This window comes from Salmo salar, chromosome 04 (assembly GCF_965601325.2).
Source record: "Salmo salar chromosome 04, fSalSal1, whole genome shotgun sequence".
Taxonomy (NCBI): Eukaryota; Metazoa; Chordata; class Actinopteri; order Salmoniformes; family Salmonidae; genus Salmo; species Salmo salar.
Window position 1 is genome coordinate 85475675 of NC_138294.1, and position 72089 is coordinate 85547763.

The window sequence follows — 72089 nt, forward strand, 5'->3', positions numbered from 1 at the left end:
TCACGCCATTTGCACACACTGTATATAGACTTTCTTTCTTTTTCTATTGTGTTATTGACTGTACGCTTGTTTAATCCATGTGTAACTCTGTGTTGTTGTTTGTGTCACACTGCTTTGCTTTATCTTGGCCAGGTCGCAGTTGTAAATGAGAACTTGTTCTCAACTAGCTAACCTGGATAAATTAAGGTGAAATAAACATTTTTTTAAATAAAAAGGAAACACACCAATCAGTGGAGCACATCAATTATGTCATCATAGCTGATTCAAACCTGATTCTTGGCTAGTTGTTGCCTCAAAAACACATTTTTACCAACACGAAGTGCAACGGACTGGAGAGCAGTTCTCCTAACCTCTTGTCATCTGGCATCTGTTTATGTTCAAGGGCGCAGAGGTATAATGTTCCTGTGAGTAATAAAACCACAGACTACTGTGACAGAGATACAGTATATAATGATGAGATGTTCTTGTCTCCGCCCTAACAATGGGAGTCGTTGTCCCAAGGCAAGAAAGCAGTTCTGCTTATCACTCAGCTTATCGCTGTATTCCCGCGCGGACAGATTTTGATGGAAAGAACCCTCTCCCTTTTTCTCTCAGACTGTGATCATATACATGGTTCCACACCACCAGGGAATTCTGGGTAAATGGATGCCTCAGAATAACAAATTTGACTCTGACAATGTGGAAAAAATCCAAAATTAGACCAAATCTACCAAAGCAGAGGGGAAAATTAGGTAAGGAGTTTTATAAAATCAGAATCTATTAATATATGATTATTTTTGTTAAGCAACACTCGGTACATTTCAAAGAAGAAATTGTCTAAGATCTGAGAATTATGATCATTCACTATATTCATCCTTTAGTTTGATGCCTGTTTATAGCTTTGTGTGAGTGTTCAAACTAGGTGACTACAAGGAAGAGGCTCTCGGCTCCTATTCCCCCTGGCTGTCCCTTTGATGGACGCGTGTGTGTCTGTGTGTCTGTGTGTCTGTGTGTGCGTGCGTGCGTGCGTGCGTGCGTGTGTATGTGTGTGTGTGTGTGTGTCTGTGTGTCTGTGTGTGCGTGCGTGCGTGCGTGCGTGCGTGTGTATGTGTGTGTGTGTGTGTGCATCCACAAGGATAGTAAAACAAGAAAAATTATACCTCGTGGGGACATTTCCCATGTCCCCATGAGGACAAAGGCTATTTTTAGCTTAGAGGTTAGGGTAAGAGTAAGGGGTTAGTGGTTAGAGTTAGGTTTAGGAGTTAGTTTAGAGTTATGGTTACAGGTTAAAGTTAGGGTTAAGGTTAGGGTAAAGGTAAGGGTTAGGTTTAGAGTTACAGTTACAGGTTAAGGTTAGGGTTAAGGTTAGGGTAAAGGTAAGGGTTAGGGTTAGGTTTAGTGGCTAGGGTTAGGTTCAGTGGTTAGGGAAAATAGGATTTTGAATGGAAATGAATTGTAGGTCCCCACGAGGATAGAAGAACATAACGTGCGTGCGTGTGTGTGTGCGTTCGTGTGTGTGTGTGCGTTCATGTGTGTGTGTGTGTGTGTGTGTGTGTGCGTTCATGTGTGTGTGTGCGTTCATGTGTGTTTGTGCGTTCATGTGTGTGTGTGTGAGCCTGTGTGCCTATATAAGGACCTGCAAGTGTGAAAACATTTTTAAGTTATGAAGAACAAATCCCCTATATAAGTCTTCTACAGATCAAACAGAGTAAATCATCGACTAAGCCTTCAAGATGAATTCAGTTTGACTCCTGATAGTTTATCTCTCCAAACATTTGTGAGGATGTGAACTCTAAAGTACATTATTCGTATTAACTGTCAAATGAAAAACAGGTGCTAAAGGTTTCCATAAACCTTAAAAGAGGTTTCCATAAACCTATTTTAAGACCAGTAGATTTGGAGACTGTGGAGGAATAGGACTTTGACCTATGTCCTACAGGAACTTCTGTTTCTAGCTGAAATCAACTGTTTACGTGTTCATGGCTGTGTTCTCTGTGAATTGCATCTCAGTTTAAGGTACTGCACTTCTCTTTTCCCACTGGTACTGACTTTTGTGATAAATACCTTTGTTGAGGGAAAAATGAGCTTGATACGATTGTGACGTGTTGTTGTCTCACCTAGCTATCTTAAGATGAACGCACGAATTGTATGTCGCGCTGGATAAGAACGTCTGCTAAACAAATGTAAAGGTGGATGGATGAATTATGATGACTTTTATCTAGATTCTATTACCCAAACCTCTCAAGAGTGCTCAAGTCTGTAAACGTCGCTTTAATATTTTTAAGTGCAAGCTTTTCATATCACACACGCACACAATGGGACCTTAAAGTTCAAAGTAAGGAATCCCTGTTGAAGAATTATAGTATCAAAATAGATGTTTTTTCCCAACTGTTACGAACCTCTTTGGCCCAGCGGTCTAGGGGGGATGGATACGAGACCCGTAACATAAATCATGCAAATTATAATCGTGACATGTAACAGTGAGAACCAAAAACCACAGACAACTGAAATCTACCGTCAAACTCAAAAGGTTTATTTTAAACACACGGTAAAGGGGTGTGGGAAAAGGGGCTGAGCTGGACCCAAGCAACGAAACAATAATCCAAAACCACCCCTAAGCTAGACTAGCCTATTTCAACAACAGCTAGCTAACTAACCAAAAATACAGTGGGTGGTCCGCCCAGTTCTAACTATGGTACTTAGACACAGTATTCCTACGGGTAATGTATGCCCATGGGCGACTTGTCTTGGTACCCCCTTTTCCCACCAAACAAACAAACAGTCAAATAACAAAACAATACTCACAGGATTACCGGACAAATGTGACATGTAGTTTGCAAAAACAAAAGAGATCAATACAGAGAGAGAGAGACACGGGGAGATAGAGATTGGACACAAGAGCGAATGAGCACAAAGATTGATCACAGAGTGAGAATGAGCTCGCGAGATAAAAATGAGCTCCGGGAGAAAACAACTGACTGGGTTTTTAAACCAAGGGAAAGGGACTGTGATTGGTTGAGGGAGAAGGAACAGGTGTCTTCTGATTGGGGACTGATGATTGTCACCTGTGATGGGGAGAAGGAGAGAAAAGAAACACACAGGATACACACTTGTATCCGTAACACTCCCACCCTTAAAAGAGCAACCCCCAGGGGGGATTGCGACTAAAAGTATGTACACAGTTTATACAAAAGTATCTACAATGAATACTCACAAAATCAAAGTCAATCTTCCGAAACATACAAAAATTATTACACACGAGACAAAGCATCTGCTAACATATTTTCAGAACCCTTTTTGTGGCAAATCTCCAAATTATAATTTTGTACAATAAGAGCCCAACGCATAAGGCGCTGGTTCTGGTTGTACATACGGTGGACCAACGGTCCATTAATCCCAACAATAAATACCACAGTAAATTCCATGCTAACATTTGCGTTCTTTATTAAAAGTTAACAACAGAACAGTCAGTCCTGCCACAATTTGCCAATGATGTCAGATCTGATGACAAGTTAATGTTTGAGTACCAAGCTACAAATACGGACATATATGCTTCTGTTATTACTGTAATGTAATGGCATGGGCATTTCTTTATGGCCTGTTTGCAAATACATTTATTCTTTGTGCCGTGGAAATTACATTATCATACTTTAAAGATTTATCCTTTGAAATATGCTCATTGGTTGGTGCACAACCAATCCCGTAGCGCTCATACAGAAGTCCAATAAGTGCGGCAGGATATATTTACTATTTGGGAGTCTCTGACATTGACGATATTTAAAGAGAAACACAAAACCTCTTAAAAACATCAGCTCCAACACCACGCCTGAAAGGTCTGGGTGCTTTGGGACATGGTCGAATGTGTGAAGTGAGCTAAAATGTGAACTCATAAATTTAAATTGAAACAGAACATTTACATTTCAGAATCGGACACTGTTGTGAGGGGTGGGTGTGTGTGTGTGTGTGGGGGGGGCTAAAATGGAGTGTATACAGCTGTTTGTTTCCAACCCTCTTTGTAGCTCTCAGTGTACAGACAGGCCTCTGCTCTGTGGGAGGATTGTATCATGGAATCCCAATCATCCCAATGGCTGATGCCATATATCACCTCAAGTCTCCCTCCCCCATTCATCAATGTGAGGTAGAGTTGAGGGGAGGAAAACGTAATCACTGCAATTCACTTCAGTGTTCATCTATTTGTTATCTTGGCTACAAATCAAGAGTGTTAAATCGAGGTATAGTGTGTATTTAATTTTTATATCCATTCTGCCTCTGTACTGTATATTGACTGTTGCCTTGGCTTGGTATTCTACTGTGGTCAGCACTGATCTCTCATGTCAAAATGCATCAGACTCCCACCCACCCACACACCATCCATAACTTTCCCTGTTCCCAGGCTCCAGTGTAGAGGGTGCCATATTGGATCGATCTTAGAGCTGAGGGGTTTAACAGTGCCGTCTAAGAATAAAGAAAAATGCCTAGACAGAAAATGACTGCAATAGAAAGCCAGGACTACAGGAGGCCTAGACACACAATGAATCAGCATTCTCTCCTCCTGGTTAACCAAATACTTATAGTTAAGACTTAACCCAAGGTTAAGTTTCATTTAAAGGTTAAATATATAATCATGAGTTGCTACATCAATTTAATAAATGAATGACATACACCCATTGGTTCTTGAAATATATAACTTATCAATGAGCTTAGTTCAACTGTCGTACCACATGAGAAACCCAAAATATAAGCTTGTTTAACCACAACGTTTGTAAACAACGTAAATGTAAACAAACACTGTATAGCCCCAAGACATTGTTAAAACTATAATGTTGATATCATGGATGGTCAGTCCTTGCATCCATAGCTCTGTGGATACAATTGATAGTGATTATGTTTCTCCAGACCCTAACCCATAGATTTTTAGCAAAACAGAGGCGCGGAGAACGCTTTGTTATTGTTTAATGATTCTAGCTTCAAACAAAGATGCTAACCTATATTTTCATTTAATATAGTTGTGTTTTAATGTAGTTGTGTTTTAATGTAGTTGTGTATGCTATTTCACTTTTATCAGACCTCTCTCAAAATATTTTTTCATCCAAGTTTTGTAAGGGCCCAGAGCCATGTTCGAAAATAAACATAAACACAAAAATACAAATAAACATCAGTTTAGGTTACTTTGTAATTTATTTTCCTATGATTTGAGGAGCATTCCCAGGCGTTTGCATTAAATCAGACATCCCAGGTGTCTAATGCTACTGAAAATAACAAATATTTGGAAGATAATCTGTTTTAATATTTGGCCTGCGAGAGACTGTGTGTCAAATCAAATCAAATGTTATTGGTCACATACACATGGTTAGCAGATGTTAATGCGAGTGTAGTGAAATACTTGTGCTTCTATTTCTGACAGTGCAGTAATATCTAACATGTAATCTAACAATTCCACAACAACGACCTACTACACACACATCTAAGTAAAGGAATGGAATAAGAATATACACATATAAATATATGGATGAGCAATGACAGAGCGACATAGGCAAGATGCAATAGACAATATAAAATATAGTATATACATATGAGATGAGTAGTGCAAGATATGTAAACATTATTAAAGTGCCATTGTGTGTGTGTGTGTGTGTGTGTGTGTGTGTGTGTGTGTGTGTGTGTGTGTGTGTGTGTGTGTGTGTGTGTGTGTGTGTGTGTGTGTGCCCACTTAAGAGAACATTTGAAATATTGTTACTTTATGTTCCTGTGTGCACAAACTCATTTTATTTAGAATGAATTTACTCATCTTCAAAGCAACTTCTCTTTGCTTTCACTGTAATTATAATGGATTGAATTACTTTATGCAATTGCGGATGATTTGCTGAAATATTTGTCCACACTGTCATCCTTTAATGCTGGGCTCCAGAGTGGCTGGGACAGGATGCACGCGACTGCCTACCCCTTACGCTATTCATTTGTGGTAGTCTACTACCAACAAAAATGTTTACTTGTTGTGCTAATAACAAAACACAAACAGTGTTGGGGAGTAGTGAACTACATGTAATTCAACTAGTAATTTAACTACATTTTGCAGTAGCTTGGTGGTAGTTACCTAAATTAAAATCTAGGTAGTGTTTTCAGGAGTTAAATACTTTTTTGTTAACTACTGGAACTACACACTACTATTTTTTTTTTATAATAAAATACACACTGTAAAAAAAAATCCTGTTGTTATCAAAGTAAATTACTGGCACCCATATACCTGTAAGTTACTGTAAAAACAACAAAAAAGAGAATAGTATCCTACCGTATCATATTTTACAGTATACAATAGTTTTACTGTAATTGATTTACACTACCAATAATGCTACTGTAGTCTTTTTATGGTAACATACTCTTACTGTAAAACCTTATTTGCATATTTCCCAGAGTTTCTTGACTTTCGAATTAATTGTAGAGTTACCACCCATGACAGAGACATGATTGTTGCATTCATCAATGTTCAGGCCTGTGGCCTTCACCAAGTGAGATCCTCAGTGAGTATGTTATCATATATATTACATTCTTTAACACAATACAACATCTATTTCATAAGGCCTTTGAGGGCCTAGTTTTACCCTAATAAAGCGACCTGAAACTCATGGTTTACAGGCCACCTCATGCCTGCAAGTAGCCTTGCAAAATCTGGTTGAAGTATTCCGGATTTCCTGCTTATTCCCTCCAGTTTCCAGGAATCTTCCAACTGGGATTTATGGAAAACCTGGACATTTGGCGAAGGTTGTCAGAATTTTGCAACCCTACCTGCAAGTCACATTATGCTGGCTTGCAATTAACATCAGACTCCAGAATGATCTGTTCTATTTGTTAACATCAGACTCCAGAGTGATCTGTTCTCAGTGTTAACATCAGACTCCAGAGTGATCTGTTCTTGCTGTTAACATCAGACTCCAGAGTGATCTGTTCTCACTGTTAACATCAGACTCCAGAGTGATCTGTTCTATTTGTTAACATCAGACTCCAGAGTGATCTGTTCTATTGTTAACATCAGACTCCAGAGTGATCTGTCCTTCCTGTTAACATCAGACTCCAGAGTGATCTGTTCTCAGTGTTACATCAGACTCCAGAGTGATCTGTTCTCACTGTTAACATCAGACTCCAGAGTGATCTGTTCTTGCTGTTACATCAGACTCCAGAGTGATTGTCTCCTGTTAACATCAGACTCCAGAGTGATCTGTTCTCACTGTTAACATCAGACTCCAGAGTGATCTGTCCTTCCTGTTAACATCAGACTCCAGAGTGATCTGTTCTCTGTGTTAACATCAGACTCCAGAGTGATCTGTTCTCACTGTTAACATCAGACTCCAGAGTGATCTGTTCTTGCTGTTAACATCAGACTCCAGAGTGATCTGTTCTCACTGTTAACATCAGACTCCAGAGTGATCTGTTCTTCTGTTAACATCAGACTCCGAGTGATCTGTTCTTGCTGTTAACATCAGACTCCAGAGTGATCTGTTCTATTTGTTAACATCAGACTCCAGAGTGATCTGTTCTCACTGTTAACATCAGACTCCAGAGTGATCTGTTCTATCTGTTAACATCAGACTCCAGAGTGATCTGTTCTCACTGTTAACATCAGACTCCAGAGTGATCTGTTCTCACTGTCAACATCAGACTCCAGAGTGATCTGTTCTCACTGTTAACATCAGACTCCAGAGTGATCTGTTCTTGCTGTTAACATCAGACTCCAGAGTGATCTGTTCTTGCTGTTAACATCAGACTCCAGAGTGATCTGTTCTATTTGTTAACATCAGACTCCAGAGTGATCTGTTCTATTTGTTAACATCAGACTCCAGAGTGATCTGTTCTATTTGTTAACATCAGACTCCAGAGTGATCTGTTCTCACTGTCAACATCAGACTCCAGAGTGATCTGTTCTCACTGTCAACATCAGACTCCAGAGTGATCTGTTCTCACTGTTAACATCAGACTCCAGAGTGATCTGTTCTATTTGTTAACATCAGACTCCAGAATGATCTGTCCTTCCTGTTAACATCAGACTCCAGAGTGATCTGTTCTATTTGTTAACATCAGACTCCAGAGTGATCTGTTCTATTTGTTAACATCAGACTCCAGAGTGATCTGTTCTATTTGTTAACATCAGACTCCAGAGTGATCTGTTCTATTTGTTAACATCAGACTCCAGAGTGATCTGTTCTCAGTGTCAACATCAGACTCCAGAGTGATCTGTTCTATTTGTTAACATCAGACTCCAGAGTGATCTGTTCTCAGTGTTAACATCAGACTCAGAGTGATCTGTTCTTCCTGTTAACATCAGACTCCAGAGTGATCTGTTCTATTTGTTAACATCAGACTCCAGAGTGATCTGTCCTTCCTGTCAACATCAGACTCCAGAGTGATCTGTTCTTCCTGTTAACATCAGACTCCAGAGTGATCTGTTCTATTTGTTAACATCAGACTCCAGAGTGATCTGTTCTTCCTGTTAACATCAGACTCCAGAGTGATCTGTTCTATTTGTTAACATCAGACTCCAGAGTGATCTGTTCTCAGTGTCAACATCAGACTCCAGAGTGATCTGTTCTATTTGTTAACATCAGACTCCAGAGTGATCTGTTCTTCCTGTTAACATCAGACTCCAGAGTGATCTGTTCTATTTGTTAACATCAGACTCCGGAGTGATCTGTTCTTGCTGTTAACATCAGACTCCAGAGTGATCTGTTCTCACTGTTAACATCAGACTCCAGAGTGATCTGTTCTCAGTGTTAACATCAGACTCCAGAGTGATCTGTTCTCACTGTTAACATCAGACTCCAGAATGATCTGTTCTATTTGTTAACATCAGACTCCAGAATGATCTGTCCTTCCTGTTAACATCAGACTCCAGAATGATCTGTTCTATTTGTTAACATCAGACTCCAGAGTGATCTGTTCTCACTGTTAACATCAGACTCCAGAATGATCTGTTCTATTTGTTAACATCAGACTCCAGAGTGATCTGTTCTATTTGTTAACATCAGACTCCAGAGTGATCTGTCCTTCCTGTCAACATCAGACTCCAGAGTGATCTGTTCTATTTGTTAACATCAGACTCCGGAGTGATCTGTTCTTGCTGTTAACATCAGACTCCAGAGTGATCTGTTCTCAGTGTTAACATCAGACTCCAGAGTGATCTGTTCTCACTGTTAACATCAGACTCCAGAGTGATCTGTTCTCACTGTCAACATCAGACTCCAGAGTGATCTGTTCTCACTGTTAACATCAGACTCCAGAGTGATCTGTTCTCACTGTCAACATCAGACTCCAGAGTGATCTGTTCTATTTGTTAACATCAGACTCCAGAGTGATCTGTTCTCACTGTTAACATCAGACTCCAGAATGATCTGTTCTATTTGTTAACATCAGACTCCAGAATGATCTGTTCTATTTGTTAACATCAGACTCCAGAGTGATCTGTTCTTCCTGTTAACATCAGACTCCAGAGTGATCTGTTCTTGCTGTTAACATCAGACTCCAGAGTGATCTGTTCTTGCTGTTAACATCAGACTCCAGAGTGATCTGTTCTTGCTGTTAACATCTGACCCCAGAGTGATCTGTTCTTGCTGTTAACATCAGACTCCAGAGTGATCTGTTCTTGCAATTTGTAGTCTATGACATTTCAGATGTACATATAATGTATCACACAGTAGTTTGGATTTAGTGAAATAATTTTTCAAAGTGACTTTAGTTAAGTAAACAATATTTTTCTCATTAAGGATAGCTTTAGTGTAGCTTTAATTATTCTAGTGTGAAGTAGTTGGTAGCTTGGTAAATGTATATTTTTAGAGTAGATTCCCCAACACTGAACAGAAAGTAGTTTGAATGATTATAAAGGTCTAACCTTCAGGTGTAGGCTGTGCGTGATGGTCCCTAAAAGATATCCAAAGTGTAGTCTAAATTATGTAATCACAATCAATTGTGCATTAAGTTTGTGTAGATTGTAGCCTAATTATGAGACAATGACTGCACTGAGTGTAGAAAACATTAGGAACCGCTGCTCTTTCCATGACATAGACTGACCAGGTGAATCCAGGTGAATCCAGGTGAAAGCGATCATCCCTTATTGATGTCACTTGTTAAATCCACTTCAATCAGAAGAGGAGGAGACAGGTTAAAGAAGGATTTTTAAGCCTTGAGACAATTGAGACATGATTGTGTGTGTGTGTGCCATTCAGAGGGTGAATGGGCAAGACAAAAGTTTTAAGTGCCTTTGCACAGGGTATGGTAGTAGGTGACAGGCACACTGGTTTGTTTCAAAAACTGCAACGCTGCTGGGTTTTTCACGCTCAACAGTTTGTATGTGTGTTAACAATGGTCCACCACCCAAAGGACATCCAGCCAACTTCACACAACTGTGGGAAGCATTGGAGACAATATGGGCCAGCATCCCTGTGGAACGCTTTCGACACCTTGTAGAGTAGGGTAGGGTAAAATTGGGTGGAACTCAATATTAGGAAAGTCTTCCTAATGTTTTGCACACTCAGTGTATACAGTGAGGGGGGAAAAGTATTTGATCCCCTGCTTATTTTGTACATTTGCCCACTGACAAGAAATGATCAGTCTATAATTTTAATGGTAGGTTTATTTGAACACAGAGACAGATTAACAACAAAAAAATCCAGAAAAACGCATGTCAAAAATGTTATAAATTAGCATTTTAATGAGGGAAATAAGTATTTGACCCCCTCTCAATCAGAAAGATTTCTGGCTCCCAGGTGTCTTTTATACAGGTAATGAGCTGAGATTAGGAGCACTCCCTTTAAGAGTGCGCTCCTAATCTCAGTTTGTTACCTGTATAAAAGACACCTGTCCACAGAAGCAATCAATCAGATTCCAAACTCTCCACCATGGCCAAGACCAAATAGCTCTCCAAGGATGTCAGGGACAAGATTGTATACCTACACAAGGCTGGAATGGGCTACAAGACCATCGCCAAGCAGCTTGGTGAGAAGGTGACAACAGTTGGTGCGATTATTCGCAAATGGAAGAAACACAAAAGAACTGTCAATCTCCCTCGGCCTGGGGCTCCATGCAAGATCTCACCTCGTGGAGTTGCAATGATCATGAGAACGGTGAGGAATCAGCACAGAACTACACGGGAGGATCTTGTCAATGATCTCAAGGCAGCTGGGACCATAGTCACCAAGAAAACAATTGGTAACACACTATGCCATGAAGGACTGAAATCCTGCAGCGCCCGCAAGGTCCCTCTGCTCAAGAAAGCACATATACATGCCCGTCTGAAGTTTGCCAATGAACATCTGAATGATTCAGAGGACAACTGGGTGAAAGTGTTGTGATCAGATGAGACCAAAATGGAGCTCTTTGGCATCAACTCAACTCGCCGTGTTTGAAGGAGGAGGAATGCTGCCTATGACCCCAAGAACACCATCCCCACCTTCAAACATGGAGCTGGAAACATTATGCTTTGGGGGTGTTTTTCTGCTAAGGGGACAGGACAACTTCACCGCATCAAAGGGACGATGGACGGGGCCATGTACCGTCAAATCTTGGGTGAGAACCTCCTTCCCTCAGCCAGGGCATTGAAAATGGGTCATGGATGGGTATTCCACCATGACAATGACCCAAAACACATGGCCAAGGCAACAAAGGAGCGGCTCAAGAAGAAGCACATTAAGGTCCTGGAGTGGCCTAGCCAGTCTCCAGACCTTAATCCCATAGAAAATCTGTGGAGGGAGCTCAAGGTTTGAGTTGCCAAACGTCAGCCTCAAAACCTTAATGACTTGGAGAAGATCTGCAAAGAGGAGTGGGACAAAATCCCTCCTGAGATGTGTGCAAACCTGGTGGCCAACTACAAGAAACGTCTGACCTCTGTGATTGCCAACAAGGGTTTTGCCACCAAGTACTAAGTCATGTTTTGCAGAGGGGTCAAATACTTATTTCCCTCATTAAAATGCAAATCATTTTATACAATTTTTGACATACGCTTTTCTGTATTTTTTTGTTGTTATTCTGTCTCTCACTGTTCAAATAAACTTACCATTAAAATTATAGACTGATCATATCTTTGTCAGTGGGCAAACGTACAAAATCAGCAGGGGATCAAATACTTTTTTCCCTCACTGTATCATATGTGTAATCACCAGTAGGCCTACAGGTTAGTGATTTGATTTGTCGTCCTTACTATAGCAATGCAACAATTTATTGTTGTTGTTGCGCTGGCCTTGACACATACTGCGTAGGGTTTTAATGCAGCATTCCTAACAACTGGGAACTTGGAAATCTCCGACCTCCCACTTGTCTTGAAGGCACCATAGATATATCATATAATAATTGGCGTGTTGATGGCACATGCTATTGCATATGCCTGTGATTTCAAATTACCGGTTGATATAGCCATGTGCTTATCAGTTTCAGGGTTGCCGTATTGGTCAGTCCTGGAAACAATTTTGTGAGGGCATGTCGGATGACGTCCAGTGCCAATATGTTTAGGTCAGTGAAGAAAGGGGAGGAAAGGTTGTATATTGTGAACATGGATGCGGGAGGGGTCAGCCGGTTGTGTCGCTGCGTGTCGACAGCTTGTATCACCACGGTGGCAACGCTGCAGAGTAGAGAGGAGGGAACGCAGTGAGAGGCGACAGTCACGACGACTGCTGCAGCTGGTTAAAGTGATATAATCTTGTGTTATGAGATTTAAGTTTTCCGGGAAACATCAGGGGATTATGGAACCACACCATAAAAGGTCATTGCGCTTTTTCGAGCAGTTTTACGCTCATTCTTAGTAATTGTTTTAATTTCTAAAGCCACTTGAAATGAAGAATACTGGTGATTTAACAAAATGAACAATGTGTCTGTGTTGATCTATGGATTTACACTTATCTGGTATGGAGGAACTGGGTCATCAACATGAGTTTTGATACTGCTAATGATGCCAACTTCTGGAGTAACGGGTCCTCGGAGCTGTACGCAGAGACACCAGGACCGTTGTCTGCAAATCATTCCAACTTGACCACAGCGAATTACACAGACACGAATCCTCTGGACCTTACCAGAGCCGTGTCAGTTGGTATGGTTCTGGGCGCTTTCATTTTGTTCGCAATCGTGGGCAACATACTCGTAATACTTTCCGTTGTGTGCAACAGACACCTGCGTATCCCAACGAACTATTTCATTATCAACCTAGCCATTGCGGACCTGTTGCTGGGTACCACAGTGCTTCCCGTGTCCGCAACACTAGAGATTCTCGACTACTGGGTATTCGGGAGGATCTTCTGTGACATATGGGCAGCAGTGGACGTGTTATGTTGCACGGCCTCCATCATGAGCCTGTGCGTAATATCCATAGACCGTTATATAGGCGTGCGCTACCCACTGCAGTACCCCTGTATAGTAACGGAGAAAAGAGCCATTTTGGCCATGCTCGGTGTGTGGGTTCTCGCCACTGTCATCTCCATCGGACCTCTACTCGGGTGGAAACAACCACCCTCAAATGATGACACAGTTTGCCCCATCACCGAAGAGCCCTTTTACGCACTCTTCTCCTCCCTGGGTTCATTTTACATACCTCTGGCTGTCATCCTGTGCATGTACTGCCAGGTGTATGTAGTTGCCAAACGGACCACTAAGAACTTGGAGGCGGGGGTCATGAAAGAACGCATGGACTCGAATGAGCTCACACTCAGGATCCACTGCAAAAACGCACAGCTGCAAGAATACTGCGTCACGGGCAAAGGCCAGGCGCGGAGCACACTGACGGTGAAACTGCTCAAGTTCTCCCGGGAGAAGAAAGCAGCTAAAACTCTGGGTGTGGTGGTGGGCATGTTTATTCTCTGCTGGCTGCCATTCTTCCTCGTGCTGCCCATCGGTAGGTTTGGAGTTTTTTGTTGTTGTTGTTGTTGCAAACTTGTGTCACAATTCCTCACTAGTTGTTTTAGGTTAAATTGAACCACATACCTGTTAGATAGATATGACACTGCACGCATACATGTTGTTTTTCAAATAAACCTTGAGTGTGTGTGTGTGCGTGTGTGTGTGTGCGTGTGTGTATGTATGCGTGTGTGCGTGCGTGTGCGTGCGTGTGTGCGTGCGTGCGTATGTATGCGTGTGCGTGTGCGTGTGTGTGTGTGACATGACAGGACAGCATCTAAACGAACAGCCTATTCTCTGCTAGTGTCCTCCAATCCAAGTATACAGCGCATATGGAAAGTATTCAGACCCCGTGACTTTTTCCACATTTTGTTACATTACAGCCCTGTTCTAAAATGGATTAAATGTTTTTTCCCCCTCATCAATCTACAAACAATACCCTATAATGACAAAGCAAAAACAGGTTTTTAGAAATTTTGGCAATTTTCTTTTTAATTTTCTTTTTTACATAAGTATTCAGACCCTTTCCTCAGTACTTTGTTGAAGCACCTTTGGCAGCGATTACAGCCTCAAGTCTTCTTGGGTATGACGCTACAAGCTTGGCACACCTGTATTTGGGGAGTTTCTCCCATTCTTCTCTGTAGATCATCTCAAGCTCTGTCAGGCTGGATGGGGAACGTCGCTGCACAGCTATTTTCAGGTCTCTCCAGAGATGTTCGATCAGGTTCAAGTCTGGGCTCTGGCTGGGCCCCTCAAGGACATTCAGAGACTTGTCCCGAAGCCACTCCCGCATTGTCATGGCTGTGTGCTTAGGGTCGTTGTCCACAGAGTGACCATCGGGTTCTTGGTCACCTCTCTGACCAAGGCCCTTCTCCCCGATTGCTCAGTTTGGCCAGTTCCAAACTTCTTCCCTTTAAGAATGATGGAGGCCACTGGGTTCTTTGGGACCTTCAATGCTGCAGAAATGGTTTGGTACCCTTTTCCAGATCTGTGCCTCGATACAATCCTGTCTCTGAGCTCAATTCCTTCGACCTCATAGCTTTGTTTCACTCTGACATGCACTGTCAACTGTGGGACCTTATATAGACAGGTTTTTGCCTTTCCATATCATATCCAATCAATTGAATTTACCACAGGTGGACTCCAATCAAGATTTAGATACATCTCAGGGATGATCAATGGAAACAGAATGCATCTGAGCTCAATTTCAAGTCTCATAGCAAAGGGTCTGAATACCTAAATAAGGTATTTTTTTAATTTTCTGTTATAAATTAGCAAAAAAATTCACAAAACCTGTTATAACTCTGTCGTTATGGAGTATTGTGTGTAGACTGACGAGGAATTTTTTTTATTTGAATCCATTTTAGAATAAGGATGTAATGTAACAAAATGTGGAAAAAGTCAAGGGGTCTGAGTACTTTCCCGAATGCACTGTATAAACACTTAAGCACTCAAGCAGATATACACACAGACAAAAACACTTTCTCCCTCCCTCTCTTGCTCTCTCTGACACACACACACATAATAATTTTTTTCACTTACAGTATGCCAACAATATATAGTTTTCATAATAAGGTTTTAATAAGAAGCAATATGTACCCCTGCCAAAACATGTCGGGTATTAACTTTCTTTTATTATGTGGAAAAAGGGTATTAACTTTTCCATGAATTAACTTGCCAATAATGTTAAGATTGATAAATACTATATTTTCCAGTCAGTGGCACCAGAAACTGGCAATTTTTCATTTACATTTTGTAAAGAAATGACACACACACGCACTCACGCACGCACAACACACACACACACACACACACACACACACACACACACACACACACACACACACACACACACACACAGCCAGACACACTGTCACATTCTAACACACACAATATCTTTTAGTTGTATTGTTTGTATATATTGTATCTTACATGTGTGTGACTGTTCTTGTCTATCGGTGTATGAGTGTTTTTGTTACTTGTCATGTTTTATGTTTTTGTGAGGACCCCAGGATGAATAGCTGCTGCTTCAGCAAAAGCTAATGGGATACAAATAAAGCACTAAAGCAAAAACATCAATAGCCCTATATCACTAGGCAGGAGACTATAGCTACAAAAACATCAATAGCCCTATATCACTAGGCAGGAGACTATATAAATAGCTACAAAAACATCAATAGCCCTATATCACTAGGCAGGAGACTATATAAATAGCTACAAAAACATCAATAGCCCTATATCACTAGGCAGGAGACTATATAAATAGCTACAAAAACATCAATAGCCCTATATCACTAGGCAGGAGACTATAGCTACAAAAACATCAATAGCCCTATATCACTAGGCAGGAGACTATATAAATAGCTACAAAAACATCAATAGCCCTATATCACTAGGCAGGAGACTATATAAATAGCTACAAAAACATCAATAGCCCTATATCACTAGGCAGGAGACTATAGCTACAAAAACATCAATAGCCCTATATCACTAGGCAGGAGACTATAGCTACAAAAACATCAATAGCCCTATATCACTAGGCAGGAGACTATAGCTACAAAAACATCAATAGCCCTATATCACTAGGCAGGAGACTATAGCTACAAAAACATCAATAGCCCTATATCACTAGGCAGGAGACTATATAAATAGCTACAAAAACATCAATAGCCCTATATCACTAGGCAGGAGACTATATAAATAGCTACAAAAACATCAATAGCCCTATATCACTAGGCAGGAGACTATAGCTACAAAAAGCATCAAATATGATCAATTATTGATTATACTCATTGTTTTGTGCTTTGACTAAACCAGTTTGTCCATCACATAAATAAATCCTGAATTCTCCCTTTTCAAGCTTGATATCGAGCAGTCCTCACCGTGCTTGAGATAACAGAAATGGTCAGTGTTGTGGCGATAAGCAGGTTATTTGGAACTGCTGAAATTACCCATTGTTAATGTCCAATCGAGGCTCCCATTTGTTTCCTGAGGCCTCATTTGGGGTGTAATATGGACCATGAGGCTGTGTGGGTGACAGAGATGGAGACTTATATGCATTGAGGCAGAGCAGTCACCTAGCCTGGCCACACCATGGAAGTGGTAGCAATGTATAGAGGTGGTGCCAGCCAGTGAAGATTCACACAGAGTAAATTGATGGTGCAAAATTAAGACAATGCTTTGAGTAGTAACCTAATTAGTGTGCCGTTTGTCCGTGTCTTTGTGTGTACCGTACGCTATAGGCACCCTGTTGGACCCTCCCCCGAGAGGCTCAGGGACATTTTAAGATAATAAAAATGTCATTGGTTTGAAGGATTACAGCTTTCCTGACGCTGGTTGTAATTTCCCCCTCCTATCGGGGTTTTGGAATAGGATGTTTGATATATGTGTTATGTATTCTGGGAGCAACAATAAGCCCCGAATAGCCCTGTCTTTGCTTTCTCTGCCATGACAATGCTTTCAGACTACCAGTATATGAGTGAATATATAATCTACAGAACATTATATTCAATTATTATTTACTTGAGGTATGGAGATTGAGAGCAGTTGTTATCTCAATTATGCAATAAAACCCAAGATATAAACTGTAATAATTGATGGTGTTTTCATTGGAAATTATTGGGTCCTTACAAAGCACTCACTCATATGTTTTTAGTCGTTAACCTACTGTGTAGCCATTCTCTCAGACGAATTGGATCAAAATAGCTTGGTCAAATATTCTTGGTGTCCACATTCGACAGACTATTGCAACTGGCAGGATTTTAAATAATCTCTTTGAAAGCTTTTGCAGATTGTGTTTGACGATAGCGCCACTTTTCACTGCCAGTATAAACTATGCAATTCTCAAGCTGTCTGCACTGACCCGACAAAGGCATGTTTTGTTTGTATCACCCAACATAATGTAATTACCACAAACAATGGTGCTCTGTGATCTAGTATGCCTGTATCTTACACCTTGTCCTCATGCGGAGGTGGTGAACAATAGAAGGATAATTTTGTGGGGAAAACAGGAAACAGCATCTGTTCAATCACACACAGATGATGGTCGTCAGGATAGAAGTTGAGAGTTTTTGCTTTTTTCATCGCAGAACTCACCAGATGAAACGAAACATTACATACTAAAGATATTGCTCTTCGATTGTCGCTTTCCATGTTATGTGACCAATATTTACTGTTTTGTCAAGGTTACAAGTTGAATATATACTCTCTTAGAAAAAAGGATTCAATAAGGGTTCTTTGGCTGGACCACTAGAGAACCCTTTTTGGTTCCAGGTAGAACCCTTTTTGGTTCCAGGTAGAACCCTTTTTGGTTCCAGGTAGAACTATTTTGAACCCCAAAAAGTTTTTTACGGGTTATCCTATGGGGACAACCAAAGAACCCTTTTAGGTTCTATATAGCATATTTGTTTCTAAGCGTGTACGGACAATAATATTGCATTCCCACCATATTTAATAGATGATTCCCAGAAGGTTTCAGACTAGTTAACTAACCAACACAAATTCTCCAATGAGCTGTAATTTGAGCGTGATATGATGGTGATGGGTCCCATATGCTTCTAGAGCAGTGGTTCCCAAACTTTGTATAGTCCCGTATACCTTCTAACATTCAACCTACAGCTGCGTACCCCCTCTAGCACCAGGGTCAGCGCACTCTCAAATGTTGTTTTTTGCCATCATTGTAAACCTGCCACACACACACTATACGATACATTTATTAAACATAAGAATGAGTATGAGTTTTTGGGAAGTGACAAAGAGCTCTTATAGGACCAGGGCACAAATAATAATGTAGTAATAATCAATAATTTTGCTCTTTATTTAGCCATCTTACATATAAAACCTTATTTGTTCATCAGAAATGGTAAATAACTCACCCCAGGTTAATGAGAAGGGTGTGCTTGAAAGGATGCACATAAGTCTGCAATGTTGGGTTGTATTGGAGAGAGTCTCAGTCTTAAATCATTTTCCACACACCCCAGGTCTGTGCCTGTATTTAGTTTTCATGCTAGTGAGGGCCGAGAATCCACTCTCACATAGGTCCGTGGTTGCAAAGGGCACCAGTGTTTTAACAGCGCGATTTGCCAACGAAAGAAACTCTGAGCGCAGCCCAATCCAGAAATCTGGCCGTGGCTTCTGATTAAATTCAGAACCGCTTGTTACAATTTCTATGAGGCTCTCTTGTTCAGATATCGGTAAGTGGACTAGAGGCAGGACATGAAAGGGATTACAAATCCAGTTGTTTGTGTTGTCTGTTTCAGGAAAGTACCTGCATAATTGCACACCCAACTCACTCAGGTGCTTCGCTATATCACATTTGACATTGTCCGTAAGCTTGAGTTCATTTGCACGCAAAGAAATCATACAATGATGGAAAGACCTGTGTGTTGTCCTTGTTAATGCAGACAGAGAAGAGCTCCAACTTCTTCATCATTGCCTCAATGTTGTCCCGCACAATCAATATATGTCACGGTCGTCGTAGTGAATGGACCAAGGCGCAGCGGGTTGAGTGCTCATCTTAACTTTTATTGTGAACACGACTAATAAACAAAACAATAAACGAACGAACAGTCTTGTAGGCTCACACAGAAGTACAAAGAACAACCTCCCACAATTCCCAAAACAAACATATTCCTAATTATAGGACCTTCAATCAGAGGCAACGATAAACTGCTACCTCCAATTGAAGGCCCCAATCCCAATTACCTAAACAAAGATCTAAACACCCTAGAATAGACATAGAAATATACAAACATAGAACAATGACCAAAACCCCGGAATACATAAATCAAACCCCCCTCTACATAAACACACACTCAAAACCATATAAAACAAATACCCCCTGCCACGTCCTGACCAAACTATAATAACAAATAACCCCTTTACTGGTCAGGACGTGACAATATAGTTGCAGAGAGTCCCTGTAATCCTAGATTCAGATCATTCAGGTGAGAAAAAACATCACCCAGATCGTTTCTCACACGACTGACCTATCATTGCATAATGCAGAAAATACACGAGAGTTCAGGGGCCTCGCTTTAACAAAGTTAACCATTTCACTGTAGTGTCCAAAACATCTTTCAAGCTGTCAGGCATTCCCTTGGCAGCAAGAGCCTCTCCGTGGATGCTGCAGTGTACCCACATGGCGTCGGGAGCAACTGCTTATACACACGTTACCACTCCATTATGTCTCGCTGTCGTTGCTTTTGCGCCATCAGTACAGATACCAACACATCTTGACCACCGAAGTCCATTTGATGTCACAAAGCTGTCCAGTGCTTTAAAAATATCCTCTCATGTTGTCCTGGTTGCCAGTGATTTGCAGAAGAGGATGTCTTCCTTAATTGACCCCCTCATAAACGTAACGGACACATACCTGGAGCTGTGCCAGGCCCGCCACGTCTGTTGACTCATCCAGCTGTAACGCATATAATTCACTGGCTTGTATACAAAGCGGTAATTGTTTCAAAACATCTTTTGCCATGTCACTGATGCGTTGTGAAACAGTGTTGTTTGATGAAGTCATTGTCTGTATAGTTGTTCTGGCCTTTTCTCCCAGCATTGTCCCAGCCATATCCGCGGCAGCAGGAAGAATTAAGTCATCAACTATAGTATGGGGCTTGCCTGTCCTAGCCACTCGGTAGCTCACCATATAAGACGCTTCTAGCCCCTTCTTATTAATGCTATCTGTTGCTTTTATACATGTCTTACTACTCGAAAGTCGTCTTAACTCTCGCTCAAAAAACTCCCAAGATTATTTTTCAAATTGTCATGTTTCGTTTCTAAATGTCTGCGCAAGGTCTCCCGCGAGAGAGTAAGAGTTAACATGATTGGATTTTAATTATTTGACTAGGTTACCTGTATTTTACATTTTTTTGGCAGTGAAACATGGCTACTCAGGCGAGAAAAAAAACTCACCCAAATGTATAGCCATTTAGAAGATTTATTTGGCGTACCCCTGACGGCATTGCGCGTACCCCAGTTTGTGATTACTACCCGTTGTAGAGTAATGCAGTTGGAACGCCAGGGCCCTCATACAGTAGGGCCCCACTGACTAGCATACCTCCTTAGACCCTCTTTAAATATGGCTTTGGACATGATCTTTTCCTCCATGCTTTCGTCCATTCGTGGGTGTGTGAGGACCGGTCCGAGGGTATTTAGGTCCCAGGTAGATCTCAGGGTCTTTCATAGCCTACTCTATCATAGTCAAGTGTGTCTTAGAAAATAAACCAAAACCAGAACAAAAGATAAACCCCTCCCTGTACATACATACTATCTGCTCCTGGTTGAATCTGTAGTCAATGCTTCTGTCTTAAAATGAAAAAAATGCCAGTTATTTTCTCGTGCCATGTTACTCAATCAATGCCCAGACATACGGTTCCTCTAATGACCTCCATATTGGTAGGAGAGGACATGGACTGAGAGATTCCGTTTGGGGTTATTTCTATGTATGGCTACTGATTGTGAAATTAGTCCAGGAACAATTATAGTTTGAGGTGTTTGCTGCATTTATCCTGAGTTCTCCTCCCCGTCCCTCTAACGTGCTGTTCTTTAGCAGCACTCAGGGTGAAGCCAGGAGATGTGTTGAAAGCCTGCAGCCTCACAGGGCACTGCATACTGTAAGACTACTGTACATGTAACTGCCGTCTCTCTTTAGAGTCTAATGTATTTCACCAGTCCTTGCTTTGTTGTTTACTCCGTCTATAGAGCAATATCGACTACCTTCCTTTGTGGGGCTCAATAGTCAGCCAGCGTTAAGCAGCCGTCAAGAAGGACTCAGTCAATTTGTAGATAAGAAAGCCGGCAGCATCTGGTTTCTGGATGTGTGAAAGACGTTGCCAGTAGGTTAAGTGGTGAATTAGTGACTAAATCACTGAGAGAGAGACTGGAATTGACAGAGAAATTGGACAGAGAGCTGTGATTTGTTGCCCTGGATTCCACAGTTGCACGGCACGGAGGAGCATCCTAAATCTTCTCACGTGAGCACTATCAGAACATAGTGCAGGGTTTGGGTTAATTCTATTTCAATTCTAGTCAATTCAGAAAGTAAACGCAATTTCGAATTCCACATTTCCCTCATTGAAAAGCATTGAAGAGAATTGGAATTGGAATTTCAGTGTACTTCCAGAATTTAAATGGAATTGACACCAATCCCGGTACAGTGGGTTGTTGGCTTCATGTGACTAGGGAGGTTCGGGGGTGAGGAGGTTACAGTGTATGGAACTGTGCTGGAGAACTGTACACACGTTGCACTGGAAAACAACCCCAGCCAGAAGCACATAATGAATTACTGCAGTGGGCTAAATCAGGGTCACACAGTGTGTTTATTGGTTTGAAACAAATCTACTTTGAAACAAAGGTATACACCTCACACTCATTTGGGCTCCCGATTGGCGCTGCAGTCGAAGGCACTGCATCTCAGTGCTAGAGGCTTCACTACAGGCCCTGGTTCAATTCCAGGCTGTATCACAACTGGCCATGATTGGGAGTCCCATAGGGCGGCGCACAATTGGCCCAGGGTTCTCCGGGTTAGGGTTTGGCCGTCATTGTAAATAAGAATTTGTCCTTAACTGACTTGCCTAGTTAAATAAAGGTTAAATAAAGGTTAAATTAAAAATACTCATAGTTATGGGCTTAAAAAAAATAAGACACCTGTACCATGTCAGATATAGAGTTGTAATGTATTACATTTTGAGTTTGCATCCTAATATTACACTTTATATACATCACAGAAGACTGAACAAATATAACAAAACCATTTGACATAGAAACACCAGATTTTTGGCGTTTAAAAAAATTATGTTTATATAAAAAAAAAAAAAGAATAACATTACACCCATGGGGCCACTGGGTCATTTAACTGCAGGAAAAGGTTACAGTGTAACCACAGTCTCTCCTCGGGCCAGGCTGAGAAATTACAAATGTGTCCTTGAATTAGATGGTTCTATGAGCCATGGTTCTATTATGAGAAAACACAGTAATAACTCTTGTTAAACATCTCTCCATCCCAGAGTCTAAAGACAGAACCAGGATGGAATGCCACATCTTTCTCTTCAGGTTTTCATCCAATAACGTGACAGCCAAGGTTTCTGTGGCAGGACATACCAAAGTGGATGAGTACCCACAATGCTGAGTCCAAAAAGGCCAAAAAAGGGGATGTGATGTTCAACAGGGGAGGAGTGCAAGGGCAGTAAAACAGTGGACTCCCAGCAGTGAAAGCCTCTGGGATTAGTCCGCCTGTAAAATTAGGAAGACTTTGGAATGATGACGGATCTCTGTGACCTTTGTTTATGAGCTGGAGACAGTAAAGATAAAACTCCAGAAAGTGCTTCTCTGAAACTGATACTATCGCATGCCAGCGCAGTAGTGGCATTGCTTACTGTAATGATTTCTTTATTGAATGTGAGATTGCTTGTAAATCCTGCCTTATCTTTAACTTTTTCCACATTTGCAGTTTTACAACTTTTATTCTTTAACATTCAAGGTTCAGTAGCTCATTCAGAATCAGTGAAGGCTGATGTGAGGTCGGTAGAGTTGACCTCAGTGGTTAAGGAGACCATAGTACAGTAATGATGAGTGCCGTCAGTGAGTCACGTTATCTTTCTCCATCTTAAACATTCCGAAACAGGAAACAGCCAAGACAATAGAATCAGTACCGAGATGGTAGTCATTGGAATCACTGTGTAGCCATCATTGTAAGCGTTGGAGACCCACCAATCTCCATATCTCTGTTATCGGGGGGGGGGGGGGGGGGGCTGTGTATATCAGGTGCTTGAGGTAGGTGTGTCGTATCACACACAATAGAATGTACCTTTCATTCTTGAATGAATGTATGATTAAATATAAGAAATAATTTTGTCTTAAATTCTATCGAAAAAAATATATAAAATATGACGCTTCAAAAATACCAGCAGACAGACAATCTGTCTGTACTAAAGAGTTGAATAAAGACCAAAACCCTCTCTAAAACATTTTCTCATCTCATCTCCTTTGTCGCTGATCATTGATCTGAAAGGTCTGGGAAGGTGAAAGCAAGCCTATATTTCACCTTTCCCCGTCTCTCCAGATCAGTGTTGCGGAGTGAGAGGAGGATGGCTGCTGGTACGTCGGCTTTCTGTGAGGTTCTATTGAATGCTGCCATCTATTGATCATCAAAATGAATGGCTTGAAGAGATGGTTCCTCGTTTACGTTATTGTCTCAAGATACATCTACCACAACAGTACATAGCACATCTTAATCATTTCTCAAATGTAAAGTTATGTGTCATAAAAAAAAGTCATGTATAAAAGATGCATAATAACATTTGTTTTTTTCGATAATATCTCTCAATTGATAACCTATTTTCACCATGTACTCTTTCAGGGTCGTTTAACGCCGACCTGCGTCCCTCGGAGACGTTCTTCAAGGTGATCTTCTGGCTGGGCTACTTCAACAGCTGCCTGAACCCCATCATCTACCCCTGCTACAGCCGAGAGTTCAAGCAGGCCTTCATACGTATCCTCAAGTGCCGCTGCCGTCAGAAGAAGAAGCAGAAGGGTTGGAGGGCCTGCTACAACCAACGTTCCTCCCGCCTGGGCTCCACCAATACCTCCTACCTGAACGGAAGTCAGCAGACCCTGTCCTCCATCAACCCCAGCCCTCGCTGTGTCAGCAAAGGGACCGGCTCTCGCCTAGAGCCTGGGTTTGACCTCAACTCCCCATCCCCCTGCACCTCTCTGCCTGGGAGCCCCTTCACTGGCCAGATGAGGGCCCTCCCTGGGGCTGTCTACCAGAGCACCAGCAGAAACAACAGAGTCCACCTGGTCTCTCCCCTGGCCAGGGAGCCAGTTCATGCCAATGGACAGAGTATGAATGGAGAGGTGGAGCATGGATCAATCAGGGAAACACCTGACACAATTATGTAATGACTGTGTGGGGCACCAGTCATAAGCCTGGACAATATCGTTTGATAGTTTGTACTAATGGTGGCATGATACTTTTTTTTTTAGAGAGACTATACGTTGGATCCTTGTAAATGTCTAAATGCAATATGTACAGTAGCCTAACTACTGTAGCAGTATGGATTGAAGATGTACACATCACAATGTGTCCCTAAGTATTTATTACTAAGAGTCTGGTTGCTTCTAGTTCCATGTCCTCCAAATGTCATCCTCAATAGGTATTTTGAACAATTTTAGACAGAACACTGAAGTCCTCTGCTACTGCACAAAACATTTGCAGAACAATGTGTGCAGCTCTGGCACATACAAACTAGGCCCTTGAAAGACTCCATGAAAAAGGGACCAACTGTGCCCACGTTTTGACTTGAGTTGCACTGCTCTGCATTTGCAACAGATATATATATATATATATACAGTTGAAGTCGGAAGTTTACATACACCTTAGCCAAATACATTTCAACTCAGTTTTTCACAATTCCTGACGTTAAATCCTAGTAAAAAATTCCCTGTCTTAGGTCAATTAGGATCACCATTTTATTTTAAGAATGAAAAATGTCAGAATAATAGTAGAGAGAATGATTTATTTCAGCTTTTATTTCTTTCATCACATTCCCAGTGGGTCAGAAGTTTACATACATTCAATTAGTATTTGGTAGCATTGCCTTTAAATTGTTTAACTTGGGTCAAACATTTCGGGTAGCGTTCCACAAGCTTCCCACAGTAAGTTGGGTAAATTTTGGCCCATTCATCCTGACAGAGCTGGTGTAACTGAGTCAGGATTGTAGGCCTCCTTGCTCACACACGCTTTTTCGGTTCTGCCCACAAATTTTATATAGGATTGAGGTCAGGGCTTTGTGATGGCCACTCCAATACCTTGACTTTGTTGTCCTTAAGCCATTTTGCCACAACATTGGAAGTATGCTTGGGGTCATTGTCCATTTGGAAGACCCATTTGTGACCAAGCTTTAACTTCCTGACTGATGTCTTGAGATGTTTCTTCAATATATCCACATCATTTTCCTGCCTCATGATGCCATCTATTTTGTGAAGTGCACCAGTCACTCCTGCAGCAAAGCACCCCCACAACATGATGCTGCATCCCCCGTGCTTCATGGTTGGAATGGTGTTTTTTGGCTTGCAAGGATCCCCCTTTTTCCTACAAACATAACGATGGTCATTATGGCCAAACAGTTCTATTTTTGTTTCATCAGACCAGAGGACATTTCTCCAAAAAGTACGATCTTTGTCCCCATGTGCAGTTGCAAACCGTAGTCTGGCTTTTTTTATGGCGGTTTTGGAGCATTGGCTTCTTCCTTGCTGAGCGACCTTTCAGGTTATGTCGATATAGGACTCGTTTTACTGTGGATATAGATACTTTTGTACCGATTTCCTCCAGCATCTTCACAAGGTCCTTTGCTGTTGTTCTGGGATTGATTTGCACTTTTCGCACCAAAGTACGTTCATCTCTAGGAGACAGAACGCATCTCCTTTCTGAGCTGTATGACGGCTGCGTGGTCCCATGGTGTTAATACTTGGGTACTATTGTTTGTACAGGTGAACGTGGTACATTCAGGCGTTTGGAAATTGCTCCCAAGGATGAACAAGACTTGTGGAGGTCTACAATTATTTGAAGGTCTTGGCTGATTTCTTTTGATTTTCCCATGATGTCAAGCAGAGGCACTGAGTTTGAAGGTAGGCCTTGAAATACATTCACAGGTACACCTCCAATTGACTCAAAATATGTCAGTTGGCCTATCAGAAGCTTCTAAAGCTATGACATCATTTTCTGGAATTTTCCAAGCTGTTTCAAGGCACAGTCAACTTAGTGTATGTAAACTTCTGACCCACTGGAATTATGATACAGTGAATTATAAGAGAAATAATCTATCTGTAAACAATTGTTGTAAAAATGACTTGTGTGATGTGCAAAGTAGATGTCCTAACCGACTTGCCAAAACTATAGTTTGTTAACAAGACATTTGTGGAGTGGTTGAAAAATGGGTTTTAATGACTCCAACCTAAGTGTATGTAAACTTCCAACTTCAACTGTATATATACACTGCTCAAAAAAATAAAGGGAACACTTAAACAACACATCCTAGATCTGAATGAAATAAATAATCATATTAAATACTTTTTTCTTTACATAGTTGAATGTGCTGACAACAAAATCACACAAAAATAATCAATGGAAATCCAATTTATCAACCCATGGATGTCTGGATTTGGAGTCACACTCAAAATTAAAGTGGAAAACCACACTACAGGCTGATCCAACTTTGATGTAATGTCCTTAAAACAAGTCAAAATGAGGCTCAGTAGTGTGTGTGGCCTCCACGTGCCTGTATGACCTCCCTACAACGCCTGGGCATGCTCCTGATGAGGTGGCGGATGGTCTCCTGAGGGATCTCCTCCCAGACCTGGACTAAAGCATCCGCCAACTGCTGGACAGTCTGTGGCGTTGGTGGATGGAGCGAGACATGATGTCCCAGATGTGCTCAATTGGATTCAGGTCTGGGGAACGGGCGGGCCAGTCCATAGCATCAATGCCTTCCTTTTGCAGGAACTGCTGACATACTCCAGCCACATGAGGTCTAGCATTGTCTTGCATTAGGAGGAACCCAGGGCCAACCGCACCAGCATATGGTCTCACAAGGGGTCTGAGGATCTCATCTCGGTACCTAATGGCAGTCAGGCTACCTCTGGCGAGCACATGGAGGGCTGTGCGGCCCCCCAAAGAAATGCCACCCCACACCATGACTGACCCACCGCCAAACCGGTCATGCTGGAGGATGTTGCAGGCAGCAGAACATTCTCCACGGCGTCTCCAGACTCTGTCACGTCTGTCACGTGCTCAGTGTGAACCTGCTTTCATCTGTGAAGAGCACAGGGCGCCAGTGGCGAATTTGCCAATCTTGGTGTTCTCTGGCAAATGCCAAACGTCCTGCACGGTGTTGGGCTGTAAGCACAACCCCCACCTGTGGACGTCGGGCCCTCATACCACCCTCATGGAGTCTGTTTCTGACCATTTGAGCAGACACATGCACATTTGTGGCCTGCTGGAGGTCATTTTGCAGGGCTCTGGCAGTGCTCCTCCTGCTCCTCCTTGCACAAAGGAGGAGGTAGCGGTCCTGCTGCTGGGTTGTTGCCCTCCTACGGCCTCCTCCACGTCTCCTGATGTACTGGCCTGTCTCCTGGTAGCGCCTCCATGCTCTGGACACTACGCTGACAGACACAGCAAACCTTCTTGCCACAGCTTGCATTGATGTGCCATCCTGGATGAGCTGCGCTACCTGAGCCACTTGTGTGGGTTGTAGACTCCGTCTCATGCTACCACTAGAGTGAAAGCACCGCCAGCATTCAAAAGTGACCAAAACATCAGCCAGGAAGCATAGGAACTGAGAAGTGGTCTGTGGTCACCACCTGCAGAACCACTCCTTTATTGGGGGTGTCTTGCTAATTGCCTATAATTTCCACCTGTTGTCTATTCCATTTGCACAACAGCATGTGAAATTTATTGTCAATCAGTGTTGCTTCCTAAGTGGACAGTTTGATTTCACAGAAGTGTGATTGACTTGGAGTTACATTGTGTTGTTTAAGTGTTCCCTTTATTTTTTGGAGCAGTGTATATAAAAAAAAGACATGTCTCTGCAAATGTTTTTAGGGTAAAAAAAGTTTCATTGATGTCATAATGTATTTGCTCTATTGTATGTTTGGTGAAACATTTCTGGAGTCATGGCATTGTGTTGAGATCATTCAGGTTCATTATTGACATGAATCCCAGTGTGCATTTGGGTTTGTTCTCTCAATTTAAGAATCTATTTGGAACATTCCATAACAACCACTGTGTAATGTAATATTGAAAATGCATTTTTAGGTATGTATCGCATGTGGTGTATCTTGATATACAGTGTCTTATAGCAGCGTTTGTAGCTCACATCTGCTAAACTTGGGATTGATGTTTATTTATTACAATTTAGGTGGTGATGGAAATGTTGTTTTATGTAAAGGGGAATGTACTTTTAATCTCAAACAATTTAGAAGGACAGTGAAGTAACAACATAACTATGTTGACGAATAAAATGTATCTTAAAGATGCTCAGTGGCTATTCAGAAGGATCTACAGTACATAGATCTACAGTACATAGATCTACAGTACATGGATCTACAGTACATGGATCTACAGTACATGGATCTATAGTATATTTAAGGATATTGTCAACTCAAATGCCCGAATTGCTCTCTTGAAAATATGTAGTCATATTAAAATGTATCAATCTTAATTCAGAGAAAATAAAAAAAAAATCTTATTCCGCTATGGTGACTATAACCAAGTGAAGGGGAACGGAAACGTATAATATACTATTTCATTACACACACACACACACACACACACACACACACACACACACACACACACACACACACACACACACACACACACACACACACACACACACACACACACACACACACACAGGCTCCCTGGTGCACCCCATAACTCGTACCACTCACTGTACATTCTTTCAAGACACAGATAAGACAGCACAGAGATGAAATGTGTCAAAAGAAATGGCTTAGTTGTACATTATGTTCTTTTGTAAATGGTTTTGAGTGCAGAGGTTAAATAAACTTGATTTATAAATGTTCCTGGGTGTTCATCATTTTTTCTCAGCTGCATTATTATGATGAAAGTTATACACATAAACACCTTCCTTTTAAGGGCATGGGACAAATCTTTACACATTCCAGCATCCAGTGTATTTTATTGTGGGCAAGCAACAGCATAAAACAATCTCCTTATTTTAAGTGTAGCAATACAACATGTTTCTTGTTTTTTCTGACTGTTGAGGAATTTGGTAGCTTCTTGAAACAAATAAAATATCTTCAGCCTGTCCAACAGTAGCATGAAAGCATATGCAGCACAGGTCGAGGCAGGATGTTCAACACCAGGGTCAGGAACATTTACATTTTAGTCATTTAGCAGACGCTCTTATCCAGAGCAACTTACATTAGTGAATGCATACATTTCATGCATTTCTTTTATTTTTATTTTTTCTTCATTATTATTATAATATTTTTTTTTGTACTGGCCCCTCGTGGGAATCAAACCCACAACCCTGGCGTTGCACACACCATGCTGGCGTTGCAAACACCATGCTCTACCAACTGAGCCACACGGGAAGACAAGGAACACACACCCCTATGCGAATATGACCCTCATCCATTCAGTGATGCAGCATAATGCGTACATCTTGGACAATAGATGCTCATCACAGAATGTCAGAGAAGTTTCTATGCCAGCAATAAGGTACATTTTTAAGATATTTCATGCATATAATCCGAAAATCATATATAGTCAACATCATGTGATCTTAATAAAGCAATGTTCTCTCTCACACTCTCTCTCACACTCTCTCTCACACACTCTATCACTCACTCTCACTCACTCACTCACTCACTCACTCACTCTCTCGCTCTCACTAAATGGCCACACTACTATTATAATTTGTAAACAAGATATCAGCATTTGGATTTGGGGAGCAAGCACCATCTTTCTGAAGCATTTTTTTTTTTTTTTACTTTTTCAAGCAAATAGTAAAAAAGTTTCAGAAGAATTGTTGATGACGATGCATGAGACATGTTTCAGAGTTACAGTACTAACTGGGTGTTTCAGAGTTACAGTACTAACTGGGTGTTTCAGAGTTACAGTACTAACTGGGTGTTTCAGAGTTACAGTAATAACTGGGTGTTTCAGAGTTACAGTACTAACTGGGTGTTTCAGAGTTACAGTACTAACTGGGTGTTTCAGAGTTACAGTACTAACTGGGTGTTTCAGAATTACAGTAATAACTGGGTGTTTCAGAGTTACAGTACTAACTGGGTGTTTCAGAGTTACAGTACTAACTGGGTGTTTCAGAGTTACAGTAATAACTGGGTGTTTCAGAGTTACAGTACTAACTGGGTGTTTCAAAGTTACAGTACTAACTGGGTGTTTCAGAGTTACAGTACTAACTGGGTGTTTTAGTTACAGTACTGACTGGGTGTTTCAGAGTTACAGTACTAACTGGGTGTTTCAGAGTTACAGTACTAACTGGGTGTTTCAGAGTTACAGTACTAACTGGGTGTTTCAGAGTTACAGTACTAACTGGGTGTTTCAGGTTACAGTAATAACTGGGTGTTTCAGAGTTACAGTAATAACTGGGTGTTTCAGAGTTACAGTACTAACTGGGTGTTTCAGAGTTACAGTACTAACTGGGTGTTTCAGAGTTACAGTACTAACTGGGTGTTTTAGAGTTACAGTACTAACTGGGTGTTTCAGAGTTACAGTACTAACTGGGTGTTTTAGTTATAGTACTAACTGGGTGTTTCAGAGTTACAGTACTAACTGGGTGTTTCAGAGTTACAGTACTAACTGGGTGTTTCAGAGTTACAGTACTAACTGGGTGTTTTAGTTACAGTACTAACTGGGTGTTTCAGAGTTACAGTAATAACTGGGTGTTTTAGTTACAGTACTAACTGGGTGTTTCAGAGTTACAGTACTAACTGGGTGTTTCAGTTACAGTAATAACTGGGTGTTTCAGAGTTACAGTACTAACTGGGTGTTTCAGAGTTACAGTACTAACTGGGTGTTTCAGAGTTACAGTACTAACTGGGTGTTTTAGAGTTACAGTACTAACTGGGTGTTTTAGAGTTACAGTACTAACTGGGTGTTTCAGAGTTACAGTACTAACTGGGTGTTTTAGTTATAGTACTAACTGGGTGTTTCAGAGTTACAGTACTAACTGGGTGTTTCAGAGTTACAGTGCTAACTGGGTGATTCAGAGTTACAGTACTAACTGGGTGTTTCAGAGTTACAGTACTAACCGGGTGTTTCAGAGTTACAGTACTAACTGGGTGTTTCAGAGTTACAGTACTAACTGGGTGTTTCAGTTACAGTAATAACTGGGTGTTTCAGAGTTACAGTACTAACTGGGTGTTTCAGAGTTACAGTACTAACTGGGTGTTTCAGAGTTACAGTACTAACTGGGTGTTTTAGAGTTACAGTACTAACTGGGTGTTTCAGAGTTACAGTACTAACTGGGTGTTTTAGTTATAGTACTAACTGGGTGTTTCAGAGTTACAGTACTAACTGGGTGTTTCAGAGTTACAGTACTAACTGGGTGTTTCAGAGTTACAGTACTAACTGGGTGTTTCAGAGTTACAGTAATAACTGGGTGTTTCAGAGTTACAGTACTAACTGGGTGTTTCAGAGTTACAGTACTAACTGGGTGTTTCAGAGTTATAGTACTAACTGGGTGTTTTAGTTACAGTACTAACTGGGTGTTTCAGAGTTACAGTAATAACTGGGTGTTTTAGTTACAGTACTAACTGGGTGTTTCAGAGTTACAGTACTAACTGGGTGTTTTAGAGTTACAGTACTAACTGGGTGTTTCAGAGTTACAGTACTAACTGGGTGTTTTAGTTACAGTACTAACTGGGTGTTTCAGAGTTACAGTACAAACTGGGTGTTTCAGAGTTACAGTACTAACTGGGTGTTTCAGAGTTACAGTACTAACTGGGTGTTTCAGGTTACAGTACTAACTGGGTGTTTCAGAGTTACAGTAATAACTGGGTGTTTTAGAGTTACAGTACTAACTGGGTGTTTCAGAGTTACAGTACTAACTGGGTGTTTCAGAGTTACAGTACTAACTGGGTGTTTCAGAGTTACAGTACTAACCGGGTGTTTCAGAGTTACAGTACTAACTGGGTGTTTCAGAGTTACAGTACTAACTGGGTGTTTCAGTTACAGTAATAACTGGGTGTTTCAGAGTTACAGTACTAACTGGGTGTTTCAGAGTTACAGTACTAACTGGGTGTTTCAGAGTTACAGTACTAACTGGGTGTTTTAGAGTTACAGTACTAACTGGGTGTTTCAGAGTTACAGTACTAACTGGGTGTTTTAGTTATAGTACTAACTGGGTGTTTCAGAGTTACAGTAATAACTGGGTGTTTCAGAGTTACAGTACTAACTGGGTGTTTCAGAGTTACAGTACTAACTGGGTGTTTTAGTTACAGTACTAACTGGGTGTTTCAGAGTTACAGTAATAACTGGGTGTTTTAGTTACAGTACTAACTGGGTGTTTCAGAGTTACAGTACTAACTGGGTGTTTCAGAGTTACAGTACTAACTGGGTGTTTCAGAGTTACAGTACTAACTGGGTGATTCAGAGTTACAGTACTAACTGGGTGTTTCAGAGTTACAGTACTAACCGGGTGTTTCAGAGTTACAGTACTAACTGGGTGTTTCAGAGTTACAGTACTAACTGGGTGTTTCAGTTACAGTAATAACTGGGTGTTTCAGAGTTACAGTACTAACTGGGTGTTTCAGAGTTACAGTACTAACTGGGTGTTTCAGAGTTACAGTACTAACTGGGTGTTTTAGAGTTACAGTACTAACTGGGTGTTTCAGAGTTACAGTACTAACTGGGTGTTTTAGTTATAGTACTAACTGGGTGTTTCAGAGTTACAGTACTAACTGGGTGTTTCAGAGTTACAGTGCTAACTGGGTGTTTCAGAGTTACAGTACTAACTGGGTGTTTCAGAGTTACAGTAATAACTGGGTGTTTCAGAGTTACAGTACTAACTGGGAGTTTCAGAGTTACAGTACTAACTGGGTGTTTCAGAGTTATAGTACTAACTGGGTGTTTTAGTTACAGTACTAACTGGGTGTTTCAGAGTTACAGTACTAACTGGGTGTTTCAGAGTTACAGTAATAACTGGGTGTTTTAGTTACAGTACTAACTGGGTGTTTCAGAGTTACAGTACTAACTGGGTGTTTAAGAGTTACAGTACTAACTGGGTGTTTCAGAGTTATAGTACTAACTTGGTGTTTCAGAGTTACAGTACTAACTGGGTGTTTCAGAGTTATAGTACTAACTGGGTGTTTTAGTTACAGTACTAACTGGGTGTTTCAGAGTTATAGTACTAACTGGGTGTTTCAGAGTTATACTACTAACTGGGTGTTTCAGAGTTACAGTACTAACTGGGTGTTTTAGTTACAGTACTAACTGGGTGTTTTAGTTACAGTACTAACTGGGTGTTTCAGAGTTACAGTACTAACTGGGTGTTTCAGAATTACAGTACTAACTGGGTGTTTTAGTTACAGTACTAACTGGGTGTTTCAGAGTTACAGTACTAACCGGGTGTTTCAGAGTTACAGTACTAACTGGGTGTTTCAGAGTTACAGTACTAACTGGGTGTTTCAGTTACAGTACTAACTGGGTGTTTCAGAGTTACAGTACTAACTGGGTGTTTCAGAGTTACAGTACTAACTGGGTGTTTCAGAGTTACAGTACTAACTGGGTGTTTTAGAGTTACAGTACTAACTGGGTGTTTCAGAGTTACAGTACTAACTGGGTGTTTTAGTTATAGTACTAACTGGGTGTTTCAGAGTTACAGTACTAACTGGGTGTTTCAGAGTTACAGTGCTAACTGGGTGTTTCAGAGTTACAGTACTAACTGGGTGTTTCAGAGTTACAGTAATAACTGGGTGTTTCAGAGTTACAGTACTAACTGGGTGTTTCAGAGTTACAGTACTAACTGGGTGTTTCAGAGTTACAGTACTAACTGGGTGTTTTAGTTACAGTACTAACTGGGTGTTTCAGAGTTACAGTAATAACTGGGTGTTTTAGTTACAGTACTAACTGGGTGTTTCAGAGTTACAGTACTAACTGGGTGTTTTAGAGTTACAGTACTAACTGGGTGTTTCAGAGTTACAGTACTAACTGGGTGTTTTAGTTATAGTACTAACTGGGTGTTTCAGAGTTACAGTACAAACTGGGTGTTTCAGAGTTACAGTACTAACTGGGTGTTTCAGAGTTACAGTACTAACTGGGTGTTTTAGTTACAGTACTAACTGGGTGTTTCAGAGTTACAGTAATAACTGGGTGTTTTAGTTACAGTACTAACTGGGTGTTTCAGAGTTACAGTACTAACTGGGTGTTTCAGAGTTACAGTACTAACTGGGTGTTTCAGAGTTACAGTACTAACCGGGTGTTTCAGAGTTACAGTACTAACTGGGTGTTTCAGAGTTACAGTACTAACTGGGTGTTTCAGTTACAGTAATAACTGGGTGTTTCAGAGTTACAGTACTAACTGGGTGTTTCAGAGTTACAGTACTAACTGGGTGTTTCAGAGTTACAGTACTAACTGGGTGTTTTAGAGTTACAGTACTAACTTGGTGTTTCAGAGTTACAGTACTAACTGGGTGTTTTAGTTATAGTACTAACTGGGTGTTTCAGAGTTACAGTACTAACTGGGTGTTTCAGACTTACAGTGCTAACTGGGTGTTTCAGAGTTACAGTACTAACTGGGTGTTTCAGAGTTACAGTAATAACTGGGTGTTTCAGAGTTACAGTACTAACTGGGTGTTTCAGAGTTACAGTACTAACTGGGTGTTTTAGTTACAGTACTAACTGGGTGTTTCAGAGTTACAGTAATAACTGGGTGTTTTAGTTACAGTACTAACTGGGTGTTTCAGAGTTACAGTACTAACTGGGTGTTTCAGAGTTACAGTACTAACTGGGTGTTTCAGAGTTACAGTACTAACTGGGTGATTCAGAGTTACAGTACTAACTGGGTGTTTCAGAGTTACAGTACTAACCGGGTGTTTCAGAGTTACAGTACTAACTGGGTGTTTCAGAGTTACAGTACTAACTGGGTGTTTCAGTTACAGTAATAACTGGGTGTTTCAGAGTTACAGTACTAACTGGGTGTTTCAGAGTTACAGTACTAACTGGGTGTTTCAGAGTTACAGTACTAACTGGGTGTTTTAGAGTTACAGTACTAACTGGGTGTTTCAGAGTTACAGTACTAACTGGGTGTTTTAGTTATAGTACTAACTGGGTGTTTCAGAGTTACAGTACTAACTGGGTGTTTCAGAGTTACAGTGCTAACTGGGTGTTTCAGAGTTACAGTACTAACTGGGTGTTTCAGAGTTACAGTAATAACTGGGTGTTTCAGAGTTACAGTACTAACTGGGTGTTTCAGAGTTACAGTACTAACTGGGTGTTTGAGAGTTATAGTACTAACTGGGTGTTTTAGTTACAGTACTAACTGGGTGTTTCAGAGTTACAGTACTAACTGGGTGTTTCAGAGTTACAGTAATAACTGGGTGTTTTAGTTACAGTACTAACTGGGTGTTTAAGAGTTACAGTACTAACTGGGTGTTTAAGAGTTACAGTACTAACTGGGTGTTTCAGAGTTATAGTACTAACTTGGTGTTTCAGAGTTACAGTACTAACTGGGTGTTTCAGAGTTATAGTACTAACTGGGTGTTTTAGTTACAGTACTAACTGGGTGTTTCAGAGTTATAGTACTAACTGGGTGTTTCAGAGTTATACTACTAACTGGGTGTTTCAGAGTTACAGTACTAACTGGGTGTTTTAGTTACAGTACTAACTGGGTGTTTCAGAGTTACAGTACTAACTGGGTGTTTCAGAATTACAGTACTAACTGGGTGTTTTAGTTACAGTACTAACTGGGTGTTTCAGAGTTACAGTACTAACCGGGTGTTTCAGAGTTACAGTACTAACTGGGTGTTTCAGAGTTACAGTACTAACTGGGTGTTTCAGTTACAGTAATAACTGGGTGTTTCAGAGTTACAGTACTAACTGGGTGTTTCAGAGTTACAGTACTAACTGGGTGTTTCAGAGTTACAGTACTAACTGGGTGTTTTAGAGTTACAGTACTAACTGGGTGTTTCAGAGTTACAGTACTAACTGGGTGTTTTAGTTATAGTACTAACTGGGTGTTTCAGAGTTACAGTACTAACTGGGTGTTTCAGAGTTACAGTGCTAACTGGGTGTTTCAGAGTTACAGTACTAACTGGGTGTTTCAGAGTTACAGTAATAACTGGGTGTTTCAGAGTTACAGTACTAACTGGGTGTTTCAGAGTTACAGTACTAACTGGGTGTTTCAGAGTTACAGTACTAACTGGGTGTTTCAGAGTTATAGTACTAACTGGGTGTTTTAGTTACAGTACTAACTGGGTGTTTCAGAGTTACAGTACTAACTGGGTGTTTTAGTTACAGTACTAACTGGGTGTTTCAGAGTTACAGTAATAACTGGGTGTTTTAGTTACAGTACTAACTGGGTGTTTCAGAGTTACAGTACTAACTGGGTGTTTTAGAGTTACAGTACTAACTGGGTGTTTCAGAGTTACAGTACTAACTGGGTGTTTTAGTTATAGTACTAACTGGGTGTTTCAGAGTTACAGTACAAACTGGGTGTTTCAGAGTTACAGTACTAACTGGGTGTTTCAGAGTTACAGTACTAACTGGGTGTTTTAGTTACAGTACTAACTGGGTGTTTCAGAGTTACAGTAATAACTGGGTGTTTTAGTTACAGTACTAACTGGGTGTTTCAGAGTTACAGTACTAACTGGGTGTTTCAGAGTTACAGTACTAACTGGGTGTTTCAGAGTTACAGTACTAACCGGGTGTTTCAGAGTTACAGTACTAACTGGGTGTTTCAGAGTTACAGTACTAACTGGGTGTTTCAGTTACAGTAATAACTGGGTGTTTCAGAGTTACAGTACTAACTGGGTGTTTCAGAGTTACAGTACTAACTGGGTGTTTCAGAGTTACAGTACTAACTGGGTGTTTTAGAGTTACAGTACTAACTGGGTGTTTCAGAGTTACAGTACTAACTGGTTGTTTTAGTTATAGTACTAACTGGGTGTTTCAGAGTTACAGTACTAACTGGGTGTTTCAGACTTACAGTGCTAACTGGGTGTTTCAGAGTTACAGTACTAACTGGGTGTTTCAGAGTTACAGTAATAACTGGGTGTTTCAGAGTTACAGTACTAACTGGGTGTTTCAGAGTTACAGTACTAACTGGGTGTTTCAGAGTTACAGTACTAACTGGGTGTTTTAGTTACAGTACTAACTGGGTGTTTCAGAGTTACAGTAATAACTGGGTGTTTTAGTTACAGTACTAACTGGGTGTTTCAGAGTTACAGTACTAACTGGGTGTTTCAGAGTTATAGTACTAACTGGGTGTTTCAGAGTTACAGTACTAACTGGGTGATTCAGAGTTACAGTACTAACTGGGTGTTTCAGAGTTACAGTACTAACCGGGTGTTTCAGAGTTACAGTACTAACTGGGTGTTTCAGAGTTACAGTACTAACTGGGTGTTTCAGTTACAGTAATAACTGGGTGTTTCAGAGTTACAGTACTAACTGGGTGTTTTAGTTACAGTACTAACTGGGTGTTTTAGTTACAGTACTAACTGGGTGTTTCAGAGTTACAGTACTAACTGGGTGTTTCAGAATTACAGTACTAACTGGGTGTTTTAGTTACAGTACTAACTGGGTGTTTCAGAGTTACAGTACTAACCGGGTGTTTCAGAGTTACAGTACTAACTGGGTGTTTCAGAGTTACAGTACTAACTGGGTGTTTCAGTTACAGTAATAACTGGGTGTTTCAGAGTTACAGTACTAACTGGGTGTTTCAGAGTTACAGTACTAACTGGGTGTTTCAGAGTTACAGTACTAACTGGGTGTTTTAGAGTTACAGTACTAACTGGGTGTTTCAGAGTTACAGTACTAACTGGGTGTTTTAGTTATAGTACTAACTGGGTGTTTCAGAGTTACAGTACTAACTGGGTGTTTCAGAGTTACAGTGCTAACTGGGTGTTTCAGAGTTACAGTACTAACTGGGTGTTTCAGAGTTACAGTAATAACTGGGTGTTTCAGAGTTACAGTACTAACTGGGTGTTTCAGAGTTACAGTACTAACTGGGTGTTTCAGAGTTATAGTACTAACTGGGTGTTTTAGTTACAGTACTAACTGGGTGTTTCAGAGTTACAGTAATAACTGGGTGTTTTAGTTACAGTACTAACTGGGTGTTTCAGAGTTACAGTACTAACTGGGTGTTTTAGAGTTACAGTACTAACTGGGTGTTTCAGAGTTACAGTACTAACTGGGTGTTTTAGTTATAGTACTAACTGGGTGTTTCAGAGTTACAGTACAAACTGGGTGTTTCAGAGTTACAGTACTAACTGGGTGTTTCAGAGTTACAGTACTAACTGGGTGTTTTAGTTACAGTACTAACTGGGTGTTTCAGAGTTACAGTAATAACTGGGTGTTTTAGTTACAGTACTAACTGGGTGTTTCAGAGTTACAGTACTAACTGGGTGTTTCAGAGTTACAGTACTAACTGGGTGTTTCAGAGTTACAGTACTAACCGGGTGTTTCAGAGTTACAGTACTAACTGGGTGTTTCAGAGTTACAGTACTAACTGGGTGTTTCAGTTACAGTAATAACTGGGTGTTTCAGAGTTACAGTACTAACTGGGTGTTTCAGAGTTACAGTACTAACTGGGTGTTTCAGAGTTACAGTACTAACTGGGTGTTTTAGAGTTACAGTACTAACTTGGTTTTCAGAGTTACAGTACTAACTGGGTGTTTTAGTTATAGTACTAACTGGGTGTTTCAGAGTTACAGTACTAACTGGGTGTTTCAGACTTACAGTGCTAACTGGGTGTTTCAGAGTTACAGTACTAACTGGGTGTTTCAGAGTTACAGTAATAACTGGGTGTTTCAGAGTTACAGTACTAACTGGGTGTTTCAGAGTTACAGTACTAACTGGGTGTTTTAGTTACAGTACTAACTGGGTGTTTCAGAGTTAATATAATAACTGAGTGTTTTAGTTACAGTACTAACTGGGTGTTTCAGAGTTACAGTACTAACTGGGTGTTTCAGAGTTACAGTACTAACTGGGTGTTTCAGAGTTACAGTACTAACTGGGTGATTCAGAGTTACAGTACTAACTGGGTGTTTCAGAGTTACAGTACTAACCGGGTGTTTCAGAGTTACAGTACTAACTGGGTGTTTCAGAGTTACAGTACTAACTGGGTGTTTCAGTTACAGTAATAACTGGGTGTTTCAGAGTTACAGTACTAACTGGGTGTTTCAGAGTTACAGTACTAACTGGGTGTTTCAGAGTTACAGTACTAACTGGGTGTTTTAGAGTTACAGTACTAACTGGGTGTTTCAGAGTTACAGTACTAACTGGGTGTTTTAGTTATAGTACTAACTGGGTGTTTCAGAGTTACAGTACTAACTGGGTGTTTCAGAGTTACAGTGCTAACTGGGTGTTTCAGAGTTACAGTACTAACTGGGTGTTTCAGAGTTACAGTAATAACTGGGTGTTTCAGAGTTACAGTACTAACTGGGTGTTTCAGAGTTACAGTACTAACTGGGTGTTTGAGAGTTATAGTACTAACTGGGTGTTTTAGTTACAGTACTAACTGGGTGTTTCAGAGTTACAGTACTAACTGGGTGTTTCAGAGTTACAGTAATAACTGGGTGTTTTAGTTACAGTACTAACTGGGTGTTTAAGAGTTACAGTACTAACTGGGTGTTTAAGAGTTACAGTACTAACTGGTTGTTTCAGAGTTATAGTACTAACTTGGTGTTTCAGAGTTACAGTACTAACTGGGTGTTTCAGAGTTATAGTACTAACTGGGTGTTTTAGTTACAGTACTAACTGGGTGTTTCAGAGTTATAGTACTAACTGGGTGTTTCAGAGTTATACTACTAACTGGGTGTTTCAGAGTTACAGTACTAACTGGGTGTTTTAGTTACAGTACTAACTGGGTGTTTCAGAGTTACAGTACTAACTGGGTGTTTCAGAATTACAGTACTAACTGGGTGTTTTAGTTACAGTACTAACTGGGTGTTTCAGAGTTACAGTACTAACCGGGTGTTTCAGAGTTACAGTACTAACTGGGTGTTTCAGAGTTACAGTACTAACTGGGTGTTTCAGTTACAGTAATAACTGGGTGTTTCAGAGTTACAGTACTAACTGGGTGTTTCAGAGTTACAGTACTAACTGGGTGTTTCAGAGTTACAGTACTAACTGGGTGTTTTAGAGTTACAGTACTAACTGGGTGTTTCAGAGTTACAGTACTAACTGGGTGTTTTAGTTATAGTACTAACTGGGTGTTTCAGAGTTACAGTACTAACTGGGTGTTTCAGAGTTACAGTGCTAACTGGGTGTTTCAGAGTTACAGTACTAACTGGGTGTTTCAGAGTTACAGTAATAACTGGGTGTTTCAGAGTTACAGTACTAACTGGGTGTTTCAGAGTTACAGTACTAACTGGGTGTTTCAGAGTTACAGTACTAACTGGGTGTTTCAGAGTTATAGTACTAACTGGGTGTTTTAGTTACAGTACTAACTGGGTGTTTCAGAGTTACAGTACTAACTGGGTGTTTTAGTTACAGTACTAACTGGGTGTTTCAGAGTTACAGTAATAACTGGGTGTTTTAGTTACAGTACTAACTGGGTGTTTCAGAGTTACAGTACTAACTGGGTGTTTTAGAGTTACAGTACTAACTGGGTGTTTCAGAGTTACAGTACTAACTGGGTGTTTTAGTTATAGTACTAACTGGGTGTTTCAGAGTTACAGTACAAACTGGGTGTTTCAGAGTTACAGTACTAACTGGGTGTTTCAGAGTTACAGTACTAACTGGGTGTTTTAGTTACAGTACTAACTGGGTGTTTCAGAGTTACAGTAATAACTGGGTGTTTTAGTTACAGTACTAACTGGGTGTTTCAGAGTTACAGTACTAACTGGGTGTTTCAGAGTTACAGTACTAACTGGGTGTTTCAGAGTTACAGTACTAACCGGGTGTTTCAGAGTTACAGTACTAACTGGGTGTTTCAGAGTTACAGTACTAACTGGGTGTTTCAGTTACAGTAATAACTGGGTGTTTCAGAGTTACAGTACTAACTGGGTGTTTCAGAGTTACAGTACTAACTGGGTGTTTCAGAGTTACAGTACTAACTGGGTGTTTTAGAGTTACAGTACTAACTGGGTGTTTCAGAGTTACAGTACTAACTGGTTGTTTTAGTTATAGTACTAACTGGGTGTTTCAGAGTTACAGTACTAACTGGGTGTTTCAGACTTACAGTGCTAACTGGGTGTTTCAGAGTTACAGTACTAACTGGGTGTTTCAGAGTTACAGTAATAACTGGGTGTTTCAGAGTTACAGTACTAACTGGGTGTTTCAGAGTTACAGTACTAACTGGGTGTTTCAGAGTTACAGTACTAACTGGGTGTTTTAGTTACAGTACTAACTGGGTGTTTCAGAGTTACAGTAATAACTGGGTGTTTTAGTTACAGTACTAACTGGGTGTTTCAGAGTTACAGTACTAACTGGGTGTTTCAGAGTTATATTACTAACTGGGTGTTTCAGAGTTACAGTACTAACTGGGTGATTCAGAGTTACAGTACTAACTGGGTGTTTCAGAGTTACAGTACTAACCGGGTGTTTCAGAGTTACAGTACTAACTGGGTGTTTCAGAGTTACAGTACTAACTGGGTGTTTCAGTTACAGTAATAACTGGGTGTTTCAGAGTTACAGTACTAACTGGGTGTTTCAGAGTTACAGTACTAACTGGGTGTTTCAGAGTTACAGTACTAACTGGGTGTTTTAGAGTTACAGTACTAACTGGGTGTTTCAGAGTTACAGTACTAACTGGGTGTTTTAGTTATAGTACTAACTGGGTGTTTCAGAGTTACAGTACTAACTGGGTGTTTCAGAGTTACAGTGCTAACTGGGTGTTTCAGAGTTACAGTACTAACTGGGTGTTTCAGAGTTACAGTAATAACTGGGTGTTTCAGAGTTACAGTACTAACTGGGTGTTTCAGAGTTACAGTACTAACTGGGTGTTTCAGAGTTATAGTACTAACTGGGTGTTTTAGTTACAGTACTAACTGGGTGTTTCAGAGTTACAGTACTAACTGGGTGTTTCAGAGTTACAGTAATAACTGGGTGTTTTAGTTACAGTACTAACTGGGTGTTTAAGAGTTACAGTACTAACTGGGTGTTTAAGAGTTACAGTACTAACTGGGTGTTTCAGAGTTATAGTACTAACTGGGTGTTTCAGAGTTACAGTAATAACTGGGTGTTTCAGAGTTACAGTACTAACTGGGTGTTTCAGAGTTACAGTACTAACTGGGTGTTTCAGAGTTATAGTACTAACTGGGTGTTTTAGTTACAGTACTAACTGGGTGTTTCAGAGTTACAGTACTAACTGGGTGTTTCAGAGTTACAGTAATAACTGGGTGTTTTAGTTACAGTACTAACTGGGTGTTTAAGAGTTACAGTACTAACTGGGTGTTTAAGAGTTACAGTACTAACTGGGTGTTTCAGAGTTATAGTACTAACTGGGTGTTTCAGAGTTACAGTACTAACTGGGTGTTTCAGAGTTATAGTACTAACTGGGTGTTTTAGTTACAGTACTAACTGGGTGTTTCAGAGTTATAGTACTAACTGGGTGTTTCAGAGTTATACTACTAACTGGGTGTTTCAGAGTTACAGTACTAACTGGGTGTTTTAGTTACAGTACTAACTGGGTGTTTCAGAGTTACAGTACTAACTGGGTGTTTTAGTTACAGTACTACCTGGGTGTTTCAGAGTTACAGTACTAACCGGGTGTTTCAGAGTTACAGTACTAACTGGGTGTTTCAGAGTTACAGTACTAACTGGGTGTTTCAGTTACAGTAATAACTGGGTGTTTCAGAGTTACAGTACTAACTGGGTGTTTCAGAGTTACAGTACTAACTGGGTGTTTCAGAGTTACAGTACTAACTGGGTGTTTTAGAGTTACAGTACTAACTGGGTGTTTCAGAGTTACAGTACTAACTGGGTGTTTTAGTTATAGTACTAACTGGGTGTTTCAGAGTTACAGTACTAACTGGGTGTTTCAGAGTTACAGTGCTAACTGGGTGTTTCAGAGTTACAGTACTAACTGGGTGTTTCAGAGTTACAGTAATAACTGGGTGTTTCACAGTTACAGTACTAACTGGGTGTTTCAGAGTTACAGTACTAACTGGGTGTTTCAGAGTTATAGTACTAACTGGGTGTTTTAGTTACAGTACTAACTGGGTGTTTCAGAGTTACAGTACTAACTGGGTGTTTCAGAGTTACAGTAATAACTGGGTGTTTTAGTTACAGTACTAACTGGGTGTTTAAGAGTTACAGTACCTACTGGGTGTTTAAGAGTTACAGTACTAACTGGGTGTTTCAGAGTTATAGTACTAACTTGGTGTTTCAGAGTTACAGTACTAACTGGGTGTTTCAGAGTTATAGTACTAACTGGGTGTTTTAGTTACAGTACTAACTGGGTGTTTCAGAGTTATAGTACTAACTGGGTGTTTCAGAGTTATACTACTAACTGGGTGTTTCAGAGTTACAGTACTAACTGGGTGTTTTAGTTACAGTACTAACTGGGTGTTTCAGAGTTACAGTACTAACTGGGTGTTTCAGAATTACAGTACTAACTGGGTGTTTTAGTTACAGTACTAACTGGGTGTTTCAGAGTTACAGTAATAACTGGGTGTTTCAGAGTTACAGCACTAACTGGGTGTTTCAGAGTTATAGTACTAACTGGGTGTTTCAGAGTTATAGTACTAACTGGGTGTTTCAGAGTTACAGTACTAACTGGGTGTTTCAGAGTTACAGTACTAACTGGGTGTTTCAGAGTTACAGTACTAACTGGGTGTTTCAGAGTTACAGTAATAACTGGGTGTTTCAGTGTTACAGTACTAACTGGGTGTTTCAGAGTTAGAGTACTAACTGGGTGTTTTAGTTACAGTACTAACTGGGTGTTTCAGAGTTACAGTACTAACTGGGTGTTTTAGAGTTACAGTACTAACTGGGTGTTTCAGAGTTACAGTACTAACTGGGTGTTTTAGTTATAGTACTAACTGGGTGTTTCAGAGTTACAGTACTAACTGGGTGTTTCAGACTTACAGTGCTAACTGGGTGTTTCAGAGTTACAGTACTAACTGGGTGTTTCAGAGTTACAGTAATAACTGGGTGTTTCAGAGTTACAGTACTAACTGGGTGTTTCAGAGTTACAGTACTAACTGGGTGTTTCAGAGTTATAGTACTAACTGGGTGTTTTAGTTACAGTACTAACTGGGTGTTTCAGAGTTACAGTACTAACTGGGTGTTTCAGAGTTACAGTACTAACTGGGTGTTTCAGAGTTACAGTACTAACTGGGTGTTTTAGTTACAGTACTAACTGGGTGTTTCAGAGTTACAGTAATAACTGGGTGTTTTAGTTACAGTACTAACTGGGTGTTTCAGAGTTACAGTACTAACTGGGTGTTTCAGAGTTATAGTACTAACTGGGTGTTTCAGAGTTACAGTACTAACTGGGTGATTCAGAGTTACAGTACTAACTGGGTGTTTCAGAGTTACAGTACTAACCGGGTGTTTCAGAGTTACAGTACTAACTGGGTGTTTCAGAGTTACAGTACTAACTGGGTGTTTCAGTTACAGTAATAACTGGGTGTTTCAGAGTTACAGTACTAACTGGGTGTTTCAGAGTTACAGTACTAACTGGGTGTTTCAGAGTTACAGTACTAACTGGGTGTTTTAGAGTTACAGTACTAACTGGGTGTTTCAGAGTTACAGTACTAACTGGGTGTTTTAGTTATAGTACTAACTGGGTGTTTCAGAGTTACACTAATAACTGGGTGTTTCAGAGTTACAGTACTAACTGGGTGTTTCAGAGTTACAGTACTAACCGGGTGTTTCAGAGTTACAGTACTAACTGGGTGTTTCAGAGTTACAGTACTAACTGGGTGATTCAGTTACAGTAATAACTGGGTGTTTCAGAGTTACAGTACTAACTGGGTGTTTCAGTTACAGTAATAACTGGGTGTTTCAGAGTTACAGTACTAACTGGGTGTTTCAGAGTTACAGTACTAACTGGGTGTTTCAGAGTTACAGTACTAACTGGGTGTTTTAGAGTTACAGTACTAACTGGGTGTTTCAGAGTTACAGTACTAACTGGGTGTTTTAGTTATAGTACTAACTGGGTGTTTCAGAGTTACAGTACTAACTGGGTGTTTCAGAGTTACAGTGCTAACTGGGTGTTTCAGAGTTACAGTACTAACTGGGTGTTTCAGAGTTACAGTAATAACTGGGTGTTTCAGAGTTACAGTACTAACTGGGTGTTTCAGAGTTACAGTACTAACTGGGTGTTTCAGAGTTACAGTACTAACTGGGTGTTTCAGAGTTATAGTACTAACTGGGTGTTTTAGTTACAGTACTAACTGGGTGTTTCAGAGTTACAGTACTAACTGGGTGTTTTAGTTACAGTACTAACTGGGTGTTTCAGAGTTACAGTAATAACTGGGTGTTTTAGTTACAGTACTAACTGGGTGTTTCAGAGTTACAGTACTAACTGGGTGTTTTAGAGTTACAGTACTAACTGGGTGTTTCAGAGTTACAGTACTAACAGGGTGTTTTAGTTATAGTACTAACTGGGTGTTTCAGAGTTACAGTACAAACTGGGTGTTTCAGAGTTACAGTACTAACTGGGTGTTTCAGAGTTACAGTACTAACTGGGTGTTTTAGTTACAGTACTAACTGGGTGTTTCAGAGTTACAGTAATAACTGGGTGTTTTAGTTACAGTACTAACTGGGTGTTTCAGAGTTACAGTACTAACTGGGTGTTTCAGAGTTACAGTACTAACCGGGTGTTTCAGAGTTACAGTACTAACTGGGTGTTTCAGAGTTACAGTACTAACTGGGTGTTTCAGTTACAGTAATAACTGGGTGTTTCAGAGTTACAGTACTAACTGGGTGTTTCAGAGTTACAGTACTAACTGGGTGTTTCAGAGTTACAGTACTAACTGGGTGTTTTAGAGTTACAGTACTAACTGGGTGTTTCAGAGTTACAGTAATAACTGGGTGTTTTAGTTATAGTACTAACTGGGTGTTTCAGAGTTACAGTACTAACTGGGTGTTTCAGACTTACAGTGCTAACTGGGTGTTTCAGAGTTACAGTACTAACTGGGTGTTTCAGAGTTACAGTAATAACTGGGTGTTTCAGAGTTACAGTACTAACTGGGTGTTTCAGAGTTACAGTACTAACTGGGTGTTTCAGAGTTACAGTACTAACTGGGTGTTTTAGTTACAGTACTAACTGGGTGTTTCAGAGTTACAGTAATAACTGGGTGTTTTAGTTACAGTACTAACTGGGTGTTTCAGAGTTACAGTACTAACTGGGTGTTTCAGAGTTACAGTAATAACTGGGTGTTTTAGAGTTACAGTAATAACTGGGTGTTTCAGAGTTACAGTACTAACTGGGTGTTTCAGTTACAGTAATAACTGGGTGTTTCAGAGTTACAGTAATAACTGGGTGTTTCAGAGTTACAGTAATAACTGGGTGTTTCAGTTACAGTAATAACTGGGTGTTTCAGAGTTACAGTACTAACTGGGTGTTTCAGAGTTACGGTACTAACTGGGTGTTTTAGTTACAGTACTAACTGGGTGTTTCAGAGTTACAGTACTAACTGGGTGTTTCAGAGTTACAGTACTAACTGGGTGTTTCAGAGTTACAGTACTAACTGGGTGTTTTAGTTACAGTACTAACTGGGTGTTTTAGTTACAGTACTAACTGGGTGTTTCAGAGTTACAGTACTAACTGGGTGTTTCAGAGTTACAGTACTAACTGGGTGTTTTAGTTACAGTACTAACTGGGTGTTTCAGAGTTACAGTACTAACTGGGTGTTTCAGAGTTACAGTACTAACTGGGTGTTTCAGAGTTACAGTACTAACTGGGTGTTTTAGAGTTACAGTACTAACTGGGTGTTTCAGAGTTACAGTACTAACTGGGTGTTTTAGTTATAGTACTAACTGGGTGTTTCAGAGTTACAGTACTAACTGGGTGTTTCAGAGTTACAGTGCTAACTGGGTGTTTCAGAGTTACAGTACTAACTGGGTGTTTCAGAGTTACAGTAATAACTGGGTGTTTCAGAGTTACAGTACTAACTGGGTGTTTCAGAGTTACAGTACTAACTGGGTGTTTCAGAGTTATAGTACTAACTGGGTGTTTTAGTTACAGTACTAACTGGGTGTTTCAGAGTTACAGTACTAACTGGGTGTTTCAGAGTTACAGTAATAACTGGGTGTTTTAGTTACAGTACTAACTGGGTGTTTAAGAGTTACAGTACTAACTGGGTGTTTAAGAGTTACAGTACTAACTGGGTGTTTCAGAGTTATAGTACTAACTTGGTGTTTCAGAGTTACAGTACTAACTGGGTGTTTCAGAGTTATAGTACTAACTGGGTGTTTTAGTTACAGTACTAACTGGGTGTTTCAGAGTTATAGTACTAACTGGGTGTTTCAGAGTTATACTACTAACTGGGTGTTTCAGAGTTACAGTACTAACTGGGTGTTTTAGTTACAGTACTAACTGGGTGTTTCAGAGTTACAGTACTAACTGGGTGTTTCAGAATTACAGTACTAACTGGGTGTTTTAGTTACAGTACTAACTGGGTGTTTCAGAGTTACAGTAATAACTGGGTGTTTCAGAGTTACAGCACTAACTGGGTGTTTCAGAGTTATAGTACTAACTGGGTGTTTCAGAGTTATAGTACTAACTGGGTGTTTCAGAGTTACAGTACTAACTGGGTGTTTCAGAGTTACAGTACTAACTGGGTGTTTCAGAGTTACAGTACTAACTGGGTGTTTCAGAGTTACAGTAATAACTGGGTGTTTCAGAGTTAGAGTACTAACTGGGTGTTTTAGTTACAGTACTAACTGGGTGTTTCAGAGTTACAGTACTAACTGGGTGTTTTAGAGTTACAGTACTAACTGGGTGTTTCAGAGTTACAGTACTAACTGGGTGTTTTAGTTATAGTACTAACTGGGTGTTTCAGAGTTACAGTACTAACTGGGTGTTTCAGACTTACAGTGCTAACTGGGTGTTTCAGAGTTACAGTACTAACTGGGTGTTTCAGAGTTACAGTAATAACTGGGTGTTTCAGAGTTACAGTACTAACTGGGTGTTTCAGAGTTACAGTACTAACTGGGTGTTTCAGAGTTATAGTACTAACTGGGTGTTTTAGTTACAGTACTAACTGGGTGTTTCAGAGTTACAGTACTAACTGGGTGTTTCAGAGTTACAGTACTAACTGGGTGTTTCAGAGTTACAGTACTAACTGGGTGTTTTAGTTACAGTACTAACTGGGTGTTTCAGAGTTACAGTAATAACTGGGTGTTTTAGTTACAGTACTAACTGGGTGTTTCAGAGTTACAGTACTAACTGGGTGTTTCAGAGTTATAGTACTAACTGGGTGTTTCAGAGTTACAGTACTAACTGGGTGATTCAGAGTTACAGTACTAACTGGGTGTTTCAGAGTTACAGTACTAACCGGGAGTTTCAGAGTTACAGTACTAACTGGGTGTTTCAGAGTTACAGTACTAACTGGGTGTTTCAGAGTTACAGTAATAACTGGGTGTTTCAGAGTTACAGTACTAACTGGGTGTTTCAGAGTTACAGTACTAACTGGGTGTTTCAGAGTTACAGTACTAACTGGGTGTTTTAGAGTTACAGTACTAACTGGGTGTTTCAGAGTTACAGTACTAACTGGGTGTTTTAGTTATAGTACTAACTGGGTGTTTCAGAGTTACAGTAATAACTGGGTGTTTCAGAGTTACAGTACTAACTGGGTGTTTCAGACTTACAGTACTAACTGGGTGTTTCAGAGTTATAGTACTAACTGGGTGTTTTAGTTACAGTACTAACTGGGTGTTTCAGAGTTACAGTAATAACTGGGTGTTTTAGTTACAGTACTAACTGGGTGTTTCAGAGTTACAGTACTAACTGGGTGTTTCAGAATTACAGTACTAACTGGGTGTTTTAGTTACAGTACTAACTGGGTGTTTCAGAGTTACAGTAATAACTGGGTGTTTCAGAGTTACAGCACTAACTGGGTGTTTCAGAGTTATAGTACTAACTGGGTGTTTCAGAGTTACAGTACTAACTGGGTGTTTCAGAGTTACAGTACTAACTGGGTGTTTCAGAGTTACAGTACTAACTGGGTGTTTCAGAGTTACAGTACTAACTGGGTGTTTCAGAGTTACAGTAATAACTGGGTGTTTCAGAGTTAGAGTACTAACTGGGTGTTTTAGTTACAGTACTAACTGGGTGTTTCAGAGTTACAGTACTAACTGGGTGTTTCAGAGTTACAGTACTAACTGGGTGTTTCAGAGTTACAGTACTAACTGGGTGTTTTAGTTATAGTACTAACTGGGTGTTTCAGAGTTACAGTACTAACTGGGTGTTTCAGACTTACAGTGCTAACTGGGTGTTTCAGAGTTACAGTACTAACTGGGTGTTTCAGAGTTACAGTAATAACTGGGTGTTTCAGAGTTACAGTACTAACTGGGTGTTTCAGAGTTACAGTACTAACTGGGTGTTTCAGAGTTATAGTACTAACTGGGTGTTTTAGTTACAGTACTAACTGGGTGTTTCAGAGTTACAGTACTAACTGGGTGTTTCAGAGTTACAGTACTAACTGGGTGTTTCAGAGTTACAGTACTAACTGGGTGTTTTAGTTACAGTACTAACTGGGTGTTTCAGAGTTACAGTAATAACTGGGTGTTTTAGTTACAGTACTAACTGGGTGTTTCAGAGTTACAGTACTAACTGGGTGTTTCAGAGTTATAGTACTAACTGGGTGTTTCAGAGTTACAGTACTAACTGGGTGATTCAGAGTTACAGTACTAACTGGGTGTTTCAGAGTTACAGTACTAACCGGGAGTTTCAGAGTTACAGTACTAACTGGGTGTTTCAGAGTTACAGTACTAACTGGGTGTTTCAGTTACAGTAATAACTGGGTGTTTCAGAGTTACAGTACTAACTGGGTGTTTCAGAGTTACAGTACTAACTGGGTGTTTCAGAGTTACAGTACTAACTGGGTGTTTTAGAGTTACAGTACTAACTGGGTGTTTCAGAGTTACAGTACTAACTGGGTGTTTTAGTTATAGTACTAACTGGGTGTTTCAGAGTTACAGTAATAACTGGGTGTTTCAGAGTTACAGTACTAACTGGGTGTTTCAGACTTACAGTACTAACTGGGTGTTTCAGAGTTATAGTACTAACTGGGTGTTTTAGTTACAGTACTAACTGGGTGTTTCAGAGTTACAGTAATAACTGGGTGTTTTAGTTACAGTACTAACTGGGTGTTTCAGAGTTACAGTAATAACTGGGTGTTTTAGTTACAGTACTAACTGGGTGTTTCAGAGTTACAGTACTAACTGGGTGTTTCAGAGTTATAGTACTAACTGGGTGTTTCAGAGTTACAGTACTAACTGGGTGATTCAGAGTTACAGTACTAACTGGGTGTTTCAGAGTTACAGTACTAACCGGGTGTTTCAGAGTTACAGTACTAACTGGGTGTTTCAGAGTTACAGTACTAACTGGGTGTTTCAGTTACAGTAATAACTGGGTGTTTCAGAGTTACAGTACTAACTGGGTGTTTCAGAGTTACAGTACTAACTGGGTGTTTCAGAGTTACAGTACTAACTGGGTGTTTTAGAGTTACAGTACTAACTGGGTGTTTCAGAGTTACAGTACTAACTGGGTGTTTTAGTTATAGTACTAACTGGGTGTTTCAGAGTTACAGTACTAACTGGGTGTTTCAGAGTTACAGTGCTAACTGGGTGTTTCAGAGTTACAGTACTAACTGGGTGTTTCAGAGTTACAGTAATAACTGGGTGTTTCAGAGTTACAGTACTAACTGGGTGTTTCAGAGTTACAGTACTAACTGGGTGTTTCAGAGTTATAGTACTAACTGGGTGTTTTAGTTACAGTACTAACTGGGTGTTTCAGAGTTACAGTACTAACTGGGTGTTTAAGAGTTACAGTACTAACTGGGTGTTTCAGAGTTATAGTACTAACTTGGTGTTTCAGAGTTACAGTACTAACTGGGTGTTTCAGAGTTATAGTACTAACTGGGTGTTTTAGTTACAGTACTAACTGGGTGTTTCAGAGTTATAGTACTAACAAGGTGTTTCAGAGTTATACTACTAACTGGGTGTTTCAGAGTTACAGTACTAACTGGGTGTTTTAGTTACAGTACTAACTGGGTGTTTCAGAGTTACAGTACTAACTGGGTGTTTCAGAATTACAGTACTAACTGGGTGTTTTAGTTACAGTACTAACTGGGTGTTTCAGAGTTACAGTAATAACTGGGTGTTTCAGAGTTACAGCACTAACTGGGTGTTTCAGAGTTATAGTACTAACTGGGTGTTTCAGAGTTATAGTACTAACTGGGTGTTTCAGAGTTACAGTACTAACTGGTTGTTTCAGAGTTACAGTACTAACTGGGTGTTTCAGAGTTACAGTACTAACTGGGTGTTTCAGAGTTACAGTAATAACTGGGTGTTTCAGTGTTACAGTACTAACTGGGTGTTTCAGAGTTACAGTACTAACTGGGTGTTTCAGAGTTACAGTACTAACTGGGTGTTTCAGTTACAGTAATAACTGGGTGTTTCAGAGTTACAGTACTAACTGGGTGTTTCAGAGTTACAGTACTAACTGGGTGTTTCAGAGTTACAGTACTAACTGGGTGTTTTAGAGTTACAGTACTAACTGGGTGTTTCAGAGTTACAGTACTAACTGGGTGTTTTAGTTATAGTACTAACTGGGTGTTTCAGAGTTACAGTAATAACTGGGTGTTTCAGAGTTACAGTACTAACTGGGTGTTTCAGACTTACAGTACTAACTGGGTGTTTCAGAGTTACAGTACTAACTGGGTGTTTTAGTTACAGTACTAACTGGGTGTTTCAGAGTTACAGTACTAACTGGGTGTTTCAGAGTTACAGTACTAACTGGGTGTTTCAGAGTTACAGTACTAACTGGGTGTTTTAGTTACAGTACTAACTGGGTGTTTCAGAGTTACAGTAATAACTGGGTGTTTTAGTTACAGTACTAACTGGGTGTTTCAGAGTTACAGTACTAACTGGGTGTTTCAGAGTTATAGTACTAACTGGGTGTTTCAGAGTTACAGTACTAACTGGGTGATTCAGAGTTACAGTACTAACTGGGTGTTTCAGAGTTACAGTACTAACCGGGTGTTTCAGAGTTACAGTACTAACTGGGTGTTTCAGAGTTACAGTACTAACTGGGTGTTTCAGTTACAGTAATAACTGGGTGTTTCAGAGTTACAGTACTAACTGGGTGTTTCAGAGTTACAGTACTAACTGGGTGTTTCAGAGTTACAGTACTAACTGGGTGTTTTAGAGTTACAGTACTAACTGGGTGTTTCAGAGTTACAGTACTAACTGGGTGTTTTAGTTATAGTACTAACTGGGTGTTTCAGAGTTACAGTACTAACTGGGTGTTTCAGAGTTACAGTGCTAACTGGGTGTTTCAGAGTTACAGTACTAACTGGGTGTTTCAGAGTTACAGTACTAACTGGGTGTTTCAGAGTTACAGTACTAACTGGGTGTTTCAGAGTTACAGTACTAACTGGGTGTTTCAGAGTTATAGTACTAACTGGGTGTTTTAGTTACAGTACTAACTGGGTGTTTCAGAGTTACAGTACTAACTGGGTGTTTCAGAGTTACAGTAATAACTGGGTGTTTTAGTTACAGTACTAACTGGGTGTTTAAGAGTTACAGTACTAACTGGGTGTTTAAGAGTTACAGTACTAACTGGGTGTTTCAGAGTTATAGTACTAACTTGGTGTTTCAGAGTTACAGTACTAACTGGGTGTTTCAGAGTTATAGTACTAACTGGGTGTTTTAGTTACAGTACTAACTGGGTGTTTCAGAGTTATAGTACTAACTGGGTGTTTCAGAGTTATACTACTAACTGGGTGTTTCAGAGTTACAGTACTAACTGGGTGTTTTAGTTACAGTACTAACTGGGTGTTTCAGAGTTACAGTACTAACTGGGTGTTTTAGTTACAGTACTACCTGGGTGTTTCAGAGTTACAGTACTAACCGGGTGTTTCAGAGTTACAGTACTAACTGGGTGTTTCAGAGTTACAGTACTAACTGGGTGTTTCAGTTACAGTAATAACTGGGTGTTTCAGAGTTACAGTACTAACTGGGTGTTTCAGAGTTACAGTACTAACTGGGTGTTTCAGAGTTACAGTACTAACTTGGTGTTTTAGAGTTACAGTACTAACTGGGTGTTTCAGAGTTACAGTACTAACTGGGTGTTTTAGTTATAGTACTAACTGGGTGTTTCAGAGTTACAGTACTAACTGGGTGTTTCAGAGTTACAGTGCTAACTGGGTGTTTCAGAGTTACAGTACTAACTGGGTGTTTCAGAGTTACAGTAATAACTGGGTGTTTCAGAGTTACAGTACTAACTGGGTGTTTCAGAGTTACAGTACTAACTGGGTGTTTCAGAGTTATAGTACTAACTGGGTGTTTTAGTTACAGTACTAACTGGGTGTTTCAGAGTTACAGTACTAACTGGGTGTTTCAGAGTTACAGTACTAACTGGGTGTTTCAGAGTTACAGTACTAACTGGGTGTTTTAGTTACAGTACTAACTGGGTGTTTCAGAGTTACAGTAATAACTGGGTGTTTTAGTTACAGTACTAACTGGGTGTTTCAGAGTTACAGTACTAACTGGGTGTTTCAGAGTTATAGTACTAACTGGGTGTTTCAGAGTTACAGTACTAACTGGGTGATTCAGAGTTACAGTACTAACTGGGTGTTTCAGAGTTACAGTACTAACCGGGTGTTTCAGAGTTACAGTACTAACTGGGTGTTTCAGAGTTACAGTACTAACTGGGTGTTTCAGTTACAGTAATAACTGGGTGTTTCAGAGTTACAGTACTAACTGGGTGTTTCAGAGTTACAGTACTAACTGGGTGTTTCAGAGTTACAGTACTAACTGGGTGTTTTAGAGTTACAGTACTAACTGGGTGTTTCAGAGTTACAGTACTAACTGGGTGTTTTAGTTATAGTACTAACTGGGTGTTTCAGAGTTACACTAATAACTGGGTGTTTCAGAGTTACAGTACTAACTGGGTGTTTCAGAGTTACAGTACTAACTGGGTGTTTCAGAGTTACAGTACTAACTGGGTGTTTCAGAGTTACAGTACTAACTGGGTGTTTCAGTTACAGTAATAACTGGGTGTTTCAGAGTTACAGTACTAACTGGGTGTTTCAGAGTTACAGTACTAACTGGGTGTTTTAGAGTTACAGTACTAACTGGGTGTTTCAGAGTTACAGTACTAACTGGGTGTTTTAGTTATAGTACTAACTGGGTGTTTCAGAGTTACAGTACTAACTGGGTGTTTCAGAGTTACAGTACTAACTGGGTGTTTCAGAGTTACAGTACTAACTGGGTGTTTCAGAGTTACAGTAATAACTGGGTGTTTCAGAGTTACAGTACTAACTGGGTGTTTCAGAGTTACAGTACTAACTGGGTGTTTCAGAGTTACAGTACTAACTGGGTGTTTCAGAGTTATAGTACTAACTGGGTGTTTTAGTTACAGTACTAACTGGGTGTTTCAGAGTTACAGTACTAACTGGGTGTTTTAGTTACAGTACTAACTGGGTGTTTCAGAGTTACAGTAATAACTGGGTGTTTTAGTTATAGTACTAACTGGGTGTTTCAGAGTTACAGTACAAACTGGGTGTTTCAGAGTTACAGTACTAACTGGGTGTTTCAGAGTTACAGTACTAACTGGGTGTTTTAGTTACAGTACTAACTGGGTGTTTCAGAGTTACAGTACTAACTGGGTGTTTTAGTTACAGTACTAACTGGGTGTTTCAGAGTTACAGTAATAACTGGGTGTTTTAGTTACAGTACTAACTGGGTGTTTCAGAGTTACAGTACTAACTGGGTGTTTCAGAGTTACAGTACTAACTGGGTGTTTCAGAGTTACAGTACTAACCGGGTGTTTCAGAGTTACAGTACTAACTGGGTGTTTCAGAGTTACAGTACTAACTGGGTGTTTCAGTTACAGTAATAACTGGGTGTTTCAGAGTTACAGTACTAACTGGGTGTTTCAGAGTTACAGTACTAACTGGGTGTTTCAGAGTTACAGTACTAACTGGGTGTTTTAGAGTTACAGTACTAACTGGGTGTTTCAGAGTTACAGTACTAACTGGGTGTTTTAGTTATAGTACTAACTGGGTGTTTCAGAGTTACAGTACTAACTGGGTGTTTCAGACTTACAGTGCTAACTGGGTGTTTCAGAGTTACAGTACTAACTGGGTGTTTCAGAGTTACAGTAATAACTGGGTGTTTCAGAGTTACAGTACTAACTGGGTGTTTCAGAGTTACAGTACTAACTGGGTGTTTCAGAGTTACAGTACTAACTGGGTGTTTTAGTTACAGTACTAACTGGGTGTTTCAGAGTTACAGTAATAACTGGGTGTTTTAGTTACAGTACTAACTGGGTGTTTCAGAGTTACAGTACTAACTGGGTGTTTCAGAGTTATAGTACTAACTGGGTGTTTCAGAGTTACAGTACTAACTGGGTGATTCAGAGTTACAGTACTAACTGGGTGTTTCAGAGTTACAGTACTAACTGGGTGTTTCAGAGTTACAGTACTAACTGGGTGTTTCAGAGTTACAGTACTAACTGGGTGTTTCAGTTACAGTAATAACTGGGTGTTTCAGAGTTACAGTACTAACTGGGTGTTTCAGAGTTACAGTACTAACTGGGTGTTTCAGAGTTACAGTACTAACTGGGTGTTTTAGAGTTACAGTACTAACTGGGTGTTTCAGAGTTACAGTACTAACTGGGTGTTTTAGTTATAGTACTAACTGGGTGTTTCAGAGTTACAGTACTAACTGGGTGTTTCAGAGTTATACTACTAACTGGGTGTTTCAGAGTTACAGTACTAACTGGGTGTTTCAGAGTTATAGTACTAACTGGGTGTTTTAGTTACAGTACTAACTGGGTGTTTCAGAGTTATAGTACTAACTGGGTGTTTCAGAGTTACAGTACGAACTGGGTGTTTCAGAGTTACAGTACTAACTGGGTGTTTTAGTTACAGTACTAACTGGGTGTTTCAGAGTTACAGTACTAACCGGGTGTTTCAGAGTTACAGTACTAACTGGGTGTTTCAGAGTTACAGTACTAACTGGGTGTTTCAGTTACAGTAATAACTGGGTGTTTCAGAGTTACAGTACTAACTGGGTGTTTCAGAGTTACAGTACTAACTGGGTGTTTCAGAGTTACAGTACTAACTGGGTGTTTTAGAGTTACAGTACTAACTGGGTGTTTCAGAGTTACAGTACTAACTGGGTGTTTTAGTTATAGTACTAACTGGGTGTTTCAGAGTTACAGTACTAACTGGGTGTTTCAGAGTTACAGTGCTAACTGGGTGTTTCAGAGTTACAGTACTAACTGGGTGTTTCAGAGTTACAGTAATAACTGGGTGTTTCAGAGTTACAGTACTAACTGGGTGTTTCAGAGTTACAGTACTAACTGGGTGTTTCAGAGTTATAGTACTAACTGGGTGTTTTAGTTACAGTACTAACTGGGTGTTTCAGAGTTACAGTACTAACTGGGTGTTTCAGAGTTACAGTAATAACTGGGTGTTTTAGTTACAGTACTAACTGGGTGTTTAAGAGTTACAGTACTAACTGGGTGTTTAAGAGTTACAGTACTAACTGGGTGTTTCAGAGTTATAGTACTAACTTGGTGTTTCAGAGTTACAGTACTAACTGGGTGTTTCAGAGTTATAGTACTAACTGGGTGTTTTAGTTACAGTACTAACTGGGTGTTTCAGAGTTATAGTACTAACTGGGTGTTTCAGAGTTATACTACTAACTGGGTGTTTCAGAGTTACAGTACTAACTGGGTGTTTTAGTTACAGTACTAACTGGGTGTTTCAGAGTTACAGTACTAACTGGGTGTTTCAGAATTACAGTACTAACTGGGTGTTTTAGTTACAGTACTAACTGGGTGTTTCAGAGTTACAGTAATAACTGGGTGTTTCAGAGTTACAGCACTAACTGGGTGTTTCAGAGTTATAGTACTAACTGGGTGTTTCAGAGTTATAGTACTAACTGGGTGTTTCAGAGTTACAGTACTAACTGGGTGTTTCAGAGTTACAGTACTAACTGGGTGTTTCAGAGTTACAGTACTAACTGGGTGTTTCAGAGTTACAGTAATAACTGGGTGTTTCAGAGTTAGAGTACTAACTGGGTGTTTTAGTTACAGTACTAACTGGGTGTTTCAGAGTTACAGTACTAACTGGGTGTTTTAGAGTTACAGTACTAACTGGGTGTTTCAGAGTTACAGTACTAACTGGGTGTTTTAGTTATAGTACTAACTGGGTGTTTCAGAGTTACAGTACTAACTGGGTGTTTCAGACTTACAGTGCTAACTGGGTGTTTCAGAGTTACAGTACTAACTGGGTGTTTCAGAGTTACAGTAATAACTGGGTGTTTCAGAGTTACAGTACTAACTGGGTGTTTCAGAGTTACAGTACTAACTGGGTGTTTCAGAGTTATAGTACTAACTGGGTGTTTTAGTTACAGTACTAACTGGGTGTTTCAGAGTTACAGTACTAACTGGGTGTTTCAGAGTTACAGTACTAACTGGGTGTTTCAGAGTTACAGTACTAACTGGGTGTTTTAGTTACAGTACTAACTGGGTGTTTCAGAGTTACAGTACTAACTGGGTGTTTCAGAGTTACAGTACTAACTGGGTGTTTCAGTTACAGTAATAACTGGGTGTTTCAGAGTTACAGTACTAACTGGGTGTTTCAGAGTTACAGTACTAACTGGGTGTTTCAGAGTTACAGTACTAACTGGGTGTTTTAGAGTTACAGTACTAACTGGGTGTTTCAGAGTTACAGTACTAACTGGGTGTTTTAGTTACAGTACTAACTGGGTGTTTCAGAGTTATAGTACTAACTGGGTGTTTCAGAGTTATAGTACTAACTGGGTGTTTCAGAGTTACAGTACTAACTGGGTGTTTCAGAGTTATAGTACTAACTGGGTGTTTTAGTTACAGTACTAACTGGGTGTTTCAGAGTTATAGTACTAACTGGGTGTTTCAGAGTTATACTACTAACTGGGTGTTTCAGAGTTAGGGTGTTTCAGAGTTACAGTACTAACTGGGTGTTTCAGAGTTACAGTACTAACTGGGTGTTTTAGAGTTACAGTACTAACTGGGTGTTTCAGAGTTACAGTACTAACTGGGTGTTTCAGAGTTACAGTACAGTACTAACTGGGTGTTTCAGAGTTACAGTGCTAACTGGGTGTTTCAGAGTTACAGTACTAACTGGGTGTTTCAGAGTTACAGTAATAACTGGGTGTTTCAGAGTTACAGTACTAACTGGGTGTTTCAGAGTTACAGTACTAACTGGGTGTTTCAGAGTTACAGTAATAACTGGGTGTTTTAGTTACAGTACTAACTGGGTGTTTCAGAGTTACAGTACTAACTGGGTGTTTCAGAGTTACAGTACTAACTGGGTGTTTTAGTTACAGTACTAACTGGGTGTTTAAGAGTTACAGTACTAACTGGGTGTTTAAGAGTTACAGTACTAACTGGGTGTTTCAGAGTTATAGTACTAACTTGGTGTTTCAGAGTTACAGTACTAACTGGGTGTTTCAGAGTTACAGTACTAACTGGGTGTTTTAGTTACAGTACTAACTGGGTGTTTCAGAGTTATAGTACTAACTGGGTGTTTCAGAGTTATACCTAACTGGGTGTTTCAGAGTTACAGTACTAACTGGGTGTTTTAGTTACAGTACTAACTGGGTGTTTCAGAGTTACAGTACTAACTGGGTGTTTCAGAGTTACAGTACTAACTGGGTGTTTTAGTTACAGTAATAACTGGGTGTTTCAGAGTTACAGTAATAACTGGGTGTTTCAGAGTTACAGTAATAACTGGGTGTTTCAGAGTTACAGTAATAACTGGGTGTTTCAGAGTTACAGTACTAACTGGGTGTTTCAGAGTTACAGTACTAACTGGGTGTTTCAGAGTTACAGTACTAACTGGGTGTTTCAGAGTTACAGTACTAACTGGGTGTTTCAGAGTTACAGTACTAACTGGTGTTCAGAGTTACAGTAATAACTGGGTGTTTCAGTTACAGTACTAACTGGGTGTTTCAGAGTTACAGTAATAACTGGGTGTTTCAGAGTTACAGTACTAACTGGGTGTTTCAGAGTTACAGTAATAACTGGGTGTTTCAGTTACAGTAATAACTGGGTGTTTCAGAGTTACAGTAATAACTGGGTGTTTCAGAGTTACAGTAATAACTGGGTGTTTCAGAGTTACAGTAATAACTGGGTGTTTCAGAGTTACAGTAATAACTGGGTGTTTCAGAGTTACAGTACTAACTGGGTGTTTCAGAGTTACAGTACTAACTGGGTGTTTCAGAGTTACAGTACTAACTGGGTGTTTTAGTTACAGTACTAACTGGGTGTTTCAGAGTTACAGTACTAACTGGGTGTTTCAGAGTTACAGTACTAACTGGGTGTTTCAGAGTTACAGTACTAACTGGGTGTTTTAGTTACAGTACTAACTGGGTGTTTCAGAGTTACAGTAATAACTGGGTGTTTTAGTTACAGTACTAACTGGGTGTTTCAGAGTTACAGTACTAACTGGGTGTTTCAGAGTTATAGTACTAACTGGGTGTTTCAGAGTTACAGTACTAACTGGGTGATTCAGAGTTACAGTACTAACTGGGTGTTTCAGAGTTACAGTACTAACCGGGAGTTTCAGAGTTACAGTACTAACTGGGTGTTTCAGAGTTACAGTACTAACTGGGTGTTTCAGTTACAGTAATAACTGGGTGTTTCAGAGTTACAGTACTAACTGGGTGTTTCAGAGTTACAGTACTAACTGGGTGTTTCAGAGTTACAGTACTAACTGGGTGTTTTAGAGTTACAGTACTAACTGGGTGTTTCAGAGTTACAGTACTAACTGGGTGTTTTAGTTATAGTACTAACTGGGTGTTTCAGAGTTACAGTAATAACTGGGTGTTTCAGAGTTACAGTACTAACTGGGTGTTTCAGACTTACAGTACTAACTGGGTGTTTCAGAGTTATAGTACTAACTGGGTGTTTTAGTTACAGTACTAACTGGGTGTTTCAGAGTTACAGTACTAACTGGGTGTTTCAGAGTTACAGTACTAACTGGGTGTTTCAGAGTTACAGTACTAACTGGGTGTTTTAGTTACAGTACTAACTGGGTGTTTCAGAGTTACAGTAATAACTGGGTGTTTTAGTTACAGTACTAACAGGGTGTTTCAGAGTTACAGTACTAACTGGGTGTTTCAGAGTTATAGTACTAACTGGGTGTTTCAGAGTTACAGTACTAACTGGGTGATTCAGAGTTACAGTACTAACTGGGTGTTTCAGAGTTACAGTACTAACCGGGTGTTTCAGAGTTACAGTACTAACTGGGTGTTTCAGAGTTACAGTACTAACTGGGTGTTTCAGTTACAGTAATAACTGGGTGTTTCAGAGTTACAGTACTAACTGGGTGTTTCAGAGTTACAGTACTAACTGGGTGTTTCAGAGTTACAGTACTAACTGGGTGTTTTAGAGTTACAGTACTAACTGGGTGTTTCAGAGTTACAGTACTAACTGGGTGTTTTAGTTATAGTACTAACTGGGTGTTTCAGAGTTACAGTACTAACTGGGTGTTTCAGACTTACAGTGCTAACTGGGTGTTTCAGAGTTACAGTACTAACTGGGTGTTTCAGAGTTACAGTAATAACTGGGTGTTTCAGAGTTACAGTACTAACTGGGTGTTTCAGAGTTACAGTACTAACTGGGTGTTTCAGAGTTATAGTACTAACTGGGTGTTTTAGTTACAGTACTAACTGGGTGTTTCAGAGTTACAGTACTAACTGGGTGTTTAAGAGTTACAGTACTAACTGGGTGTTTCAGAGTTACAGTACTAACTGGGTGTTTCAGAGTTACAGTACTAACTGGGTGTTTCAGAGTTATAGTACTAACTGGGTGTTTTAGTTACAGTACTAACTGGGTGTTTCAGAGTTATAGTACTAACTGGGTGTTTCAGAGTTACACTACTAACTGGGTGTTTCAGAGTTACAGTACTAACTGGGTGTTTTAGTTACAGTACTAACTGGGTGTTTCAGAGTTACAGTACTAACTGGGTGTTTCAGAATTACAGTACTAACTGGGTGTTTTAGTTACAGTACTAACTGGGTGTTTCAGAGTTACAGTACTAACTGGGTGTTTCAGAGTTACAGCACTAACTGGGTGTTTCAGAGTTACAGTACTAACTGGGTGTTTCAGAGTTACAGTACTAACTGGGTGTTTCAGAGTTACAGTACTAACTGGGTGTTTCAGAGTTACAGTACTAACTGGGTGTTTCAGAGTTACAGTACTAACTGGGTGTTTCAGAGTTACAGTACTAACTGGGTGTTTCAGAGTTACAGTACTAACTGGGTGTTTCAGAGTTACAGTACTAACTGGGTGTTTCAGAGTTACAGTACTAACTGGGTGTTTCAGTTACAGTAATAACTGGGTGTTTCAGAGTTACAGTACTAACTGGGTGTTTCAGAGTTACAGTACTAACTGGGTGTTTCAGAGTTACAGTACTAACTGGGTGTTTTAGAGTTACAGTACTAACTGGGTGTTTCAGAGTTACAGTACTAACTGGGTGTTTTAGTTATAGTACTAACTGGGTGTTTCAGAGTTACAGTAATAACTGGGTGTTTCAGAGTTACAGTACTAACTGGGTGTTTCAGAGTTACAGTACTAACTGGGTGTTTCAGAGTTATAGTACTAACTGGGTGTTTTAGTTACAGTACTAACTGGGTGTTTCAGAGTTACAGTACTAACTGGGTGTTTCAGAGTTACAGTACTAACTGGGTGTTTCAGAGTTACAGTACTAACTGGGTGTTTTAGTTACAGTACTAACTGGGTGTTTCAGAGTTACAGTACTAACTGGGTGTTTTAGTTACAGTACTAACTGGGTGTTTCAGAGTTACAGTACTAACTGGGTGTTTCAGAGTTATAGTACTAACTGGGTGTTTCAGAGTTACAGTACTAACTGGGTGATTCAGAGTTACAGTACTAACTGGGTGTTTCAGAGTTACAGTACTAACCGGGTGTTTCAGAGTTACAGTACTAACTGGGTGTTTCAGAGTTACAGTACTAACTGGGTGTTTCAGTTACAGTAATAACTGGGTGTTTCAGAGTTACAGTACTAACTGGGTGTTTCAGAGTTACAGTACTAACTGGGTGTTTCAGAGTTACAGTACTAACTGGGTGTTTTAGAGTTACAGTACTAACTGGGTGTTTCAGAGTTACAGTACTAACTGGGTGTTTTAGTTATAGTACTAACTGGGTGTTTCAGAGTTACAGTACTAACTGGGTGTTTCAGAGTTACAGTGCTAACTGGGTGTTTCAGAGTTACAGTACTAACTGGGTGTTTCAGAGTTACAGTAATAACTGGGTGTTTCAGAGTTACAGTACTAACTGGGTGTTTCAGAGTTACAGTACTAACTGGGTGTTTCAGAGTTATAGTACTAACTGGGTGTTTTAGTTACAGTACTAACTGGGTGTTTCAGAGTTACAGTACTAACTGGGTGTTTAAGAGTTACAGTACTAACTGGGTGTTTCAGAGTTATAGTACTAACTTGGTGTTTCAGAGTTACAGTACTAACTGGGTGTTTCAGAGTTATAGTACTAACTGGGTGTTTTAGTTACAGTACTAACTGGGTGTTTCAGAGTTATAGTACTAACTGGGTGTTTCAGAGTTATACTACTAACTGGGTGTTTCAGAGTTACAGTACTAACTGGGTGTTTTAGTTACAGTACTAACTGGGTGTTTCAGAGTTACAGTACTAACTGGGTGTTTCAGAATTACAGTACTAACTGGGTGTTTTAGTTACAGTACTAACTGGGTGTTTCAGAGTTACAGTAATAACTGGGTGTTTCAGAGTTACAGCACTAACTGGGTGTTTCAGAGTTATAGTACTAACTGGGTGTTTCAGAGTTATAGTACTAACTGGGTGTTTCAGAGTTACAGTACTAACTGGGTGTTTCAGAGTTACAGTACTAACTGGGTGTTTCAGAGTTACAGTACTAACTAGGTGTTTCAGAGTTACAGTAATAACTGGGTGTTTCAGTGTTACAGTACTAACTGGGTGTTTCAGAGTTACAGTACTAACTGGGTGTTTTAGTTACAGTACTAACTGGGTGTTTCAGAGTTACAGTACTAACTGGGTGTTTTAGAGTTACAGTACTAACTGGGTGTTTTAGTTACAGTACTAACTGGTTGTTTCAGAGTTATAGTACTAACTGGGTGTTTCAGAGTTATAGTACTAACTGGGTGTTTCAGAGTTACAGTACTAACTGGTTGTTTCAGAGTTATAGTACTAACTGGGTGTTTCAGAGTTACAGTAACTAACTGGGTGTTTCAGAGTTACAGTACTAACTGGGTGTTTCAGAGTTACAGTAATAATTGGCTGTTTTAGTTACAGTACTAACTGGGTGTTTCAGAGTTACAGTACTAACTGGGTGTTTCAGAGTTACAGTACTAACTGGGTGTTTTAGTTACAGTACTAACTGGGTGTTTCAGAGTTACAGTACTAACTGGGTGTTTCAGAGTTACAGTACTAACTGGGTGTTTTAGTTACAGTAATAACTGGGTGTTTTAGAGTTACAGTACTAACTGGGTGTTTCAGAGTTACAGTACTAACTGGGTGTTTTAGTTACAGTACTAACTGGGTGTTTCAGAGTTACAGTACTAACTGGGTGTTTCAGAGTTACAGTACTAACTGGGTGTTTTAGTTACAGTAATAACTGGGTGTTTCAGAGTTACAGTACTATCTGGGTGTTTCAGTTACAGTAATAACTGGGTGTTTCAGAGTTACAGTAATAACTGGGTGTTTCAGAGTTACAGTAATAACTGGGTGTTTCGAGTTACAGTACTAACTGGGTGTTTCAGAGTTACAGTAATAACTGGGTGTTTCAGAGTTACAGTACTAACTATGTGTTTCAGAGTTACAGTAATAACTGTGTGTTTCAGTTACAGTAATAACTGGGTGTTTCAGAGTTACAGTACTATCTGGGTGTTTCAGAGTTACAGTAATAACTGGGTGTTTCAGAGTTACAGTAATAACTGGGTGTTTCAGAGTTACAGTAATAACTGGGTGTTTCAGTTACAGTAATAACTGGGTGTTTCAGAGTTACAGTAATAACTGGGTGTTTCAGAGTTACAGTAATAACTGGGTGTTTCAGAGTTACAGTAATAACTGGGTGTTTCAGTTACAGTAATAACTGGGTGTTTCAGAGTTACAGTAATAACTGGGTGTTTCAGAGTTACAGTACTAACTGGGTGTTTCAGAGTTACAGTAATAACTGGGTGTTTCGAGTTACAGTAATAACTGGGTGTTTCAGAGTTACAGTAATAACTGGGTGTTTCAGAGTTACAGTAATAACTGGGTGTTTCAGAGTTACAGTAATAACTGGGTGTTTCAGAGTTACAGTACTAACTGGGTGTTTCAGAGTTACAGTACTAACTGGGTGTTTCAGAGTTACAGTAATAACTGGGTGTTTCAGAGTTACAGTAATAACTGGGTGTTTCAGAGTTACAGTACTAACTGGGTGTTTCAGAGTTACAGTACTAACTGGGTGTTTCAGAGTTACGGTACTAACTGGGTGTTTTAGTTACAGTACTAACTGGGTGTTTCAGAGTTACAGTACTAACTGGGTGTTTCAGAGTTACAGTACTAACTGGGTGTTTCAGAGTTACAGTACTAACTGGGTGTTTTAGTTACAGTACTAACTGGGTGTTTTAGTTACAGTACTAACTGGGTGTTTCAGAGTTACAGTACTAACTGGGTGTTTCAGAGTTACAGTAATAACTGGGTGTTTCAGAGTTACAGTACTAACTGTGTGTTTCAGAGTTACAGTAATAACTGGGTGTTTCAGAGTTACAGTACTAACTGGGTGTTTCAGAGTTACAGTACTAACTGGGTGTTTCAGAGTTACAGTACTAACTGGGTGTTTTAGAGTTACAGTACTAACTGGGTGTTTCAGAGTTACAGTAATAACTGGGTGTTTCAGAGTTACAGTAATAACTGGGTGTTTCAGAGTTACAGTACTAACTGGGTGTTTAAGAGTTACAGTACTAATGCGGTGTTTCAGAGTTACAGTACTAACTGGGTGTTTCAGAGTTACAGTACTAACTGGGTGTTTTAGAGTTACAGTACTAACTGGGTGTTTCAGAGTTACAATACTAACTGGGTGTTTCAGTTACAGTACTAACTGGGTGTTTCAGAGTTACAGTACTAACTGGGTGTTTCAGTTACAATACTAACTGGGTGTTTTAGAGTTCCAGTACTAACTGGGTGTTTCAGAGTTACAATACTAACTGGGTGTTTCAGTTACAGTACTAACTGGGTGTTTCAGAGTTACAGTAATAAATGGGTGTTTTAGAGTTACAGTACTAACTGGGTGTTTCAGAGTTACAGTACTAACTGGGTGTTTCAGAGTTACAGTACTAACTGGGTGTTTCAGAGTTACAGTACTAACTGGGTGTTTCAGAGTTACAGTACTAACTGGGTGTTTCAGAGTTACAGTAATAACTGGGTGTTTCAGAGTTACAGTACTAACTGGGTGTTTCAGTTACAGTAATAACTGGGTGTTTTAGTTACAGTAATAACTGTGTGTTTTAGTTACAGTAATAAATGGGTGTTTTAGAGATACTGTACTAACTGGGTGTTTCAGAGTTACAGTAAAAACTGACGCGACCCATGTGACTCACAGCGCAGTAGCACTAGCTGGGCTCCCTGAGAAAAGAAATATACATATATATATATATATATATATATATATTGTCTCCATCACGAGCCAGACTAGCCAGACTAGTCAGGTCAACCAAGACCATTGGTCATCACCACCCTGCAATGTGCTGAATGTAATCTTTACACTTATGTCAGATATTTCTGAATGGCTAGTCTATATATTATGCTGATTCATCAGGTTTTTTAAAGGTCCAATGCAGCTTCTTTCTTTTAAATATCAATATCAAATCATTCCTGGGTAACAATTAAAATGTAAAATAATAAACAAAAATAGCTTCTTAGCTAAGGGCAATATCTCAAGCAAGAATTTTGGTAGGACTGTCTGGGAGTGGTCTGAGTGAGGAGGGGAAAACTGAAAAATAGCTATTGTTGGCAGAGAGGTTTGGAACTCTCTTTCTTGTTGATCTATTAACCAATTTACAGCTTGGTGATGTCACCAGGCAGCAGTGGCAATTTTAGCATGTCAATCTTGGTGGTGCAAACTCTATCCATTTTTTTTAGAAGGATGCCAGCAAAGCCACTACACATCACAACCCCAAACAATACATAAATTGTACTATGAGAGTGACAAACGGTGCCCACAAACTGTTAGGCCCTACATAAAGCTTTCACAACAGCAGAGCTTTCTTTTTAGCACCATGTAGTGAATTCTTACCACTGCTACACCTGGCTATCAGCGGTGCCTTGTCTGGCAGCGACACAGTTCATTCAGCCTCATTTACTGCCTTTTTAAAAACAATAGCTGATATGACTGACTTGCTTAAATAAATATGGTTTCTGCTGACTCTTTATGAATTTGATGTACTGTAGATGTACTATTGTAAAGTGGTTGTTCCAGTGGATATCATAAGGTGAATGCACCAATTTGTAAGTCGCTCTGGATAAGAGCGTCTGCTAAATGACGTAAATGTAAATGTAAATTTGTGTAACTCTATAAGAACTGCATTCTCTTTCAATAATAACAAACGCCGACATGAGTTTTGACTTTTGAACCATACACAAACATTATTATATTTATGTTCAGTAAATTCACAATGTTTGTTCTTATATCATTAACACTAAGCTCTAAGTATAAGCAAGTGCAAGCAAACGAGCAGCGATGAGGTAGGCTTATTCGTTCCGCACTTTCAAAATGGACACCGACAGAAATTCAGATAGGTGTTAATTCAGATAAATTCAGCAAGATGTTGAGGCCTTAACTTTACTCTTCTTTAAGTCACCACAGAGAGAGAGAGAGAGAGAGAGAGAGAGAGAGAGAGAGAGAGAGAGAGAGAGAGTTAGAGAGAGGAGAGAGAGAGAGAGAGAGAGAGAGAGAGAGAGAGAGAGAGAGACAAGAGAGAGGTGGAGAGAGGGAGAGAGAGAGATAGGTGGAGAGGGATAGAGGGAGATAGAGAGGTAGAGAGAGGGAGAGAGAGAGAAAGAGAGAGAGAGAGAGAGAGAGAGAGAGAGAGAGAGAGAGACGAGAGGACGTGGTTAGCCTATCATTTGAAGTAGTTTATTAGGCCAATGTGGTCTAAAAAGGAAGGAAAATACAATCACGAGGATCCACTTTTATAGACTATATACAGACACACAGACAGCGCACTGCACAAACAAAACAACCCTCGCAATATCAGCTGGAATTACATGGGTCTATTACTGAACTTTCTGTTGAAAAGAAATATTTGAATGGGAAGTGACTGTCACTGGCAAACATGGTTACAGACCCAACAACATTATATAGTATCCCTCCCCGTGGAGAAAAGCACATGATCTAATTATAATACACAAAGTAAGCAAAACAATGAAATGCATCATTCCAACATTGCCTTAAATTATGAATTAGATACTAATGAAATAGACCAATATAAGCAATATAACAATGGAGATGTAAAAACTATGGCATGAGGAAAAGAGGAGCGGATAAGAGGCAAGCCGTAATTTTGATTAAGGTGGATGTAGTCGATATGCCTATTTGTTCAACACTTTCGAAATGGACTGCGAAAGAATTCAGAACATGGCCCGTTCTTACATTATTCTCCCACGAAGTCAGAACCAAAGGATAAATAACGGGGGCATATAAGCAGACAATGAAAGCTCTTACAATATCCGATGATTTCATTTCTCTAAAACAGTCTATAGGCTACATGTGAACCACCAAGTCAGAACAGTAGGCTAAGTTCTGAGGGGGAGGACAAAAATATTAGGTTGAGACACATGGACTACTAACAGTTTACTACACAAAATACACTTAGTATTACTTTCTTAGCTACAGTTGATGTCGGAGGTTTACATACACCTTAGCCAAATACATTTAAACTTAGTTTTTCACAATTCCTGACATTTAATCCTACTAAAAATTAGGATAACTACTATATTTTAAGAATGTGAAATGTCAGAGAGAGAATGATTTATTTCAGCTTTTATTTTTTTCATCACATTCCCAGTTGGTCAGAAGTTTACATACACTCAATTAGTATTTGGTAGCATTGCCTTTAAATGGTTTAACTTGGGTCAAACGTTTCGGGTAGCATTCCATAAGCTTCCCACAATAAATTGGGTGAATTGTAGCCCATTCCTCCTGACAGAGCTGGTGTAACTGAGTCAGGTCTGTAGGTCTCCTTGCTCGCACATGCTTTTTCAGTTCTGCCCACAGATTTTCTATAGGATTGAGGTCAGGGCTTTGTGATGGCCACTCCAATACCTTGACTTTGTTGTCCTTAAGCCATTTTGCCACAACTTTGGAAGTATGCTTGGGGTCATTTTCCATTTGGAAGACCCATTTGTGACCAAGCTTTAACTTCCTGACTGATGTCTTGAAATGTTGCTTCAAAATATCCACATCATTTTCCTTCCACATGATGCCATCTATTTTGTGAAGTGCACCAGTCACTCCTGCAGCAAAGCACCCCCACAACATGATGCTGTCACCCCCATGCTACACGGTTGGGATGGTGTTCTTCGGTGTGCAAGCCTCCCCCTTTTTCCTCCAAACATAACGATGGACATTATGGCCAAACAGTTCTATTTTTGTTTCATCAGACCAGAGAACATTTCTCCAAAAAGTACGATCTTTGTCCCCATGTGCAGTTGCAAACCGTAGTCTGGCTTTTTTTAGACGGTTTCGAAGCAGTGGCTTCTTCCTTGGCTTTTCAGGTTGTGTTGATAGAGGACTCGTTTTACTGTGGATATAGACACTTTTGTACCTGTTCCCTCCAGCATCTTCGCAAGGTATTTGCTGTTGTTCTGGGATTGATTTGCACTTTTCGCACCAAAGTACGTTCATCTCTAGGAGACAGAACGCGTCTCCCTCCTGAGCGGTATGACGGCTGCGTGGTCCCATGGTGTTTATACTTGCGTACTATTGTTTGTACAGATGAACGTGGTACCTTCAGGCATTTGGAAATTGCTCCCAAGGATGAACCAGACTTGTGGAGGTCTACAATTATTTTTCTGAGGTCTTGGCGGATTTATTTTGATTTTCCCATGATGTCAAGCAAAGAGGCACTGAGTTTGAAGGTAGGCCTTGAAATACATCCACAGGTACACCTCCAACTGACTCAAAGGATGTCAATTAGCCCATCAGAAGCTTTTAAAGTCATGACATCATTTTCTAGAATTTTCCATGCTGTTTAAAGGCACAGTCAACTTAGTGTATGTAAACTTCTGACCCACTGGAATTGTTATACAGTGAATTATAAGTGAAATAATCTCTCTGTAAACAATTGTTGGAAAAATTACTTGTGTCATGCACAAAGTAGATGTCCTAACCGACTTGCCAAAACTATAGTTTGTTAACAAGACATTTGTGCAGTGGTTGAAAAACAAGTTTTAATGACTCCAACCTAAGTGTATGTAAACTTCTGACTTCAACTGTATTTCCCTGGCATATTGCATCGTTTATGCAGCAGCATACAAGATATATTTTTGGACACACCATTGTTGTGCTGTGGCGCGGCGGTCCTTCATGTGGGTAAACTTTGTCATCAAACTTGGTCCTCAAAGTCTGGCATTCTCTGGATGAAGTCATGCTCGATTGACAGCATGGCCAATGTAATCAACCTTTTCTGGCCCACGGTGTTGTGCTTGAATGTTTATCCCTTTAAGCTTGGAAAACAGGCCCTTTCTTGGACCACACACCCTCTCCACCGAATAACAGGCACGGGAAAAAATTGTGATTGCTTTACCAACACTTGCAGTTAGCCACTGATTCCTTCCAAACCACTCATTATTTAATTTGAGATTTATGACTTGTTGTGTAATGTTTATGTCTAATGGCCGATGACCATCAATATGTTTTATCTGTAATTTGTCTTCATATAACAATGATTGAAAAGGATTTGGAAGTAGATTGTCGACATAATTCATGATGATGACTGCTTGTCTACAGTGGCTTGCGAAAGTATTCACCCCCATTTGCATGTTTCCTATTTTATAGCCTTACAACCTGGAATTAGAATTGATTTCTGGGTGGTTTGTATCATTTGATTTACACAACATGCCTACCATTTTGAAGATGCAAAATATTTTTGGGTGTGAAACAAACAAGAAATAAGACTAAAAAACTGAAAACTTGAGCGTGCATAACTATTCACCCTCCAATGAAAAACATCCCCACAGCATGATGCTGCCACCACCATGCTTCACTGTGGGGATGGGGTTCTCGGGGGGGATGAGAGGGGTTGGGTTTGTGCCAGACATAGCGTTTTCCTTGATGGCCAAAAAGCTAAGTTTTAGTCTCATCTGACCAGAGTACCTTCTTCCATATGTTTGGGGAGTCTCCCACATGCCTTTTGGCGAACACCAAACATGTTTGATTATTTTTTTCTGGACACTTCCGTAAAGCCCAGCTCTGTGGATTGTACGGTTTAAAGTGGTCCTATGGACAGATACTCCAATCTCCGCTGTAGAGCTTTGCAGATCCTTCAGGGTTATCTTTGGTCTCTTTGTTGCCTCTCTGATTAATGCCTTCCTTGCCTGGTCCGTGAGTTTTGGTGGGCGGCCCTCTCTTGGCAGGTTTGTTGTGGTGCCATATTCTTTACATTTTTTAATTATGGATTTAATGGTGCTCCGTGGGATGTTGAAAGTTTTGGGTATTTTTTTATAACCCAACCCTGATCTGTACTTCTCCACATCTTCATCCCTAACCTGTTTGGAGAGCTCCTTGGTCTTCTTAGTGCCACTTGCTTGGTGGTGCCCCTTGCTTAGTGGTGTTGCAGACTCTGGGGCCTTTCAGAACAGGTGTATATATACTGAGATCCTGTGACAGATCATGTGACACTTAGATTGCACCCAGGTGGACTTTATTTACCTAATTATGTGACTTCTGTAGGTAATTGGTTGCACCAGATCTTATTTAGGGGCTTCATAGCAAAGGGGTGAATACATATGCACGCACCACTTTTCCGCTGTTTTTTTCTCAAATTTTTGGAAACATGTTCTTTTTTTCATTTCACTTCACCAATTCGGACTATTTTGTGTATGTCCATTACATGAAATCCAAATAAAAATCAATTGAAATTACAGGTTGTAATGCAACAAAATAGGAAAAACACCAAGGGGGGTGAATACTTTTGCAAGGCACTGTAGCTAGCTAGCTTGCCAGATAAGATTTTGAAAGCATGATGTTGACATGATCAGTCCAATCAAAGCCAAGGTAGTTATAACATGATTTTACATCATTTTATCTGTGGCCAATAACCTTGAGCCTTCTTGGACGGGCACTTCTACTGTAAATCTATGG

General features: G+C 40.1%; 1 protein-coding gene across 1 annotated transcript; it reads left to right on the forward strand.

The window, feature by feature from the left end:
- Positions 1 to 12321: 12321 nt before the first annotated feature.
- Positions 12322 to 27465, forward strand: LOC106603909 (alpha-1A adrenergic receptor). Its single transcript, XM_014198133.3, has 2 exons — positions 12322 to 13840; positions 24203 to 27465. The coding sequence occupies exons 1-2, from the start codon at positions 12883 to 12885 to the stop codon at positions 24742 to 24744; spliced, it is 1500 nt and encodes a 499-aa protein (XP_014053608.1). The 5' UTR covers positions 12322 to 12882; the 3' UTR covers positions 24745 to 27465.
- The last annotated feature ends 44624 nt before the right edge of the window (positions 27466 to 72089 follow it).

What these genes read in the sequence shown, in the direction of transcription:
- LOC106603909 (XM_014198133.3), top strand. Translation starts at nt 12,883, where the DNA reads ATGAGTTTTGATACTGCTAATGATGCCAACTTCTGGAGTAACGGGTCC. An exon ending in CTTCCTCGTGCTGCCCATCG is followed by an intron (nt 13,841 to 24,202) that starts GTAGGTTTGGAG and finishes GTACTCTTTCAG; the next exon opens with GGTCGTTTAACGCCGACCTG.